The sequence below is a fragment of the Camelus bactrianus genome, chromosome 29 (assembly GCF_048773025.1).
Source record: "Camelus bactrianus isolate YW-2024 breed Bactrian camel chromosome 29, ASM4877302v1, whole genome shotgun sequence".
In the NCBI taxonomy this organism is placed as follows: Eukaryota; Metazoa; Chordata; class Mammalia; order Artiodactyla; family Camelidae; genus Camelus; species Camelus bactrianus.
In genome coordinates this window covers 3,175,106-3,246,363 of record NC_133567.1, presented here as the reverse complement: position 1 = coordinate 3,246,363, position 71,258 = coordinate 3,175,106, and the positions used below count along the sequence as shown (strand labels likewise).

The following is a 71,258-nucleotide window of genomic DNA, read 5'->3' as shown; positions in this document are numbered from 1 at the left end:
ACAAGTAATCTAGCAGAGGCTGGGGATGGAGGCCTACAAGGTGCAGACTTGGCTGCAAAATTTTGCAATAGGTTTTTCCGTCTTCGAGCCCCAGGCTTCGTCCCTGCACGACATTCTGGTGGGATGTGGAGTGAAGTGAGGGAAAGATGTGCCTTGTCATTCCTCAGGCTCTGTCTGCCCACTTGTCTTGGTTGGGCGTTTCCAGTCCTTGGTCGGGACATTTTTAAAACTGTAGTTACAAAGCACTAGTACGTCACAGTCCCTGATTTCCCGATTATGAGCAGACCTCTTTCCACTGAGCTGCTGTTTGTGACTGCCAAGACTTTGAAAGTGTTTGACTTCAGCTTTACTTCCCGCATGCTGGGTCCACATGTGTCTGTTTGACTGTTTCCTAGGCTTAGCGCAACGTCTTGCACAAAGTAGGTATTGGCTGGATGGTAGCTGAACAAATCAGTGGATGAATCATTCAGCTATTGAACCTAGCTGTCTCAAAGCCACCCAAAGTTTATAAGGGTTGGCTGCAAAGGACTCCATGGGTTTCTATGGTAGGCTGAGTAATGGGGGCCCCACAAGGTATCCGTCTTTGAACCCCTGGAACCTGTGGCTGTTACCTTACATGGCAAAAAAGGTGTGATTTCACTTTGCAGATGTGATTAGGTTAAGAATCTTGAGACGGGGGCAGTGTATAGCTCATTGGTAAAGCACTTGCTTAGCATGCACACAGTCCTGGGTTCAATCCCCAGTACCACCCTCAAAAAAAGCCCACCTAATTACCCACCCCTCCCCCCAAAATCTTGAAATCAGGAGAGATTATCCCGCATTATTTGGGGCCCCTAAATACAATCACAAATGTCAACAGAAAAGAGGCATAGGGAAATGACAGCACAGAAGAGTGGGAGGCAATGTGACCAAGGAGGCAGACATCAGAGTGATGTGACCGCGACCATGGAACACAAAGGAACTTGGATACGGCAAAGAAGCGTTTCCCCCAAGAGCCTCCAGGGGGGAGCGTGGTCCTCCTGACAACTTGATGTCAGACTTCTGGTCTCAGGAACTGTGAGAGAAGACAGTTTTGTTGTTTTAAGCCCCTAAATTTGTCATAATTTGTCGCAGCAAACTCAGGAAACCAGTATAGTCACTGAGGAAAACTTTCGGGTGTTCCTTTCTGGAGAACTCTAAAAAAAGCAAACAAACAAAAAAAGAAAACAAAAAAACCCAAAACACCACGGTCACACACTGGAGTGGCCAGGTGACAGGAACCAGATTTGATGGTCTCTAGAAGTTCCTTTCTAAGAACTTTTCTTTGATTCTAAGGGAAGCTTGGTTACTGGGCTTCAGTTTCTTTCCTCGGGTAAATGACATGGGTGCGCTTGCAGGAAAGGCAGGCAAGGGCGCAGACATACTTGGTCATATCTAGAGCTCCTGGAGGCTCAGGGTGTCCCGGCTGCCATCACTGTTGGTCCATTCTCATGACTGCCAACTATCACTCAGACAAAAGGGAGGAAAGGACATGCTGTCATTTCGCAGGGGTTGCATTTCTGTGTCTACTGAGCTAGCGTTGGAGACAATGGATCAGAGAGCTCGTTGACCTGGGGGGCGATGTTTGAAGGTAAAGGAGATACGAAGGGGATTTTTAATAAAACCTTAGTCAGTCTTGGTGATGAAATTAGCATTTTGTTTTGTGTGATGTTTTCCTGCTTTTTGGGATCAATTAGCATATTAATAGATCACTGATGATTGTTGCTGTTGTTTTGAAAATCAGTTCAAGTAAGATGAGCAGAAGTGTCTCAAATCTTGATAAAAAAAAAACTGAGCCTTAAATGTGAAATAAACTTAAGGAAAGTGCAGCTTTGGGTAATCATTTGGGTATGAATTGTTAGAATTCTTGGAGTCAGAGTCACAAATATGTCCAAATAATGTCCTGTATTTTCTTGTCTCCTAGGCAATTATTAGAGCACCTTTGAGTTCTTTTTTGAAAAAAATCGATGTCTTATGTAACAAGCTGGCAGTTAAGAAGACAGAACATATGACTCCTTCACCCCCATTTAAGAAAAACACAATTTGGTCACATAGATGGTGTAGAATGTAAAACTCCACAGAGAAGTACACCTAGCCTCAAGGGACACGGAGTCCATATACAGCGTGTTAGCGAAGTTTACTGACACAACTTTGATGCATTATATTTCTTTCTTTAATATAGAATTTTACGTAAACTTCTTTTACAGGACACCCCCCTCACCAGCAAGCTGAGTTGCTAGGTTATCACTTGGTCTCATTGTATCTTCAGCTTCTATTCCGTGTCTAGGTTTCATCCAATATCTGCAAAGATGCCGTATCTAGCAGAGTTTAACCATTCTCCATCTAAAGAAGCTCTTACAGAGGACAGCCAGCTGTGTCCCCCTTACAAGGGAGGTCAACTAGTGCCTCTCCTCTCTTAAGGCAGGTTTATTTCTGATTCTGACATCTGCAGGACACATTGTGCCCAGTCAGGTGGCGTCTGAAAGGTCTCCGGGGGAATCCAGCTTACTTTCCTCCCTCCAAGCCAGGTCTGGTGGGAACTTGGTGTTTCAACATGTGCTTTTCATGAGCTTTGTTTTACCTTTCTGGAATTCCCTCGGGAAGTTAGCCTGTGCCTTAAAAACGTAAGCAGGTGGCCAAGAATTTATATACTTTCTCAGCCAAGGGAATTGACTTGTTTAGTAACACTTCTGTATTATCATTGCCAGTGGGACGAGTGATGTGGGCAGAAAGTACCTCCTAGGTTTCTGGTGCGTGACTGTGGTGCTCGCTGAGGAAGACAGCACGAGGTGAGGAAGGCTCCCTGGAGAAGGTGCTGGCTAGGTTCGGATGTGTTTGGTTTGCACGTCGAGAAGAGCTGGAGCCCTGCAAGTGGATGCGAATGCCTAGGGGTGGACTGCAGGGTGAGACGTAAGGTTGTTTGCCACCGAATCCCGAGGCGCATCCACAGGCCAGGACGGAGGGGGCGTCCAGGCCAGAGTGAAAGTGACCAAAAAAGGGAAACACTGTGGAGAGCCTGCTGTGTGTCAGACAAGGTGCTGAGAGCTGGGCATTGAGAGAGGCCTCGCCGAAGAATAAAGCTGAGAGTGTTTAAATGATAGAAAATAGTCAGACAAATGCGTCTTGGGCACGGAGGCCACTGGTGACTTTAGGAAGAGCCGCTCAGTGGGGCGGTGGGAGCCGAAGCCAAATGATAGAGGCTTGAGGATGAAGTGGGGGATAAGCAAATGGGGCGACGAGCGTAAACAGCCTTTTGAGTGATTTGCCTATGACTGAGGAGGACAGAGTTTGGATGGTAGGTGGAGGGGCTCAGGAAACAAAGGGGGAGATGGTGTCAGCAAAATGGTGAAGGAAGGAACTCTGAATTCTACCCTCCGTAAAAACAGTGAGAAGCTGGCAAACGTAGCAGAATCAGTATTTTGGGAGCTCTGGAAGTGAACCAAATGCTTGCAGCAACGTGGGGAGTGCTTGCATAAGAGAAGTGCAGATTCTTGCTAATAACGGGTAGCTCTGTGGCATTTTAACTTCCTCATGTCTTTGGAGGTTCCCAAGTCAAGTGCCAGGGTACCAGGATAAGGATGGTCTCTGACGTGAACACTGAAATAGCCAGCAAGGATGGCAGGTGCTGAGATGGGGAGTGAGACAGGGTCTGATGTTAAAATGTACTCTTCCCATTTAGATTTGAGTTTTTACTTCATGGCAGGTGACGTGGAGCCACAGAAGTTTCCTAGGATTCCGAAAACCAGGCTGACTTGGATTTATCTAAGAAACCTTAGCTAAAAAGCAGGGGTCCCAGGGCTGGCAGCGGTTTTATTTTTTATTAAATTCATCGCACTTCATTACCAATCAAAAGCACACCTTTGCATACTTCCTTTGCCGTCGCCATTGTGTCAGGTACCGTGTGGGGTACCAGGGAGATCTAAAACGCGGTGCCTGGGGTCAAAGCTTAAATCTGAGTTTGAGAAACATAAAAGCAACACACGTGAGATATAAAACAAGGAATCACGCACACTAAATTTTGTGATCCAGACTCTGGGTCCTAAAAGCGTTTGAAGAAGGAAGAGACCAACAGTGGGTATTAAAGACGACGCAGAGAAACCGTGACAAGCTGAGGCTGGATAAATGGGTATGATTTGGAAAACGGCTAGGGAGGAAGAAACGTGTTACTGGTGGAACGAATCACCTAAAAGAAAGCCCAGCAGTGCAGGTGAACATGGTGTGTTTATGTACGGAAAGAACGTGACTGGACCAGAAGGAAGGGCACGTGTCGCCTTTAGAAGTTAGAGTGGGCAGTGGGAAACAAAACGAGAGCTCATGAAACAAAGAGTAACTTCGCATGACGAGCAACACAAATTTAGTTAAACTTTACTTTTCCCCTACATCAAAGTAATGCAAGCATGACTGTACTCTTAATTTTTCAGAGATTAAAGTTTATCTGTAAGCTTTATCTTTCTTTTCTTCACTTCATTATAATGAGTTTAAACAAAAATCTTCTGTAAACTTTAATCTTTCCCAATTTAAGCCACTCTTGGTTAAGCAAATGTCTCACATTTCTCCTCACTTACAGGACGGCTTCCTCCCCGACTCCACATAAGCTGAAACAGCAGCAGACACGCCGTTTTGGTTCCATGTCCCATCTGGTGATCGTCTCTGCCCTCCTTCGAGTGGACTGCCTTTTCCCTAAACTCTTCTTAAAAACGCTGTGGACTTATGTACCCCAAACTCCTCCAGAAACAAGGAATGCTTCTAAGAAGATGAAATGCATAATCTTTGCTGAGGGTTCACATTAAAGTTACGTGTTCAGAGTATTCCAACACCTGGCCAAATAGTAACTTGATTTTCCACACTCAGTCCCGAAATGAGGGAAAATTGACCATTTCCCACGTCACTTCACCTTCTGTTCTGCATTCATCGTTTTTTCTCTTGAACAACCTCTAAGCAAAGGTCCCAAGAGGATGCGTTTTAGCAAAAATACTCTTTAGAACTGGATTGTTTGAGACTTGCGTGCAGCGTAAGGGAACAGCTTGCCTTAGAGCGGCGCACTCTGCTCACTCTGGAAGTCTCCCTGCCGAATTAAGAACAAACAATAATGAGCAAATTGTAGCTGGAGCTTATTATGCACATATTTCTTTCTTAATTAGAAAGTGCCCAACTGGGACAAATCATGTGACTATCCACAGAATAGACTTTTTTGCACCAGTAATTTTACTTTAAATCGTTCGTCAAAGCTGTTATTCCAGTCAGTGTGACAAAACGGCATGGAAACCCCAGGGGCATAGACGGCTTGTCCGCCTGTTTCCCTGACGGAAAGGATGCTGTCTGGTAGCTCTGCACATCAGGAAAACGCACTTCCTGCAGAAGTTCAAAACTCTAGTCTGAGTACTGGCCGTTGTAATCTGACAAAAGGCTATAAAACCAGATGTTGAGGCTGCCCAGAATGGTTCTCACTGGTGTCTGGCTTTTAATCCTGTCTCCATGGGTTCTATTCTGTGGTTGCCCAGGGCACCCAGTAGTACTGACAACTGATGTAACAGAGCTAAAAGCTTGAAATTAAAAGCCTGAAATCCAATTCTATTATTAACATGCTATGTAATCTTAAGCAACTCCTCAATCTCTCAGAATCTCATCAAAAAATAAGGATAATTGTAGTTAATTTTTAGAACTATTAGGATTGTTAGAAACACTAAAAGAGGTATAATTATACTTAGGGCAGTGTTTGATACTTAATAGAAATATAGTTAATGCTTCATAATGAAACTGACTTCATTAAATCATTCAATAAATATTTATTATGGGTCTAGCTGGGGCCAGGGGCTTACCTAGTTACTTGGGATGTCAGCAAATAAAATAGCGAAGTCTTGTTCTGTTGAGGTTTGCGTCTGTGTGAAAGTGTATGTGTGAGTGTGCATGTTGTTTCCCTGCATAATTAGCAAGTAAACAAATAAGTTATTAGGTAGTGGTTTGTACTATTTTGGGAAAAAAACCTCAAAGGATCTACGTGGAGTAGAGGGTGACAAAAACAGGGTATATTTTTAAGATGTAAAAAATAAGAAGAGAATTTTTTTTTTTTTTTTTTTTTTTTGCCTGGGATAAAAAGAAAAAGAAAGGCACAGAAGGAAATGAAATCCGGGAGGACGTGGTGGGTGGAGTTGATACAGATTATAGAGTCTCACAGTTGTTTTAAAGGCTTTGATTCTTCTTTGAGCAGTAGTTTTAGGCAGTGGAGTGATGTGATATGATTTACATCTTAAAAGGGATGCTTTTGCTGCTACAGAGTGGACTGTACCAGAGCGGTTTTTGATTACTGATTTAATATCTTATTAAAAGTATGTTCAGATTTTCTATTTTTCTTGCATCAGTTTAGGTAATTTATGTATTTATAATAATTTGTCCTTTTTTCTAGGTTATTTAATTGATTGGCATATAATTGTCCATAGTATTCTCTCATAACTCTTTGTATTTCTGTAGGTTTGGTAGTAGTGTCCTCACTTTATTTGATGATTTCAATTGTTTGCATCTTGTCCCTAATTTTCTTAATCCAGGTAAAGGTTTGTCAGTTTTGTTGGTCTTTTCAAAGAAACAGAGTTCGTGTTCTCTATTCTTCTTTTCCCCCCTTTTCCCCCCATTTATCTCTGAGTAGACCATTAATTATGCATGGTGCTGAGTTAGCAAGGAATTATTGTTTAAAGGGATCTAGGCACAGAAAGTTGTCTTGGTAAGCTATTTCAAGCATTATGGGAGAAATAATTCCTTTTTTATAAAGCTGTTTCTTAATGTAGAAAAGATAAGAAATGATTTTTTCTCTTACAAAAATACACAATGTTGATACACAAATAAATACTAGAAATGCCTACATAAATTATTAGCAATTATGATTCCAAGGCATATTAAAATCCAAAGGCAAAGCCTCCTACAATATGGTGAACACAGACTATAACTGAAACTGAGCAGGACCCTGCAGGGCCTTCCTGGGACCAGATCTCCCCACCTCCTTGTCCCCTGACTCTTGCTTGTAGAAAAGCTTTAGCCTCCTAGGCCTTCCCCAAGTTCCAAAGAACATATTTAATCAGAGAAATGAAGAAATGAAGAAACAAAGGGAAGCAGTCAAGCAAGACAAAATCATAATTGTTTAGCCATAAACAAAGTCAAGGACCCTTAGTTCCTCCTCAAGGCTAGAGATTATATTCTGAGTCATATGTTTGAGTTGTTCTGCAGGTACTAAAACTCCCACCAGATGGAGGAAGTTGACTGAATGCTGACCTGAGTATGAAGACCTCAGACCAGCTGGAACAAGAAGGTTGATGAAGCTGACTCCTGAAACACCACCTGGTTACCTCAAAGCCAAGCAATCAGAAGAACGTCCATGAGTTTGATCACGCACCCTGTGGCCCTCTCCCTCACCTTGCCTTTAAAAGCCTCTTCCCCGAAAACCATTGGGGAGTTTGGATCTTTGAGCACGAGCTGCCCATTCTCCTTGCTTGACACCCTGCAGTAAATGCTGTGCTTTCCTTCACCACGACCTGGCATCAGTAGATTGGCTTTGCTGTACATTGGGCAAGCAGACCCAGGTGTGGTTTAGTAACATAATGATGACTCACTACAAATCAAACAAGCGTTTGTGTTCATAAACATGGAGACATTAACTTCTAAAACTCACCACCCACCCCGAGAAAGGTAACAGTCAGAACAGTAGTATAGCTTCGTAACATCAAGATTAAATGCAAAGCTGAGTCTGTAGAGACCATTAACATTAGCATCAAATTAAGAATCGATGTCATCACTGTTACATAAACATTAGCTTGGAAGTTCTGTCTTCTACAATAAGACATGGAACAGAAGTAAGTATATAAAATATTGGCAAGGAATAAAACTGATCACTTTGTAGTTGAAAAATTTTTTGACTAAAAACGTCAAAGCAATCAATTGAAAATGAAAAAATATGAGGTATGAACAAAGGAATGAGTTCACATTAAAAATCAAATGGATTACTGTATGTCAAGAATGACTAGTTAGAAAATATAACAAAAATTTAAAAGACACACTTCAATGTAGCTACAATACATAAAGTGCTTAGTAGACTCTTAGTCACTTCCTGGGTCCCTTGGATGTTGCTATTGGCAGGGTGTGCGTTCCCAGGGCCCTACAGGGAGCAGCGCTCCACAGAGATGCTGCAGAGTGACACAGCGACTTGGGGAGGCAGTCTCGCAATTTATATTAAGAGTCACTAAAATATTCATGCCCATTTATTATACTAATATTACATCTAGGAATTTGTCCTGAAGAAATAATCCAAAGTGTAGGAAATGTTACATGCAGAAAAGTTTCTAGTTCCCCAAAAGTAAAATAAAAAATTATCAAAATCCTCAGTAGTAGGGGAATAATTAAGCAAATACAGTTCCTTCTTATGATGGAATATGATCTGATTGTTAAACTCTGTGCTTAGAAACCCCATCTTCCAACTGGCTTGAAAAGGTTCCTATTAGATGGAATTATAATTGAGGTCCAAATAGTCCCCATCAAATTACGTATTTGCGACCGAGAAAAAAGAGGTTGCAGAAGGGCTCTTCCCCACTGCATCCGACGCTGATTAGTCTGACTGATTATAAGGTTGCAAATTTGCAAGGCATGGAAGAGTCTGTGCAAGTGACAACAGGACAGATAGCTTTCGTTGGTCACTCAGCGGGAGGGTTCACCTAGAATAAGCTTTGGGAGCAGGAGAGAACCAAGGTAACGTGTCAGATACACTCGGCAGGCACCAGCGCACGCAGCGTGAATCCCATTGTGGTGGAAAGGTCTATTTTTACATTTCCTCTCATTGTTCCTGTTACCTAGTCCCTGCATAATACTTCTCATCAAAATTTCAAGGTACTTTGCAAATTGCGGCTCTGCTTTGAACTTAATTGCTGTGTGGTGACAGTTAAATAAAGGCTTGGGAAGGAAAAGGACATTTGCTTCTCTCTGCGCGACAATGCTGTGATCATTCTCTGGAAGCAATCACCTCTTCTTGCTCACTTCAACTCCCCTCTTCCTTCACATCCTCTTTATCATCGCAGAAATAGTTCCTTGGGTAAAGACGTCTATTTTAGATACCGTTATGATCCCAGATGTGTTCCTGTACATGAGAAACTTGCTATTCAAGAATATATAAATACAGCAAGAATCAGGAAAAGTAGCAAGAAAACAAACAGGGACTTTTTGGCATGGCTCTCAGGGCTGCCACTGCTGCTCCTGGGACTGGGAGGGGAGCAATGGCCCGTCACCCAGTGAGGGCCCCGCCCAGCCCCGCTGAGCTCCCGCCCTGTGCAGGACATTGAAACGTGCTGCCGACACGATCTGATTTTAACTCTCAAACACTGCATGAACTAAGTATTATTAAGAGCCTCATCATCCTTACTATTCAGGTGAAAAAACTGAACCGCAAGGAAGGAAAACCAGCTGCCATAAACCACGCAGCTTGTAAGCAGAGTAACTTGGGGGTAAACCCAGGTCTCTCTGCCTCCAAAATCTGAACTGACAGCTCAGTGAACACATTTTTTTGTCTTTCTTCTAGAGCGTTAGTGTTTAAAATATTTTTTTTTAATTAAAAAAATTTAAAGCTGTTTCTGTGTGGCCTTCCTACCACTCGATCTTCAACCACCCAGGTATTTTTTCAACTTAACTTGAGTGCCTGGGAAAATATGGCAAAAACTGCCTGCCTGGTTTAATCAGTTTTAAACCTGGAGCTGGCTGACGGCTTGCGTTAACTCCGCTGTCCCCTCCATCCTCTGGCCTCCGTGGGCTTCCATGTTTTAGGAAGTTTGAGAGCTCCTCACTTCCTGCTGTAGCAGACATCTGTCGTCTCCCCAGCATTGACGGTTTCTCTGTTCTCCCGCCAGCCTCAATGCCCCAGTCCAGCTGCAATTCCAAGTCTTGGCTGCAGGGGACTTAAGCCCACTGGTTATTCAATCCCCCTGGGACAGGGACTGGCTCAGATGTGGGCACATGAGCCAGTCAGACTCACAGAGACGTGAGAGAGACCGGCCTTAGGGAAGGGGAGATGTCTCACCTCCTGGGGCAGCCGTTGGCAGAGTCTTCCTTGTTCTGGGTGGTGTGGGGTGAGGGTGCGGGGCTCAAAGCTGCTGCAGCCGTGCGCCACCAGCGGGAGAGTCCATGGAGCTGCCGAGGACACACCTGACGTGGGGAGTCACGGCAGAGAGAGGGAGAAGCCAGGGCCACTGGTGACATCATTCCAGCCGCTGCACAAAGTCTAATCTAAGCAGTGTGTTTGCTTCCAGACTTTTAAAGTATGTGAACCAATAAATTCTCTGTATTATGTGCATCATGCATGGGTTTCTGCCACTGGCACCTAACTGATAAAACTGCTTTCTAGATTTCTCTAGAAAGACAGTCTTCATGAAAGACACTTTTGTTACTACAGTTACTCACCTTAAAGGAGTTCAGAGCTGCTATTCGCAGGAAGGGTAATAATTAACTGGAATAGTATTTCTGTTTGAAATATTGGAATTTATGCCCATTTTAGGATTAGCCGAAACCAGTTTTTATTTCAGTAGTTGCTACTGAAACACGTTCTCTAAAGACGGCGGAGTCAGCATGGACCTACAATTACTGACAGGCTTCTGGTTAACTGAGGTTTATCATAAACAATAATTTCAGCTCTTTCATTGCTGAGAGCCCCGTGAGACCACAGAACGCCCCTTCTTCTGTCTAGAGGGTCTCCGCTCAGCCAGCCGCTGTGTTTACTGAGACTGAGGGTGAATTGTTTAACCTTTTGATACCATTTTCTGTAATTCTAGGGTGATATTTGCACATGTCCTTGGCCTTTTTTTTTTTTTTTTTATAAACTATACAAAGCTTATTCCAGAATGTTAGTAAATGTGGAAAAACAACGAGCTGAGGGCAGACTGGCATTTTTCACTAGTTAGGGGGCCATTTAAAATGCAGTGTATCCTGCAAACAGCCTTCAAACCATTTGGTTACAAACACTGTGACATAAAAAAGTGAGCTTAGCATTGCCTTAATATCTTATTTATTGCCATAGAAGGAATTTTTTTTTTAGAGATGAATTTTACTGGCTTTGAACTAGGCTAGAGACATTAAAGCCCTTTGGGGAAAACAGCTCCCATTAAAAGCAACAAGATGTGCACCGTGGAACACAGTGTGGTGTAGAAATAATTCAGAGATTTGCAGCCAATTAAGCTCATCATGAGTTACTTCAAAGAGTCAGTAGGGAGCCCAGAGAGGTACAGGGAGGTTTTAAACCTTCATAAGGAGAGCTGGGCAGCCTGCCGGGGAGTTTGGTATGTTTTCTAGTCTTTCGGGAAGTGGGAGAAAGAGTGTATCATTTACACGCTGATGGGCGTCCTGACAACGTCCTGACTCAAAATATCACCTGGACAATTTGCTTCATTTTCCACTGTGGACTCTTTTCTTCAGAAGGTAGCCGGAAATCGGGTAGGTTTTGCCCGAGAAAGGGAGCGAGCAGAGGCCTCCCCTGCGAAGCCCGCGCCGCCGTGGGGCAGCGGCAGCCGGAGCCCGGAGCCCCGCGGGCACCTGCTCCCCGAGGGCTTCCGCCGCGGGCGCCCCTTCTGCCGCCGGGCAGAGATGGGGCCGGCCGGCCGGCTTCCACCGGGAAGCGGAGGCAGATGGTTACTGCGAGAAAGGCAAGACTCTCCTGAAGTGGTCTTAACCGCTACCTGCGTTACCTAGTTTCACGAAGGCCGTGTTGGAAGAAGAAGATGCTGTTTAGAACGTGACGAACTTGGCAACGAGGAAGGGAAGACGTGACCGAGAGGCCCCGGCGGCGCAGCGCTGCGCCGCTTACTTATCCCGAGTCCCCCAGAGTTACGGCATTAATTCAGTACCTTGTAATAACCTGGAGAGAAAAAGAGTATGAAAAGGAATATATATATATATATATATAACTGAATCACTATGCTGTACGCCAGAAGCTAACACATTGTAAATAGACTATACTTGAATAAAATAAAAAAAAAAAGTTTAAAAAAAATGGCTCTCAAAAATAAAATAAAAGCCTGACAGTAGAGCTGGTCTGGTCCCTGGGTAAGAGGGGCAGGCAGAGAGGTAAGCATGTGAAGACTGCGGCGGGGAGGATGGCTCTCTGGCGGCCCTGCAGGGCCAGCGCACAGGGGACATCCAGGGCTCAGGGCTGGAGATAGGAACTGAGAAGCCAGTGGGGCCCTGCTGGTTAGGACATGATGAGCATTCAGAGAAGTAAGCATTTTAATCAGAAAGTCACCAGGGAATTTTAAGTGAAGTAACGACATGGACAAATGTTTTCAAATGAACTTTATGTTTTAGGGCAGCTTTGGATTTACAAAAAATCATGAAGATAGTTCAGGAGTTCCCATGGTCCCTGCTCTTGGTTTCTCCTGCTGCTATCTTACAGGACGATGGTACATCTGTGTTGTACTTATAAACAACACATTATTATTTTAACAGGTTGTATAGTTTTCCATGGGTGCATATATTATAACTTACTAACCTAGGCTTCTTTTTTTTAAATTTTATTTTATGGAGTTATAGTTAGTTTACAACGTTGTGACAATTTCCAGAGCAGAGCACAATTTTTCAGTTATACATGAACATACATATAGTCATTGTCACATTCTTTTTCACCGTGAGCTACCGCAAGATCTTGTATATCTTTCCCTGCGCTATACAGTATCATCTTGTTTATCTATTCTATATCTACCTGTCAGTATCTACAAATTTCAAACTCCCAGTCTGTCCCTTCCCACCTCCTTCACCCCGGCAACCACAAGTTTGTATTCTATGTCTATGAGTCTGTTTCTGTTTTATATTTAAGTTCATTTGTCTTCTCCTTTTTTTTTTTTTTTTTAGATTCCACATCTGCACAATCTCATATGGTATTTTTCTTTCTCTTTCTGGCTTACTTCACTTAGAATGACATTTTCCAGGGACATCCATGTTGCTGCAAATGGCATTAGGTTGTCATTTTTTATGGCTGAATAGTATTTCATTGTATAAATATACCACATCTTCTTTATCCAGTCATCTGTCGATGGACATTTAGGTTGTTTCCATGCCTTGGCTGTTGTAAATAGTGCTGCTATGAACACTGGGGGGCAGGTGTCTTTTTGAAGTAGGGTTCCTTCTGGATATTTACCCAGGAGCAGAATTCCTGGGTCATATGGTAAGTCTATTCCTAGTCTTTTGAGGAATCCCCATACTGTTTTCCACAGTGGCTGCATCAAACTGCATTCCCACCAGCAGTGTAGGAGGGTTCCCTTTTCTCCACAGCCTCTCCAGCATTTATCATTTGTTATCCTTGGCAGGAATTTTTATATCAGGAAATCTGTCGATCTATTCTTTTACCTAAAATTAAAAGTTTAAAGTGCTACGTTTACATTACTAGATGCTAAAAATTCATTAAGTAATATTAATAGCCATTCCTATAAAAACACAAAGTAAAAGATGATGGTAGGAAATAACTTATACACATTAGAGAATATTTTCCAAAAGAACTAACACTAAATATTATTCTAACTTTTGAAGCAAAAATCCATTTCACTTTAAGTCAGAAGCTGGAGAATGCTGCTGATCAACTCTCATTAAAATTCTACATTGCCCTCGAAGTTCCAGCAAAAAGAAAATGAAATACTTAGAAGAAACTCTGGAAAATTAGAGCCAAAATTATTTACATCTTTGCCGATCATCTATACGTATATGTAGAAACCTTGCGAGACTTCAGGGCAGAACTACTGAAACTAAGAGGAAAAGTCGGCGAGGTGAACAGATACACTTACAGAAAAGCTGCAGCTTTTACTTCAATCATGAGTAGATGAAAATGTAAAGTGAAATATTTTTATTCACAACAGTGAAAAGAAACCTCTACAAATAGAGACAAATTTAACAAGAAAGCCAGTGGACCTGGAAAGTTACTGAAGATGGTGAGAGATCAGAGTGAGCAGTTACTCAGCATGTCCTAGGATGGGAAGAGTCAGGGTAATTTAATGCCAGTTCTCCCAAAACTGATGTGTAAATTTAATTTACAATTAACCTTGTAAGGGGGTAACATTTTAATGGAGTTGGAAGATTCTATCTTACAATTCATAAGAAAGGACACATACTTAAGAATAACAAGAAAAGTAGGCAAGAAAAAAAAATGAGATAGGACTGATTTTACCAAATATCAGAACAGTATAAAGTCAAAATAGCTCACTGAACAGAATAGAGATTCACACACACAAAAAAAAAAAGTCCCAGAATATATAAGAAGATAAAACATAACATTTGATATTATGGCAAAAAGCTGATTATTTAAAAAATGGTGCTGGCAAGACACCCCGCCCATTTGCAAGACAATAAAAGTGGATTCCTATCCTACCCCACAAAGGAAAATAGACTGTAGATATATTAAATACTTAAGTGAAAAAAAAAAAAAGAAATGATATGAGTCTTGTAAGGAAACATAATGGACTACAGGTAGAATATAGAAGTGAGGAAAACACTTCTTAATGAAGACAGAAAATCCAGAAGTTAAAAGAAATACACATATATAGTCGATTTAAAATCTTTTATATGGCAAAATACCATATAATCAGTTGAAGAAAATGGCAATAAAGATGTGTAAAAGTGTTACTTTATCTAACACAAAGCCGTCTGAAAAACTGTCTACATAAAATTTAACAATTCAACAGAAAAGAGAGCAAAGACTATGAAAGAGCAATTTCACTGAGCGACGAGTTCAAAAGGTCAATAAGCACATGGAAGGCGCCAGCCTCCAGGAGGATTTGAATGATGGTATCGGTAAGCTGGTCTTCTGTGCACAGCACTTTGGTAAAAATAGCACATTGACGGCAGGATGCGAGGAGAAGTGTGCGCTCATCACTCCTGGGCAAAATGCGAATCCTTATCACCTTTGTTTGAAAGGTATCAATAGCCATTAATAGACATACACTCACCCCATCGATTTCACTCTCGTGAACACATCCCAGCAAAATAAAGACATCAGTATGCAAGGATTGGTCTCTAAGGTGTTTATTTCATTATTGTAGCAAAAAGCGGGACAGAAACCATTCCATCAGAAGGAGAAGGGGTGTGCAAGATAGAGTCTCTTCGACTCACGGAGTTTTTCATGGTCTTTAAAAATAGTAAATCAAAACTCTGTCATCTGACTTGGACACACGTGGCTGATGTGGTTAAGTGAGAAATGCAACTGCGGAAAAGCATGAATAGTGAGATCTCATTTTTATGAAAGACAGAACGTGACCTTTGTGTATCTAATATGTGTGTCTGAATAAAACCATATAAACAAAGGGAAAACTTTGGAAGGGTGCATTCTGGGTTAGTAATAGGAGTCACACTGGGACGTCGGTGAAGTGGAGACGGGAAGAAACGGGGACAAGAGAAAAAGGGAGACCACCATCGAGGCGATGGGATCCCATCTGTGCGTTCACGTGGATTATTCCCCCCCCCCAACTCCGCTCCAGCCAGCTGTGGGCCTCCTTGCCGGTTTCCCAACGCGCCAGATCAGCTCTCACGCATCTTCACCCACGCATCCACCCACGGATGCTCAGGTTGGTCCGTGTCGCGGCCATTGTGACTCCTGCTGCAGTGAATATGGGGGTGCAGTTGTCCGTTCAAGGCAGGGAATTAATTTCCTTCAGATAAATACTCAGGAGTGGAATTGTTAGATTCTGTGGTAGGTCTATTCTTAATTTTTCAAGGAACTGATGTCCGTTCTGTTTTCCACAGAGGCTGCACCAATTTACATTCCCACCAGCAGCGACCCAGGGTTCCCTCTTCTCCACATCCTCACCAGCGTTTGTAATCTCTTGTCTTTTTGATAAGAGCTGCTCAAACAGGTGTGAGGTGATGTCTTATCGTCAACACATCTTCAAAACACGAGGCACGTGACTGTGGTGGGGTTCACGGCTGAAGGGCAAAGTCTTCCGGGTTCTCCTGGAGACCCTCTTCACCCTCAGAGTAAGGAGGATCACACTTTGAGAGCAACTTCTAGGAATAAAGGACTGCATTTGATCATTTTAAGAAGACTTGAGCTGTCAAAATCTTAAATTTCAACTTTAAAGCATACATTTAAATTATTTTAAATTCAACAATCTCACATCTGTTTTATGGTCAAAGCTTCATACTGAAGAATGCCAGTGGTCGGTACACACACACGGACACCAATTCAACTTCAGGATCTTTGTTTCATCAATAATAATGTTAGTCCTGGGAAAGCGAAAAGGGTGTTTCATTACGTCTTTAGGAAGGAAGAGTAGTGACGGCCAGATCATCAGTGCTCATTACTATCTTAATTACTCCTGTTACCGGCGTTTAGTCTTCATGAGTCAACGTACTAATTACTTTGTCTGTGTGACCAAAGGTAATAATTAGTTAAATGTTTTAATCTGCAAGAGCCAGTTCCAAAATTTCCTAGAAATTCTGGAGTACATCACAAATGCTTTTTTCCCCCAGCCAGTAAGGTGATGGGTCATCTGTGGCTAGAATGCTCTCTGTCTCCATTCCCACTACAGATGGCTTCTGCCATTATTTTCAAGTGTAAAATTGCGCCCTGTGCCGACCATGAAATTGGAGTGCCCTCCTTCTGAAGGTCAAACATGATCATTGCAAGAAATGATTGTGAACATTAATGGGGCTCTTTTCTGAAGGGAAGATGATTAAACTTCTAAAAACGTGTACAGCCAAATTAAACGAAAGGTACAAAGTGAGATCGACCAAGGCCGCACACTGGCCAAGGGCCAGGCTGAGCAGCCTTGCTCACGGGACGTCTGGGGTTCACAGCTGGCGTCAAGGACCCTTGGGTCAGTTAGTTGCAAGTTTGTCAGGGTCACAAGTGGCAGCCTGGCCCAGGTCAGCTGTCTGGAAAATGCATGGCCCTTAATTGTAAAAAGGCATAGTAGGATGAATATATTAGCATAAATTCTTTTTTCGTCCCTGGAAGCACAACTCAGAGTACTACCACCCTTGGGGGAGCTGTGCTGTGTGTACACACAGAAGTCAGTGTTCACACACACACAAATATAGCCACACACAAATACAGCCACATACACACACACACAAATACAGTCATAGACACAAATATGGTCACACACACAAGAGGACAGCCATACACACACACAGTGTTACACACACGAGTCCAGTCATATACACACATACACACAGTCACACACACACTCACATTAATGCCCACGTGGAAGAACAATTAGCAGACCGCTGACACTCCTCTTTACTTTCCCACTGCTAATGTTTCTTAATTTTTTAATAAATATGAGAACACAGCAATATTCATCGTTATACAAAAGTGTGGGCCGACATGGTTTCTGACGTAAAACCCCTTGTGTCCTAAAGCAACCCTGTGGACAGTCACGCACATCCTTACTTACACACCATCACACGCTGTGGCGGTAAACAAGCAAGCTGCCTCTCTAAAAAGAAAAGGGCAGTTTCGTCTACAATTAGTTCTTACTTTTTTCCCGTGCTGTGGGCATTAACTCAGTCTGACTGTGAAGCAGTTGTGGGGGAGCAACCGTTTCCACACAGGGATAGCAAGAGAGTGAGGTTGTATCTATATTCTTGAAAAAGCGTCCTGCAGATGCTCTGCTGTCCATGTGGGTCCCCGTCGCTGTGCCCTTGGTTGGTCAGAAGCACGGTCATGCTGGGAACGGTCTCAGTTATAATCCAACCCTTTGGCAAGATTTTCATTAATTGCAGTTGGTACACTTTAGAAATGTAAGAGTACAAAAGTCTCATGATTCTTGTCGTAAATAATGAAACAATTGTTTTAACGACAGCAGTTGTTTTAACACGCGAGGTGAAAAACGATAAGCATCTTAGGGGAGGTACAGAGGGGCCTGTGGCCGCTCAGCGCAGGGCGCGATTCACGACCAGAGTGATGCAGGCGGAGCTGCTAACACACAAGGCTTCATGTTTTTGAAGTGCTTTACAAAGTGCGTTCAAACACACCATCAGCTGTTTCCTCAAACCAGCATGTTCATAGACAAAGAAAATGCCACCGTCATCGTGTCGTAGGCTGGCAGCGTGAGCGCAGGGCGGGGGTTCAGGCGACGAGCTGACCTCCCACGGCCAGTTAAGGGACAGAACTGAATCTGTGAGCGGCTTCAGGACAGTCCTATTTCTGATCCACCGATATTTTTAACATACCAAAGTCAGGAGAAGGCAGAGTGAAAAGAACAAAAACCTAACTCTTCTTCCTCCTTTTTCTAACTGAGTGTTTAAAATGACTTAGCTCCAGATAGAACATTTTAGAAAACAGAGCATGATGTATTGGAGAGAAAATCCTGGCGTGAGCGCCAGAATATCTAAGAGGTTTGCCACATCGGTTCACAGTGTGACACGAGGTCAGGCATTTAATTTGTCTTGTACCTCATTTTTTTAACCTGGAAAATGAGCATAATTATGTTCCCTTCCTTTCAGGGATAAAGGTGGCATGAGGCTAAGTGAGTAGCAGTGTTTCCTCTTTATAACTTTGATGCAGAAGGAGGGAGAACATAATTTGCATCCAGTCTGGGGTCTGATTAAGCCACAACTGGTCCTCACTGCGTGCAGTTCACAGCGGAGAGACCGGATCTGCCCCGGGCTGGTTAGTCCTGCCCTGATGAGGCTCCTCAGAAGGCAGGCAGTCAGGGCCTGAGTGGTAGATGTGCCTTCTGAGTCTTTTCTAAGGGGAAAAAAGAAAAAAAAAAAAAACTATGTCCTGGCCATGCTGTAAATTGAAGTCAGTTTTACTTTCTGCCTTATATTTGGACAGTCTTATAACTTGTAAAACACAGAATTTAAAATTCTTTTAAAATTTACCTGTAAAACTACGAGGTTCAAAAATAATGCCCTGGTGATTAAATAAATGGTCCTTATTATTATTTTTTTAATTGAAGTCCAATAATGTTTTCACAAATGAAGCCCTCAGCTCTTTTTTGAGGGACTTCCTATAAAGCCTACACTTTGGTTCTGTTTATGTCTTAGAAGTTCATTCACTGAGTGATGTCACCTAGTCCAATAGAACTTCCTTCTTTTTTTTTTAACCTAACAGATTTCTTATCCCACCCCCACAATTAATATTTTGAAAAAGTTTAAAGCTTGAAAAAAGTTAAAATGTCAGCAGGGAGCACCTGCATACCCTTCACTTAGATTTACAGGTTGTTAACACTTGCCATGTTTGTCTCTTTCAGTATGTCTGTACACGCACACTTCTTTTTTCTGGAACAATCTGAAATAAACTACAAACGTAATGATGCTTTACCCCATGCTTTAGCAGGTGTCTTGTAAAAAAAAAAAAAGAACATTCTCATGATACTAATTTCACACTAAAGCAATTCTCCATTGATTCTATCATTTAATATGCCAACCATGCTAAAATTTTCCAAGTTGTTCCAAGATGTCATTTAACTTTTTAAATTTTCTTTAATAGCAGGATCCAAGTAAAATAAGTGAGTTACATTCAGTTATCACATCTCCTTAGTCTCCTTAGTTGGCATTCTTCTGGGGTAGGGGGAAGAATTTCTCCTCCCTTTGTCCTATTCGTTATGAACCTATGAGTTCTCTCCCTTCCTCCCTTTCTTTTTAAATAACCATTTATTTTGCAGCAATTTTAGATTTACGGAAGAGTTGCAAACATAATACAGAAAATTCCCGTATACGTCACCCAGCTGCCTCATTGTTAACGTCTCCTGTTACCGTTGTACATTTGAAAAGAAACTGACATTGGTGTATCACTGTTAACTAAACTTATGGATTAAAAAAAAATCAAATAATCCTCTACTCTCATTTTTCTTTTTGATGCTCAGATTGTCCCAAATTTGGCCAATCAGGGTTCACATTGGTCAGCTCCTGTGTCATCGCTGCATGTCACCCTCGGTCTCTGAACACTTCTAGCTTTCTGTCACATTGGAATTTTCCAGCCTCACTGTGTCTTTTCCCCTCCCAGATCTGGAATCAGTCATTTCTTTACTAATTTATGTAGCCAAACTTACAAATGATCTGTTTTAAAAATTGTATCTGGATTTTGGGTCAAAGTTAGAAAGGTTTCCCCATACTCGTGTTATAAAGATATTCACCCATATTTTCCTCCAGTATTTATGTGGTGGCTTCATTTTGATTATGACCATTTGAAATGTACTCTGCTCTGCCTGCAGAGGAGGGATGATGTCAGTGACGAGGAATTCATCATTAATCGTGAAATATAACCCTGAGAAGCTGCAGCACATTTTCTGAAAAAGGTTAAAAATATTAGGAGCATGCTGAAAAAATACCAGAGACAGTGTTAGAAGCAGATAATATCAAGAAACTGACTGACACCCTTGAACGTAACTCAGGGCTAGCTGTTTTGCTTATATTACTTTTTGATATTTAACTAATAAATATAAAGCCTTTGAAAATTGCCTTTATTGCATATGGATGTTATTTTTAGAATTTCACTTTTGAGAGTAGGTTTTGAATAGACTCACAGTTCTACTAGTAAACTAAACCTATTTGCTGACCTCTGTACACATAATACATACGTAATATGCATACATACATACATACGTAATATGAATGATTTTAATAATTTTTGTGCCTCCTTAAAAGCTCAAAGTGTCCTGGTTCAGATGATAAATTATAGTGTCACTCTCTACATTTGTCTTTCATATAAAGATATGAAGAGAGAGCTTCTGTTCTTTGGATCAAATTCAGACTGTTTCTTGTTTTATTTATTGAAGTGTAGTCAGTCACAATATGTCAGTTTCTGGTGTGCAGTGTAATGTTTCAGTCAGACTGTTTCCTTAATTACTTTTAATTTATGCAAGTGGAGCTGGATCCCAGCTGGGATTGACTTGGTTTCTCGGGGTGGGTTACACCGAAGCCTGCAGCTCTCTCTCACATTCATTCCCCTTTCCTCCATCCCAGGAGAGGCCATCATTTCCTTCCATCTGCACCCCCCCGCCCCTCCCCAGGGGAATCCTGTCTCTTAGGCAGGGATTGATCGCCTCCAGAATGGGACCCGTGCGGGTCTGCAGCCTTTGTGGGAGCGCCTGAGCAAATGCCTTCCTTTTCCTTCAGAGGAAGTCATGACAAGCTGCTCTCTGTCTGCTGCTGGGTGTGAGTGTTGGAGGAGGAAGCACATAACTGCGGCTGCTACTGGCAGCGCCCTGACATCACTGGGGAGCCTGCCTTAGCAGAAGCTGATGCCTCGGATGGCGGAGCGAAGAGGCAGAGAGAATCCAGTCCTGGATGATACCTCTGAACTTCTGGCTTCTGGTCTTCTTGTTTTGTGAGCCAACTAGTAACCTTATTGTGTAAGTGTTTCTCCTGAATTGAGTGGTCCATCACTTGCAGATGAAGGCAGCCCAGATGAAACGTTTTCCCAGAAGAAGCTGTGTCCTCACCATCCTCCCGTAGTGCCCGTTTCCACACTTACACACAGACAGAGGCTGTCTACTCTCTCCACATGCATAGGAACAATGCTTTTAAAAAAAAATAATAAGTAACGATTCAAATAATGAACAAATGATTACATGCCTACAACGGCCTAGGTGTTGTCGATGGGATTTAGGAAACAGACATGGAAGGAGACAAGGTTTCTGCCTTCATGAAATTTCAGACGAGACTTTACCAACAGGGTGCCATGTGGTCACAAGGCGCCTTCACTTTGGTGGAACTGTGTCTGTTGTCATAGAAAAGGCAGGGCACGTATGACGGCAAAGAAGCTGTCAGAGCTTCTGTGCTTCAGACATAGGACAAAGCAAAGGCTTGAAAATGTTTCATGACCATAAGCCACCTTTGCAACTATTTCTTGTGTATTTGAAACAAGTATTTGTATCTGAATGATCTGATCAGACACCTAAACTGCCTGCCAGCTACATGCACGAACATTACCCCAATACCCAGACTTTCCCTCCCTCATCTGTTCCTCTTCCTATACACCTAGCATTTAAAGAATCTTATCGTCCAACCATACAAAATAGACGCCTTGACTTTTTCCTCTTGTTTAACCCCAGGACTTATTGAGTTTTCAAACCTGTGAACATCTTCTAAATTCTCTACCTCTTCTCCCACAAGCTTCTCATTCCATGTTCGCTGTGTGACTTCGGACAAGTTGTCTTACCGATCAAAACTCTGGTCCCATAAAAACAGCACTCCCCTTATAACATTATTGTGAGGATGGATTGAGCCGACGTTTGAGACGTGCAGTGTACCCCGCCAGGCACAGAGCGCTTAACACACCTTGGCCGCCACTGTGTGCCACACCTTAGGCTGATTCCCACCAGCTCTCTGTGGGGATTAGGTTGAAAGCCTTTCTGTGACTACGTACTTCTTGTTTTAATCCGCTCTTTCCTTTGTGGCCAAAATGACTATCCCCCAGACATAGATATGACTGTGCCTCTCCCTGTGGTTTACAGCAGCACCAAGGATGGTTCGGATGAGCGAGCGTTACGGGAAAGCTACCTGTGCGTTCACTGAGCTGGTCACCAAAAATACGAAGGCGATTGTGTCCAGCCCCTGCCTTTAAACACCATTTGGAGGGGGGGGGAGGGGAAGATGGATCCTTAAACATCTCCCTCCACATCCGGTGAAAATGGTGCGTGAAGGCACAGAGGTCGTGTGCAAGGGGTTTGACGGCAAAGCACGGACTAGACCCCATCTCGCAGGCAGCGGGAGGCTGCGGGCAGGTGTGAAGCAACGGCTTGCCACGCTCAGGTTACCGTTTTGGAGAACGCCCTTCGGCTTTGTGGAGGGTGGGTTTGAGGGGCCAGAGAGTCAGGCTCACGGGGAGAACGGACAGGAGGAAACCTGGGGAAATGGCAGACGGCTGGTCCTCTCGTCCCAGAGGGAGCAGAGACGGGGTGGGCTTGGCTGCTGACCAAGACGTCGGCGCAGCCTCACCCCAGACCTCACCCCTGCGTGCCTCGGCTTTACCTTCCGACCTTTCCCGAACAAACTCCCCCGTGTTGGCCTCCCCTTTTGTTTGAATGGGCTCCTCACCGCCTAAAACAAAACCCGAACCAACGACCTAGCCAGGAAGGAGGCGCAGTGCAGAAGACATACCCTGCGGCGCAGCCAACATCCAGACGGAGCTAACACCTGCTGGGCGGCGCAGCTCGAACAGCGCCTCGGCCCCGCGCGCAGAGGCGCTCCGCCGGCCTCGTTCTGCGAGGAGGCGCGGCTGCGGGGCAGGGGCTGCGCTGTCCGTCAGCGGCGGCGTTGGGCCCCGAGTCCCGCTCGGCCGCTGCGCACAGCCACCCCCTCCCGGGCTCTCACCGCCTGCCCCCCCCCCGCCCCTCACCCCGCAAAACCCCGCCTCCCAGCGGCTCTCGCCCCGCAACCTGCGGAGGCGGCACCCGGGTGTTTCTGCGGCGGCGCTCTCCCCTGGATTCCCTCTGGGCGACGCTCCTCGCCTCTTCAGACGCAGCCTAAATACCAAGGCCCCTGCAGGCCCTGCCGCTCCCCTGCTCCCAGCCCCCGGCCGGACGCAGGAGGATGCACGGCTCCCCTCGGGTCCTGGGGAGGCTCGTCCACGCCTGCATTCTGATGCACCGCCTTCATCCGCTACCGTGTCTATTTCCCCGCTGCATTCTGACCTTCTGCCAGGAGGCACCGTGGCATCCGGCGCGTAGTAGGTGAGTGCCTGGATGGACAATCTGGTGCACAAATAATGAATAAACTGAACCAACAATGCTGGCGAGTGCTGGAAGTATCTGCCTTGAGCCATGATTTTCAGAAGGACAGAGTGTTTTTCAGACACTCAGGGGACCCTCAAGTCTCAGGAAGGGGGGCACGTCAGAAATCCAAGCCGTGATGGACTGAAGACATTTCCTTTATTCCGTGTTCCCCGTTTTCCAGGACACGTCTCCCCTACTGCAGTGGGTGCACTATGATGGCCAAGTTACAGCTCCCCACAAGTCAGAGAGGCCTCCCTGCTCCTCCGATTTGCTTTCAAAGACATAGAGGAGGCAGAATTTGGCTGCCATTCCCTCTGACTGCCGGGCGGACTGTTTGCATCCTAACGCCTCTCTCCTCTCCTGGGTGGTCGTGTCCACGTCTGTCCCACAGCGAGAGCCGCCTGTCTGACACCCGCACCCGGAACCCGCACCTCCGTGTCGCCGCGGTGGCACCATGAACTGCCCAATGCACTCCTGTTACAGGGGGCAGCGTGGGGCCCTGGTCTTTCCTCCCCCTGGGTCCTCATTTAAAACCCAGGTTCTGTGAGGCCAAGAAGCTGTGCAGGGCGCAAAAGCGTAGACTGAATGTTTCTAACTAGGGTGCCGTGAGTAACTCAGTGTTCTCGCCTGCCCTGCGTGTGCACGCGCTGTGGGAGCTAGGGATCGACACACACATTTTATCCTTAAAGTGCTTTTCTTCTTTCCTGCTAATGAGTCTCAGACCTGATTACCAAGAGAGCAACGGGCATGCTTTCTGCGCTGTTGCTTTATGAAATAAGTAGTGTCATTAGAGCAAAACAAATTTGATTTTCGATTTGTTTCAAGTTGTCACTTTAGCATTCTGCCATCATTCTTGCCGGAGGCCTGTCAGGGTCCAACCCTTGTTTATCTCTTGCAGTGCAGTGAGAAATGGAGATCTACTCGGCAGGGGAGACGCGCCAGTGAGGCGAGGCCAGCCCAGAAACCCACGAGGGTTAACCGAGATTTCGGGAGCGGGTAGTGCCTGTGTGCCGTGGCGGCTGACAAATGTTTTAGAAACAAAACAAGCTTGAAAAACCAGAGAGCACAATTGACAGAATCTAGAGGGATCGAGACGGAGCTAGGATTTCTCTGTGATAGATGAGAGGATATACTGACTTCCTAATAAAACCTGAGGCTCACGTCCCTCCGGCCACGCCCCGTGGGGACAGCTCAGTGCCCTGGGACCACTGACTGGCAAGCCCCTGGGTGGGCAGCACAGAGTGGGGAGTGGGCAGGAAAGCAGGGGAGGTGCAGACAGACGCGTGGTCCCGCGTGTGCTTTGCACCTTTGTCCGTGTTAGATGTCTGACATGTATGTGGAAACATGTGCAGAATACCTTGTGCCTTAAAAATACTTCCTAGGACACCGTGAACTATGGATGTATATGTGTAGGTGTTGGAATTAACTGGCACGTGAACGCTACGGGGACACCTGTGTGTGTCACGTGAGAAACGGCAACCCCCGTTGCAGAGATGCTTTCCCCGTCTTAGAAAGCCACAGGGAGGGGCTTGGCTGTTTAACGTGTCTGTTTTGTTTAACTGGGAGATTCAGTAGAAATCACGAACAGGTTCATAAGACAAAGAAGAGAATGCCTCTTTCCTGGGAACCCGGCTATGGCAGTGAGGAAGAGCGTTTCCAGGGTGCCCTAAATAGTCAGACTTCACCGGCTCAAAGGAGGGGAGAAGTCTCAGTTGTCAGTTCTACCAGCTGGGGTCTGGTTGCTTTTAAGTGTCAAAGCTCTGCATCTGTTGTATTATAGGAGTTCTTAAGGCATTAAAACACACACTTCACAGAGACTTGGATAGAATACTTATTTCTCACACACGCTAAAATGGGCAAAGTTTTATTTAAAAGTTGTGTGCGTTCACCAGGGCGCACGTAGGTGAATGAGAACCTGTGAGTGCGTGGAGGGCGCGACCCACGCTGGGGGAGCTCAGAGCTGGGGCAGGTCTCCTGGGCAGGGGGACAAGGAACACAGAGACGATTTTTTTGCAGGTAGTGGTAGAGTAATTTAAACGAACAACCTCTTGCTGACACTTTCCAGAAAATGGCATAACGACTATTTTACTTGAGTGACGTAGGTAACTTGCCTTTTCTCCACTTTATTTGTTTTAATGAACTCAAATGAAGGACCCCGCTCAGCCACTGGATATATGCTAGAGAGAGAACGTGGACTTAAAAACAGTCTTTAAAAGTTGACAAGGCTGCTCAGCTACAAAGCACCATCATCGTTCTGTCTCCAAGACCAGCTCGGCCCCCGTGCAACACGGGACTGTGCCCGAATGCCGAGCTCATCGGCCTCCAGCGGGAGCGGCTCCAGAAGAGCCTGGCTCAGAGGGTCCCGGCCCCGCTGGGGTGCCTGTCGGTGTTCTCGGAGGCAAAGAGAACAGGATTACCACCCTACTGAGCAGTACTTGCCTTTCCCGGAACACACCCCGTGTGCACAGCCCTGTCTCTGAGCATGCTCTTTTGCGCTCCTTTTTTTTTCTTTTTCTGTCCTGCAAACGCCTTTCACGGCCCAGCTCAGACGCGGCTTACTTAGTCCAGGAAGCCTTCCTTGACCGCCTGGTAGATCTGACTGCTCTCTGTTGTATCCACAGCCTCTCGGGAAACTCGCACCTTGGACTCTCTCTCTGCTCTGGGCACTGACTCGAGAACAGAGATGACGGCTCGTTCCTAGCCGACCTCCTCAGCCTTCCGTCTGGGGCCTGGCAAGTGGGCCTGCTCAGCAGCTCGTCACCAGCTGGGCTCGCACACGCTTCTGGCTTCCGGTGGCTTTGACAACCAGGATGAGACCCTGCCGACTTTGCCCTGGACTGTCTGAGTCGATAAGGCGCCAACGACCATGAGAGAATGAAGGTCTGTCCTGAGAACACTGAGGGTTTTACAGCTCTGTTTATTACCCAGACTGCCCGCTTCTATTAATTTCACCCTAAAGGTGTAACATTCTTTATGATAAATCATGTTTTGGAAAAATTTTCTGGGCAGAACCTGCCAGTTGCATCCTTTTGGTACACCGCATTGTGTTTTTTCCAAAAATATTACAAGTCGCATTCTCTGATTGTTTGATGGTGCACTTGGATGTGAGTATGACCTGGAAACACACTGTCTGTACTTAGAGTCTGGAAACGAAGGAAAACCACCTGAAACAGCATTTGTTAGGCTTTTCCAACACACGAACTGTTTGTATGAGCTTCATGTTCGTAATTACCTGAAAGGTCAGGAGGAAAGAGGCTGCTGTTCATTCAGCTTGATCCCTATGTGGACTCGGGGGCGCCGTTTGGGGTTCCCAGTGGGGTTTTAGCCTGTACTTAAAATAGAGTGAAGTCAGTCTTTACAGTATCAAGCAGTCGGATCAGACAATCCAGGTCTAAAAATACCACGATGGGAACTGATTCAGTGAGAGCGATTACTTACTTAAATTAAAAATAGGACCTTTCTTCAAATATGGACATTGATTTATGGTGTCCTGTAAACTGAAGAGATGACAATCAAAGCAAATCACACAATGCTGACTTCCTGTCACGTTTATGATCCTTAATCCCTCTTTCCTCTCAATCCCATTGTAGCCAAAGCTATTTTTTTTAATCTCTTTGGACTTAATTTGGAACTTAAAGAATTAAACTCATAGCCCCTTAAGAAGACTCACCTTTCCCCACTCCTAGGCTTTTCGCTTTCCCCTCTGCACACGCGCACATACGTGCTGCCCTTGGGTGGAACGGTATGGAATCTGAGAAAAGATATTAAGGTTTATTTTAAGGTAGGTTGTTTTAAAACACATTAGAGAAGTTCACACGCTCAATCTTTTATGGTTATCGGTTTTTTTTTTAACTTTTTTTTATTGAGTTATAGTCATTTTACAGTGTTGCGTCAAATTCCAGTGTGGAGCACAATTTTTCAGTTACACATGAACATACATATATTCATTGTCACCTTTTTTTCACTGTGAGCTACCACGAGATCTTGTATATATTTCCCTGTGCTATACAGTATAATCTTGTTTATCTGTTCTACATATGCCTGTCAGTATCTACAAATTTTGAAATCCCAGTCTGTCCTTTCCCACCCTCTTGGCAACCACAAGTTTGTATTCTATGTCTATGAGTCTGTTTCTGTTTTGTATTTATGTTCTTTTTTTTTAGATTCCACATATGCGCTATCTCATATGGTATTTTTCTTTCTCTTTCTGGCTTACTTCATGTAGAATGACATTTTCCAGGGACATTCATTTTGCTGCAAATGGTGTTTGTGGTTATCTTTTATTCTGGTGCCACATCTTACAAAAATCAGGGTAAATTTGTAGCTCATTTTATATTCATCCATAAATGACCACAAACATGGACTTTTTAGTCGCGGCCAAAGATGTGAGAGTAGCCGGGGTAGGGGGCACGGGCAGGGCGGGCCCCATCCTAGGGACCCCCTTCCGACCCTTTCCTTCCAAGGTTGTCACTAGGCTTCTCTTTTCACATCTCTCCTTTCGAGGATATATTTACCTGCTGGTTTTACTTGGTCCTACTAGAAATTATTTAATTAAAAATGCACTTGCTACTTCTAATCCTGGTTTTGTGCCAGGTGGACATACATTTTGTTTATTAAAAGCAAATTTTACTTAGAGCTTCTGTTTATTTATCATTAATGTCACATGTCATTAGATTTTTCCCCTGACTCGCTTCTGTCAGTAAAGTCACTTCTGAAAGGTGGAGAGGCAAATCGCACAGCACTGCCTTTGCACTCCTGCGGCGCGGGGCTGCTCCACACGGGTCTGAGGAGTTCATCTTGTCTGTGGCTTCATATGTCTCAGCTCTGGAATATCAGCTGGTCTTCATAACCTTGAGACTGTCTTAAGTTTAACAGAATGTTCTTTTTAAGGACTATAAAAGTCAGTTTGACGAGCAGTTGAACCGTTGAGGTAAAAAATCAGAAATAATAGTTAAATGGCACTGAGTCCTGTAGAATGTGAACAGATGTGGGGAAAAAGTTTGCAGAATTGAAACTCTCTGAAAGTAGTAATGAAAAATGGAAGCTCCTTTTGGTTTTATAGCAACGTTACCTCTGTTGGTTACCACGTATGTAAATGATCAGAAAAGGACTTAAGAATTGTTTTCAATTTGGGCAAAAATAGGAGACAATAGAAATACAGCTGACAACGGGAACACACTGGAAACTAAGCTGGGAACTGTCACCAGGGAACTGTCAGCTAAAGTGTCAGGTTCCTGGGAGCAGACACTGAGATGGAGTTTGGGGTGCAGATGTCTGGGGGGCAGCCAAGCCTCTGAAAAGAAGACGGAGCAAGGAGCAGCAGGCAGAGCACGAGGCAGGGGCCCAGCCACCCTGACGGGAGCGTCTAAAGCAAGACCTGCCCGTGGGCACCGTCCAGATCTGGGCTGGTTGGCCGGGCCTTTGTCCTCCCTCCTCTCCATCACCGGACACTGCCAGTGTAGATCCTGACTGTATTTCTCCAACCGTTGCCCACACGACTTGCTTTGGGCAGTAGAATGAGGCAGAAGTGATGGTGTGGCTGTTCCAACCTAGACCTTAAGGGTCTTCAAAATTTCTGCTTGTTTTCGCTCATCCACCACCGCCTTGAGCAGGCACACTTGCACTGGTCCCCTGGTCCCAGGAGGAAGATGCAGTTGAACTGCAGAAGCCGAGAGTAGAATCCTCAGCCGACCTGCAGACATTTAACTGCAGATGGTTTCCACCAGCCTCTAGCTAACCCACAGATACACGATCCATTCAAATAGGCAGACACGTAGCTTTGCGGTGGTCTGTTACACAGGGATCAGTAGCTGTGTGTGGCCCGTAGAACTAATACAGCCACATTATATTTGTATATAACGCACCAGGGTTGGTCCTAGGAGAGGCAATGTCATTTAATCATTGTTTTCTATTGAATAGTTCGTTCATCTCTTCGTAATTTGTTAAAGCTCTGTGCATTGGCTTTGCATTTTGTCATGATAGGGTACAATCTCAAAAGACAAGAATCCATACATTTTAAAAAAACAGCCATTTTTCTTTTATTTTTAAGCTGAATAATTTATTATTCTAGTAAAATAGTTACACAGATTTTAGTTATTCTTTTTAGTTATTCATATTCATTTTGCACAACTTCCTGAAATAGTCCGAGATATTTCAGTAATTAGAAGGGAACTGGAGGACCTTCTAGGTCAGTGATGATTAATATTTTCTTGGTTCCTTTGACAACTTAATGAATGCTCTGCACGCTTTTCCCAGAAAGAAAACACATATGGAAAGTATTTTGTACGTGATTTAAGTTGGTGGTGAGGAGGTTCATGGAGTCCTCAAAACTCATGTGTGCACCCGGTTCGAACACCTTGGCGCACGACCAGCCACACAGAGCTCCTTTCTACAGAGGGAACCGGCATCAGGGCAAAGCGAGGAGACTACGTAGGCTGTCTGAAGAGGCAAAAATCCCACAGCAGGTGATGAATTTGAACCAAATATAGTATTGACTTTTGAGCACCTGGGCTGCGCTCTTATTTTAGTCTGAACTGAGACTAATGTCTTCCCAGCTGCGCTTTGGAGGTGCGGCTCCATCTGGAGCAGTTAGCCTTCTTCTGTCAGGTTCATTTTCATTCTCTTGGCAAAGGAGCAGCTCATAAAATCAAGTGCTTCTTCACTGTCCTCGGGACAATTTTTCTGGCCCCAATTTTTCTTTCTGGCAATTTCCTGGGCAGCAGTTTTATGAACACGCAGGGCACAGTGAACAGGAATGTGGGGGAGAATCTGTGCATGGAAGTCACCCATTTGTGAGCAGGGGATCAAGCCTGGGGGGACCTGGCGCCATCCAGGTACATTTGACCAGAATTTGTTTTCATAGTCCAACCTGACGTGATAAAGTATCAAAAGTCTGTCATCTGAATAAAGCATTTCCCTTTGTGATCTTCGATAATATTGCCTTGAATGACTCTCATGTCTTCTTTCATATTTTTAATATATTGTGGTACAAGCAAGAGCCTGCAAAAATAAAATTTTCTTCTAAGGGGAGAAAATAAAAGCTGTAGATCATCACTCCCCAGGGCGACCGCGGTGTCTCACAGGGTTAACACAGCTGTTCTCAACGTTAGACTCGCCTGGGGATGTTCGGCAACATGGTCACACTCAGCCCCGCGCAGACACGGTGCTGAGCTCCCAGGAACGAGAAACAAGACCTGGCTTCTCCTTCCAGAACATCGTGCCCTAGTTCAGAGGACGTACCGTTGCCAGCCTGTGGTCCCGTCTGGCCTGAAGTTGAACGTCATGTCTAGCTCAGACAGAGCTGGCCTCCTAACTTTTAAATGGTGGCAAGTGCATTTTACATTAAGCTAGTACTTGTTTTGTAGTCTTAAACCCCCAGCGGGGCAGCATCGCTACGCCCACGTTACGCGGCACAGGCGGCGGCTGGGCGGGGCTGCTCCTTAAGACGCTTCCGCCCGGCCTGGACGTTCAGGCCGTTGTGGGGCCTTGTCAGCACCTGAGCCTGAGACGTGCGGTCCCGGGGACCCAGTCAGTGATGACACTGTGTGAGAAAGGCTGCAGTAAACGCATTTGCGTGAAGCTGGGGGACGTGTGTGTGTGTGTGTGTGTGTGTTAGAGGGGTATTTCTGGGAACTTTATGAGCATCATATGTTAAGTGGCATTTGTAATTGAGACTGACTTGCTGGTCGTCTAACAACACCTCAAGAACAAGGCCTCCTGCGCAAGCTGTGAAGCTATCGAGTCTGGTTTAGGCACCTGCCCTTCATGTCGTCAGCCCGCAATTCCACTCACCGTCCGGGGTACGTACGTGTGCCGGGCACTCAGGTACATGTTAGGGGTGTGAGGCCACCCCGGGGACTGGCTTCAGCGCCATTCTCTTCCCTGCCCAAGTGTCTCTCCGGTTCTCACATCTATGGCCTTGCTCAGCCAGGGTCACTCAAAGTGCTGGTAATGATGTTAGTGGTTGTCACATCTCAGAGGTCTATGAATTTTAATAGGGGAGCCTTCAAGTCGGAAACACCTACATGACTAACAGGAACAGAGTCCTAGCAGTAAGATGCCCTTTATTACAGCAGGTCAGGATTTGAAACAGGAGCCCATCAAATTATGTCCTGTAGACTTGGATATCCACCCTAGCTTCGAGGTAAGTCTTGCTTGAGTGCTTGGAAAGCAAGACTGGTGAACTGAGGACGAGAGTAAGGAAAGGGTTAGAAGAATTAGACCACACAGAGCCCTGGGATGCCCTGGGCCCCCCGGGGCAGGGGGACAGCAAGTGGCATGTGTCTGTGCAGCTATGACCACGAGGAGGTAGGAACACACAGAAGAAGGAGTTCACAATTTGCACTGGGACTTCAGCTAGGCCTGACCTTGTTCTGCTGCATTCTCCTTTAACAAAGGGGACCCTCTCTGCTTGTGCGAGCGGTCCTGTGGCCAGTGAGGTGTGTTCTTGTCAACAAGCTCCATGCGTGCTGGTATCCCCCAAAAAACCCAAGTGGTTAACACTGAGTCTTCAGTCCAGCAGCATCATTTAAATGACATGATATTCATAACTATGAAATACAATGTTGGTGCTTGACATGAAATATAAAACATCTAAGGAAAATAAAAGTCAGAGCATTTTCTTATTTTCCTTTGATCACATTACTGAAAGCAAAATAAAATGACTGTTGAAAATAATAAATTCTACAGTTTAAATTTATTTCCATTAAAGAACAAAGCAGTGTCTCAGAAACCTGGGGGCTCTAGATTGATTGCCCGTATTGGTAAAAATCCTCACATTATTGCTTAATCCTTCATTTTTTCATGCCTGGTTGAGAAAAGCAGTGTAGTCTCAACCAGCTACATATTTAGTCCCATTTCCCTTTACTTGGTAATTTATTATTTCTCTGCAATTACTCAATTTATACCACCGTTAAAAGAAAACATTCATAGTCAGGGAAAGGACAGGTCTTAATTTCCTGCACAGGCAGGTGGTGTTATATGCCAGAGATGAATGGCCCTGCAGGGATCAGGTGCAGACTTGAATTTAACAACCCTATCAATTTATTGGTTGTCTTGGAAAAGTGATGTATTACCTGCCAATTTTAAAACTGCAATTACAAAGGACAGTCAATCGGCAATGAAACAAGAGTGTTGAGAGCAGCTGAAATGCAAAAGTGCCAAACATTTCTAGGTATGTCCAGAGGTAAAAAAAATTATGCAGCATAAAAAAGTGCAAATTAATGATAGCTCTCTGCTATTTAGAAAAATGGAAGAAAAAATATAAATTTACAACTTCATTGGTTATAATGTCCCCAAATAATGATAAATAAATATAATTTTTTAGTAAGATAGAGAAAGCCCGCATACTGAGATGCGTGTTTTTTCCAGTGCCCCCGTCTAACCGATAGTTAATTTGGATGCTTCCGTTACTAGTCCTGATTTCCATCTTAAGAAGTCATTACTCTCTCTTTTGTTAGGATTGATTCCTATGCCAGAGATACTGTAAGTCAAATCTTAGGAAAATATTACTGAAAGTATGTGATCATCTACCCTGTCCAACACACACACACACACACACACACACACACACACACACACACACACACACACAGTGGAGGGAGGAGGGAGAGGCAGAGAGATGGTGCAGAGAAAGAAAGACAGAGAGAGAATGAGAGTTCCAGGCAACTGGCTTGGCTTGAGTTACCTAAACGCAAAACAAGGGCTGGGATAAGAGCTATGTCTTCCGAAACGCGGAAGGAGAGCCTGTGTTGTAGATTTGAGTTGAGCAGGCTTGTCAGTACGTTGCTCTCTGTATCGACATACAAGGGAGGGGAGGATCTGGACAAACAGAGATGATGACCTGTGCTGCGTCTGCAGCAGAGGCCCCAGTGGTCCCCTCGGCGAGCTCTGGATCTGAGATGGCCTCGCAGAACTGTTCCACACTGGGGCGAGGGGGTCGAGCCTTTGTAGTCCAGTTCTGACCGGTCCTGGGTATTGACTGGCCCGGGGACAGTAGTAAGCTCTTGAGTCACGCGGTGTCTTCAGTCACGAGCAGTTCTCAGAGGGCCAGCAGCAAGCAAGACTTGTACACCTGGGACAAGCATGCCTTCGTCCCCACGGGAGGGCTGGCAGAGCGCCTGGCGGCCACTGATGCTTGCGTTAAGGGAGACTATTCTGGAAAGTGATCACAAGGACCAAGATGGGGTGGGGAGGACCGGACACGGAGAAGAGGAGGAACTCAGCTCAGGAGGCGTTAATTCAGGACGAGCTGGTCACTGCTGTGGGCAACTGGGGCTCTTGCTGAGAACCCTGTGAAGAACTTTGCAGAATGCACAGAAATATCCACCTGGCATGGAAAATGGGAGCGTATGATTGGTGTCATTCCCCTGGGGAAAAGGGTTACTCCAGGGCAGTAAAGTCCCAGGCACTTCTGGATTGGTGCTTGTGCCGGGTTAGCTGAGCAGCCCTGCAGGACGCCCACCCCGCAGGACGCCCACCCCGCAGGACCACCATAGCTAAGACGTCAGGGCAGAAAGCACTTGAAAGTACTTACGATCCAGCACTAAGAGATGAGGAAATGGAAGATATGTTGGAGAAGTTAAGAGACCTCCAGAAAGGTGGTCCAGCAGACACTCAGCACTCCAGAGGGGAAGAACAGAGAACGTGAAGATGGAATATTTAAGGAAAGAATGACTGAGAAGTTTAAAAATTGTTGAAATATAAACCCATAGTCAAGAGGAACACATATTCTCAACAGGATACTTCCCCCCCCCCAAAAAAAACCCCCAAAAGCCTCAGGTAATTGTAGTTAAACAGCCGGAAGAGTGAAGAGAAAGATCTTAAAAGCAGATGGAGAGCACAGGCAGACTGCTCCCGAGACATGACCTTGAAGCCGAGAGCCGACTTCAGCGCAAGACGGTGGAGCTCAGAGCCAGTGTCACACCGTCCACCAGGGGCGCGGGGGAGGTAACGGTCACTCTGAAGCTAGGTAGTCAGCCTTCCATTACAAAAGAAGCACAAAATAAAGACACGGCCAGACACACACCGAGGGCATTCACACCCACCTGGTGCGCAGTGAATGAACTTGTGAAGAACTTAAGAAAAAGACAGTGGCTCACAACAGAAGGTCTGGCTGCGAAAAGGTACCTTTAAAACCAACAACGAAGAAACTAAGAAGGAAAATAACAATGCTTGTTTTGGGGGATTAAATACAACCAAAGTGCTGACCTAAATGTTGCACCAACTTGAGAAATTTTATGCATTTAAAGAAGCTAAAATTATTCCATAACTACATGTATAATAGTGTCTCCACCAGGGAAAAAAAGCGAAGACCATAAGCAAACATGCCTAAAACAAGTGTCGGTCATTTGACTCTCGAAGCGTGAGCTGAATGTGCTTCGTGGAAGCACTGGTGCCCGCACCTCCGATGCGCCCCCAGGAAGGCCTGCACAGGAATCTTCTTAAGGGCCAGACAGGGAAAGTCTCACTGACACTCGCTAGAGAAACGTTAATTTACAGGCGAGACAATTCTTGAAACTGAATTCTGGAATGGGTAACGTAATATTTTTCTTCACAGAAGAAACCAGTCCTCTGATCAAAACTCGATGGAGTGTTGTTTGTAATTTCTGTAAAAATGGAACACACACAGTTGCTGACTTGGTTTATTACCTGCCCCCCCCCCCCCCCCCCGCTCTGTGGCTTAAACAAGCCGAAGTGCCATCTTCTGTTTCATTGCTAAGTGGTGCTGCGTTTGTGGAGGAAATCCCTGAACTTTGATTTGAAATCTTTCTCTCCAAATTTTTTCATACGGGAGAGCTTTAGGAAATACTGTTTTCTCATATGTATCAATGAGATGTAATGCTTACATGGGATAATAAGATGTATCTGTTTATTTCTATCAAGTCACAAGTGTAGCGAGTTGTGCGTGTGCGTCCAAATCTCCTTGCTGGTCGCCCTCTGACTCCTGGACCTCACGCTGGCTGGTCAGCCAGCACCACTGATACAGTGCTAGGAGAGACGAGAGAGGCAGGTGGGCTTCATCCTGGGGGTGAGCTGTGTTTTAAACACACTGAATGCGTGGTACTGTGCAGCTAAATGGTGTCTCTGAACAACGTAACCTGCTTCCGGCTTCGATGAGGGTGGGCGAGGATGCTGAGGAGATGGGGGAATTAAGTACGATTTCTCAGTAGACTTGAAGGATTGCCCCCTTTCCCCTTCCTTTGTTACAGTTGCCACACGACGAAGTATTTTCCTGAAGGGCCCTAGTCACTTAGATCACTTAATTGTGATTCTATAATGCAAAAAGCCCTGAAAATCAATTTTTCCCCAGAAACAAGCAGCAAATTCAGGGGTGAAATCTGGTCTGAAATGAAGTGAGGCTGCTTGTAGTCTTTATCCCATCCTGTCTCACTCCAGAGCTATTGACGTTTGATTACAAGAGCGCTGCCTCAGAGCTACTGAAGGACTTATGGAAACAAGGTGTACACACCAGGTAATTTTCACGTGAGAGCCCAAGGGCTTGATATGTGAGACTGTGAACCTATAATGATTAAATGTGGCCTTATGGTAAGAGACGTTTTTTTGTGTTAGAAAACTGAAGAGGGGAATGTGGACAGATAAACATTCTGGAACTCCTTTTTCTTTTATAAAATAAAAGCACAGAGGTAATGTACTTCGTAAGAGATAATTAATAGAATTATTTTTCAAGACCTGATCTGCAATTGGAGGAAATAATTGGACACATTTAGACTGACCTGGGAAAAACGGCTACATTTACATTACTTTTGATGCTTCTGTTCACCTGAATTTCTGTTATAATTACAAATTTGAGTATGATCCTTCAAGGACAGAGCCTTTAGTGCTTGCTGATCCCTAGACCTAAATATGTACCATTAGCAGGACCCAGGGTTTAAGATAGGAAATGTTCTGTTACTTAAGCCACGTAATTGTTTGTTAATTTATTTAAATGGAGGTACAGGGGATTGAACCCAGGACCTCGTGTGGACCTCGTGTGTGCTGAGCATGCGCTTTGCCACTGAGCTACACCCTTCCCCGATCATTTGTTAATAGCTGTTTTCAGGGCATATACCTGTTGCAGCTGGATTGAAATATCAAAGTGGAAAGAGGGTCTCAGAGAGTCACATGTGCCCTTAGGAAATGCTTCTTTTTTGCCACAGTCTTGTGGGTCTTGGGGAGCAAGGCTTTGAGAGGTAGGTGTTTGGGGGGCCTGTCCCCCAGGTGGGGTCATGATAGTCGAGGAGCTGGGTGTGTCTTCTAGACCCTTCGCTCCCCAAGGAGAAGCTGCAGTGAGGAGCTCCCTCCCAACTGCGAGGAACGGAGCGGGGACCACAGTGAGGCTGTGTCTTCGCCTTCCCTATCTGTTTCGATGTGGGCATTTTCTCACATGCCTGATGTGTACATAGGAGCCACTTTCAAAGGGGATTGCTCTGTGTGTAGCTGTGGAATTGGTGCGTCTGTGGGCGGAGGGACACTCACAAGCCTTCTTTGTCACCATTTCGGTCAATTCCTTCAGACAACATTTTGATCTCGACCTCAGAAGAACAAAAATGAATTTTAAAAATCAGAAAACAAAGTTTTTTATAGGAACATTTAAGAAAAATCAATCTCATTCAAATGACTCTTCTATCAAAGAGGAAATATGAATTGAAATTGAAGAATTTCCTGAAAAGCACAATAATGAAAATGTTGTGTTTGAGATCATTTGGAATTAAAAAAAAAATCAAAGCTCAGAGGAAAATTTATAACCTTAAATACTTTTATCTATTGAAAAAGGAAGAAATAAATTATCCACCAAATGGAAAAGTCAGAACAATAACAAATTAAATCACACAAAATGAGGAGGAATTAGTAGTTAAAAGCCAAAATTATGAAATTGAAAAAGAAAAAATCAATAGAATAATTCAGGTCTGTATTGCAGAATAATAACAAAAATTAAAACAGATAAAACATTAGCTAATCTATTTTTGAAGAGGGGAGAAATTTCAAATATAAAAAGTAAGAAATCATAAGGGGCAAAATAAGAAACTATAAGAAGGTATATTTTACCAAAATGACACTTGAAAGACACTAATTCTGCAAATTACATCCTGGTAAAAAAAACAAGGACAAATTCCTATCGAACTTATGCAAATAACTATACTGCCATGAAAGGCAAAGAGGCTCAATAAAAGAAGTGAATTCTTGGAAAGTGGGAATCAGATGTCAGTTGGAAGTGTTTAATTTGTTTATCAAAGTCTACAACATTGTTATAGATTATTATAAATAGCTTACAGTCATCGATGGTATGCAAGTAGATTTTAAGAACTGGCTCTCTGGAGCAAACAAAAGCAAACCCTGGTTTGTAGCAGTTGCCAGTTGCAAAGGTGTAGACACCCCTATTGGTACCGACTTCAGCTGCTAACAGGTTGCTACTGAACGTGGGGCTGGGGACAGACAGGCAGTAGCCCCTGTTCTGTGGTCCCCGCACCGACGCACCAGTCACAGCCTCCAAAGCATAAATTGTAGTAAAACGTAGGACAGTAAGTGGAAGGGATTCTTTTTAAAAGTATTTATGACCTTTATGTATAATATAATTTACTTAATTGTAAGTTTATGTAATTTAACGTTTAGTAGCGTCCAGACAGCTGGAAGAAGATTCCCAAATTTTAACCGCTGACTTCAGTTCCCTGCGGATTCGACGCTCTGACCACATCGTCCCCCTCTGGGACCTTATCCTGTGGATACACCTTACACACGCCCCGTGACACAGAAACACACTTGAGCACTGTTTGTGGTAGCATGAGATGAAAGCAACCCAAATTCCTGTTTGGGAAGAACTGGTTGCACAGACTCTGACATTTCCACAAAATGAAACGCCATGAAGAAGTCAGATTATTTTAAAAAGAATGATAAAACCACGCATCGACATAGCAATGTCTCCGGTATATACTGTTACACGGAGAACACATGGTGCAGAGCGATAAATATTTTTGTGTAAAAATGTAGAGAAAGCAATTTAATTGTATTTGCACAAAGAAAACACCAAAAATTACAAAGAAAACTTAAAAAAAAGTTTCCTTCTATGAGTTGGGGGCTGGATGTGGAAACGGAGCTAAGGCTCCTCACAGTGCCTTTGTAAACAGTCCTCATGTTTGGTCCACGCGACTGCATCACCAAAGAGAGCAGCATTCTTTTAAACCAACAAAATCTCTGTCTTTTTTGAACTATAAGCGATATTTTCTTAATGTTTACCAGCTAAATAATACATTGTACTGTGTTTATATAACTGTATTACTTTCATTTGCCTTTGGCTGTTAAATACAACTGGTATTTAAAACATTTATTGACATTCAGTTGATTGACAACGTTGTGTTGGTTTCTGGTGTACAGCACAGGGATTCAGTTCTACATACGTATATTCCTTTTTATTTCATTATAGGTTACTATGAGATCTTGAATATAGGACCCTGTGCTACACAGTCCGACCTTGTTGTTTATCTATTTTATATGTTGGTAGTTTGTATCTGCAAATCCCAAACTCCTAATTTATCTCTCCGCCTCCCATAACTGTATTACTTTCATTGTTCTATATAATCCTCTTCACATCAATTATTTTTCCTGGAATAAACGTATTTGCACATTCACTTATTCAATCTCTTTCTTTGAATTGAGCATGGAATTGATCAGTCTTTCCACCTTCTTGCTTTCGCTGTCTGAATACACCCCCTTTGTATGGAAGTTTAACGCACTAACATTGAGGCAACTTTTCAAGATAATTTCCATTGGGACCTCTTGTCTCTGTTTCATGAAACAGGTTAACCAGCTCTTGTGCAAGAGACAGTGAGGCCTCAGCTCATGCTTCAGTGTCAAAGTGAACACTTAACATTCTTCTCACATTTTAATTTTTACTCGTGTGACTCATCTCTGCTTTCATTCAAACTGAAATTTTTGTGCAACCTGGGAAGGTGAAGAGATCACGGGGTAGGATTCAAAGGAACAATTCTGTTCCCAGTTCCTTCACTTATTAGAGGATCATGATTATGCAGCTTAGCCCCTCAGAGCCTGTTTTGAATTATAAAATCGAGATAGGGCTATGCTGCATGAAGCACAAGGAAGTTTTCATAACCGAATGAGATGTTATCATAGGAAGCACTTGGACGAATTCAAAGCTCGTACACATTTACGATCTTGTCATTACCATCCACACAAAGCAATCTTTTAATATGCTGCATAGACTTTGAAATCAGAAAAAAACCGTATTTTTGAAATAAAGCTGGGTTCAAACTTTGCTGCGTGATTGAAAATATTGATATGTCAGTTCTAATTTTATTTACTTTTATCTCTTTACCAAAAACAGTATTTTATAGCACCTACTCCCTCTGCTGCTCAGCTGTCCTTGTTTCCCATTAAACTGGGGGTCAAAAGGGTGAAGGTTAGGAATAAAATCAAGCAGGACTCACCTCTGTGTCACCTGAAATATTCTTGGAATTATCTCTCTCTCTCCAAGGGTAGATTATTCAAACGTTCTGGACTTTTTATTGGTAGTTTGTAGCACTAGGTATTGATCTTCTTTTAAAACATCGCTGTTTGGGTGCGATCTGAAGCTCATTTTCATTTCAGTGGCACATGATTTTAAAAATGCTAGAAATTGGAGGAGATCTTCTAAGACAAAAGAGTCAGTCAGAGATGGTCTCATGCGATGTCAGGAGCTACTGTGGCTTCTCCACTCAGGGATTTTTGTTTCTAGACTGCGTGCTAACTGAATAATTGTGGGATTTATAGCAAAACAAGAAATATTTTTGGCAAACACTGCCTCCAATCACAAAGCTTGTTCTGAGTCTGAACTCTCTGGAGTCATGCAGTGCTGAGTTTTGTTAAGCTCAGTCAGTTTATTGATCGTAAATGTGCACAAGGCTACATAGGCTTCAAAGGAAGCCACCTGCTCATCTTCTCTAGATTTACTATCCCTTGAGTTCTGTCACTTTGCTCATAACTTTGCTTTAAGAAGTATGTAAGAAAAAGGGAAAGAAAGTGCTATTAAATGTGATGAATCAAACATGACCACTGTCTCGAGTTAATGCTACCTTCCAAACAAATGCTAACGTTCCACCAGCATCTTTCCTCGTCCCAAGCCTGACCATCCGCGTTTGCTCCTTTGCTGTGGAATGTGCCACGTGACCTGCCGTTATTCTTAGTTCACTCAGCCAATATATGTTTTTTTTGATGCCAAATACTGTATGGGGAATACCAGCAGCAATATCTCTATGAATATTTATTAAGTCAAAATGCTCTTCACTCTTTGCACACAGGACGGTGGGTTTGGTGAGGTCGAGAGAGTGAGTGAGGGGTTGGTAGGGGTCTGCGTCTGCTCCACTCTGGGGGTTCTGCACAGCCTCTCCAGGGCCATTCAAGGGGAAAGAAGAAAGACACTCAGGCACCAGGAGCCCCTCAGCCCCTAGGAAGCCAGTTATCCTCCAAAGCAGGGGTGGGTCAGCTCCTCCAGCGACAGCGCCGCTGTGAACCTGCCCTCAGTGTCCTTTCTTGCTGAGCTGGGCACCAGTGGTCATGGTCATTCCTGAAGATGAAAAGCTCCTGACCTTCTCGTGTCTCCCTTGAAACTCATGTTTTTATACATAAAGTGAAATCATAAGACTATCGTCTGAGCTGCGAGCAACACTGCAAACACACTTGTGTTTTTAAAATGGCTTTTCTGATTCAGCTCTCAGAGGCTGAAGATCTGAAGTGCCTTGAGCTTTACTCCAAACCAGTGTTCTCACGGAGAGTGGGGCAGTAGGGGCGGAAGTGGAGAGGCCCCCCAGACCCGTGTCGAGTGCGTTGTGGCAGAGACGGAGGGATAGGTTCAGAAAAGGTTGATGGAAAGCACCCCCAGGGCATGGCCTTCTTACTGTGCCTCTTCTGAGCCACGCCAGGAGCACACAGACGGGAGCGAAATCTCCCAGCAGAGTGGCCTTCACAACGATGAAAACGCGAGGTGCTGAGCGGGGCTGAGCTGGGGACAGGGGACCCCACTGGTTTGGCAGAAAGCAAACCAAACAGAAAGGGGAAACAAATAAAAGACTCCCTTGACTCCAGTGTGTTTCTGCGAGAGACTTAGACAAACACAGTCATGGCAGCTGCACGGAAACTTTCCCCTCTGCAGACCATGTGCAGCGTCGGGTGAGCCGAGACAAAGTGTGTGTGGCGTGTGTGACCCCCTGGCCTGGCGGGACCGGATCAGCCGCCGTCTCTCTCCACAGCCAGCATGGACACCCCTTGGACAATCTCTGGTCTAGCAGGGCATGACCTCCAGTGTGTGGAGTTGGCTGTTTTAGTCTCAGTGGAAACCTGCTGATGGTGGTGACTGAGAGGGAGAGGCACCTCTGCTTGGGGCACCTCGGTGTGGAAGGTGGCTGCTGTTCTGGCCACCGCGGCCTTGCTTCACCCATCCCAAGGCAACGCACAGGCCTGCTCTTCCCCTGCGCACCAAGCAACCGTTCAGGTCCCATGAGGGCATTCGAAAGACAAATGATCAAACACAGAAGCATAATCTTTCAAAGGCAGCTTAAAGGAAGTCACGCCCGATTTGCTTCTCTGTGGACGTGGGTGAACGTGACCCAGACGACGTGCGAGCAGCTCCCGCCCAGCCCCCCCACGGCTGGCTGAGCACAACTAGCAGAGATCCTGCGTGAATGGGCTATGTGGGTCCCGGGCGGAGACAGACCAACACCCTGAACTTAGTAACTGAGAGACTTTAATAAAAGGCGGCTTACAAGGTGTGGGAAGACCCAAGGGAGCCAGCAAAGGGTGCCTCTGCGGTTCTGAGAGGGCAGCCTACAGGGAGGGCTGCTAGGCGGGGCTGCACCCTGCAGTGGTGGGGGGACCACGGGCTGACCACGGAGCCCCGGCGGGAGGGAGGTGGGCAAAAGCAAGACTTCAGCCTCCATCTGTCCTCTGACCTCTCGCAGACGCCATCCAGAACTGGACCCAGCGAGAGCTGTCCAGACTCAGAGCAAGTGGAGAGTGATGTGCTGGGAAGGCCGAGAACACCCGGGGGAAACAGGAAAGCTGGTGTCCTCACGCCCTTGTGCTGAGTCCTTGACCCCCAAACATCACAGCAGCCCAAAGCCTGTGACCTTGTCTAACATAGATGAGGCCCCCCGCCCCCCAGAGTGCACGAGTCTCCCATCCAGCAGCCAGCCCAGACGGGTGGGCGTCTCTGTCCCCGCAGTGCCATAGAAAGTGGGGAAGAGCTGTGGGCAGGTGACCTCCACACCCACCACCTGACACAGGCGACCCCTCTCTCCCAGGTAAGCGTTCCTTCAGCAGGGAACTCAGTGTCCACTCTCATTATGGTGTATTATCTGTTCATTTCTGTTCTGGCATGCAAATGTAAGTCACAATTTTAATGCCATATAATGTGTGGGCCCCAGTGACGTTCTCCTTGTCAAATGCGGCATTTTCCATCCCCTGTCCTGTGGACATGGTTGATTACCTCTCCTTCCCAATTCTGTTTCTCCCCCTTCCTTCATGCCTGTCGCCAGCCCCTCGTCTGGCTCCCGGGTCAGCCGGGTGGGGTCTGCAGCATTTTCTCATCAGCTTGGGGCTCCCTCACCCTCACCTGGTGCTCTGTTCTCCTCCGTGGCTCCAACTGCCTCCGGCGTGGACGCTCCGAGCAGCAGATGGGGCGACTCCATGTGCACAGACCCAGGCCCCCGGTGCGTCAGACCCAGCCCCGCAGAGCCCGAGCTCCTCACGTTCCCCCAGACCTGCTGCACGTTCTCCTGCCTCCTACTTCAGCTAACGGCGCCGTCACTCCTGGAGCGGCCCAAGCGGACGCCTAAAGTTGTTCCTGACTCTTCCCCCTCTAGTTTCCATGTTCAGTCAAACTGCAAGTCTTGGCAATTTCATTTCCTAAATGGTTCTCAGCACTGCCATCTCCTCTCTGTTCTCTCAGCAGCTGCTTCGGGGTTCAGCCATCTCTCACCTAGAACATGCCGCCAGCTTCCCCACTGTCCTCTCCTGGAACACGCCCTCCGCAGACCCGTCAACCCCCATCGCCCCGCGCCGCGCCGTCTATGCAGAACCCAGCGCCGCCAGTCTGGCCGCGCGCCTGCTGACCTGCGGGCTCTGCTTCCATCTCCCTCCCCCCTCCACCGGCTGTCACCTTAGTGCCATCGGTGCTGGGAACACTGTGCACACAGCACCGCGGGTCAGGCTGTCACGTCTGAAGGAATGTTTCCGTGCCTCCTCTTCCTGGCAAATTTGCTCAAACTCCAGGCCCCACCGGGACACCACCCTTGCTCTAGTACCGGAGACAGTCCCGCCTCCTTTGGACTAACTCTGCTCAGGCGTCTTTCATGCCATTTACGGCTTTGTGTCACCCTGCTTTCTCTCAGTCCACAACCTGGTGCCTGACACGGGACCAGCACTGAATCTTCAAATCTGCGGATTCAATTTGATCAAGAGTTTCAGTGTAAGAAGTTTCAGGTTTAGGCCCCAGCCTTGTGACCACAGGAGGGTCCTCATTTGTATGCCATGCAGGATGGGGCATACTAAGATGCCTTTGGTTCAGTGTGGAGCTCCCCCCATCTGCTCCTGTCCCTCCAGTGCGTTCTCTCATCAAAGACAAGTGACGGATCAAAAGCCCCAGATCTGAGCACCCGCTCTCCTGCCTGACCTCCTACAGGGTCTGTTACTCAGGCTGAGATCCAGCCACACTGGTCAGAGCCCCGTGGGATTTTACCTTGTGCCACACTTCCCTTGGCTCCCAGGTTTGGATTCCCTGACCTCCCCTCAGCTCCACAAATGTGTCTTCTCCTGCCAAGCACAGCTGCTCCTGCCTGGAATGGTCTCTTCCTTCCTCTTCGCCTGGAGACCTCCCAAGCAGCCTTCAAACGTCAGCGCCAAGGCTGCTTGGTTCCAAGGTCCCCTGACATCTGGTCTTCAGGGTCCCTGCAAGCAGCTGCAGCCTGTGCACCTTGTGAGCGATAGCTCACCGGATTCCTTCTCGCCGGGGGCAGGAAGGGGACTTGAGCCTTTAACATGGCCGTTTGCTGATGGATGTTTATTAGCAGCGTCTTGAAGCAGGGAGCCGTTTTTCACTGCGCGAAGACGTGCTGCCTTGGCTGTCGGCTCCTCTGTTTTATTAAACACTTTCCCCACGTAACACTTACCAGAGGTAACCGTATTTGTTATCAATTAATTATTTATAAAATTTGAAAAAATTAGGCTCTGTCTCTCAGCAGATCGCACGCCCCCCTTGGGAAGGGACTCCCTGGCGTGCTTATTTTTGCACCCTCAGCATCCTGCCTCCCCGTCTCCCGCCTGGGGACAGTCAGCCGTGTCTGCTGAGTGACCGAGAGTGGCTGCATCCTACTCGTTTCCAGGCGGCACTGGCTGCACCCTGGGCGTTACGTAAAATAGGCTGCTCCCTTCAGCTCTACCCTGGTTGCCAGTTTATGCTTCTTGCTGGAGCCACAAGAAAGCGGGTTGATCACAGCTTGCTGGTGGGTTCTCTGGTCTCTGTGACAGAAAGACCAACGCACCCCCCACCCCCGGAGACGCAACGCTAACTGATAAAACTGGCTGAAAACACATTTCCAGCTTTAAAAGCGCTGTGCTTGCAGTTATACGCATGGTGTCTGCACGGAGCAGAAGGGCGAGTGGAGAGGGAGTGCACGGGAGTTTAACCGCGGGCTTTACCTCGGTGTGGAAGCGCGCGCAGCACGTCGGCTGCTCCTTTAAGTTCCTGGTTTGTAAGGCTTCTCCGATATCATGGTAACAATCTCGTGACAACCTGAGTCCCTGTGAGCAGCGTTCTTCACTGTGTTCAGAGACACGGGCCAGGCCTTCCAGACAACCGGAGCCACCTGAAGGCTTCTTAATGCTCTGCTTACTTTGACTTCACTTTATTCTGACCATTAGTTTGGTAAAAATAACAACGACAACAACAACAAATAGGAGTATTCAAGTGAAACACTTGAATGAAACCACTGTATCATAAATAGTAATTTTTTTTTTTAAAAAAAGACTTTAAAGACTAGTAGATGGTTCCTACCTATAATCAGAATTGAACCATCATCTTACAGTCGAAAAGTCCTGGGCTGAGTTCTGCATTCTGCTTTCAGGATGGAAGTACTTTTCCCTGCAATTCCGCTCCCCAAACATACTATACGTACATGTGAGAACGGAAGACCAACTTTTGAATTATTGAAATCGTGCCAACTTTTAGACACTTCTTTAAAGGTTTTCACTTCTTTACAACTCTCCTTACATCTTTTCAGGTAACAACTTTCCCTTTCTTCCTTTTTGTTCTTGCTGAGTGCCCTCCTCCTATATTGTTTTGTCTTTTGGGGAAGAGGGAGTCTGCTTTTGGGCCCTTGTATGAAATCATTCCTTTCAATTAGCAAGTGGCAGGAGCCAGAAGCACCTGTGTTTGAAACAGCTCTAGCATTACCAGCTGTGCTAGCCCCGAGGCGTGCAAAAAGCGAACGAAAAAACCCTATGTGGTAAAGAAGTGCAAAAGGAGGAGAGATACTGTCAACACCCTTTCGGAAGAGTGCGGTGCGGAGGCAGCGGGTTCTCAGTGCTGAACGCACAGATAAATAGGTACATCGTAACAATGATAGCTGGATCCATAAGCCCTTCTCATATTATTTCTACTTTCCTTCTGCCTTGCATACTGCTCAGTGTTTGTGAACTTGAACAGACATCTTGCGGGGCTGCTTCGGTGGTAGGCTGGCCTCCCTCCGGCAGGAGGTGAGCCCCCAGACACCTGGAGAAGACTCACCTGCCATCTTCCTAACAGAGAGGGACCCTCAGACGCTCAGAGGTCCCAGCATTCCGAGGTTTTGTGAAAGTAGACGTCGTTGTCTAATGAAAATCTGCGATCAGACTTTAAAGAAATATAAGATTGGGTGACACGTATTTTCAAAATCCCTAAGGTGCCCAGAGCAGAACTGTGGCTCTCCACGTCACACTGAGGAGAGCGGCACGCTTCCAGGCTGGGACTCAGGTGGCCAAGCCCCTCCCTGGGGTCACAGCGTCTTGGAAGGGGCAGGAGCTCTCTTCTGCTGCCAGCGATGGATGGAATGACTGTATCGGCCGTCACGGTGCCCAGGTGTGGGCACGGACGTGAGCAGTAGGAAGCAGTGGAGGACCCGTGTCCGTCTTGAAAATCGGACGTAGACAGGAATCCACTCGGGAAACTCAGGTACCTCGGTCTCCCCGCATCCTGCCTCCAATACCCAATTAGGCAACGGGAAGTTCCCCCATGTCCTTCAGGTCTTCGTCTCAGCGGCCGAGTCCCGGCTCCCCTGCTCCAGCTGACCTTTGCTTTCCTATCTTTTGGTCGTTGTCCCGAGGGCCTCCTCCACCCGCAGAACCTGATCCTTGAGCTGGCAGAGTCATGCTAAGGAATGGTGACTGAATTTCTCTGTGGGGCTCAGGTTGTCCGAGGTGTCAGAGAGAAGGAACCACAGTGAGGGAAGTCGTGGGCGCAGAGGTGGATGCAGGAGGCAGAGACCTTGTCAGCTCCCTGGACCAGCACGGAGGCCTGAGTTAGGCGTGTGCTTTGATTTTCCGCAGGTAACACCGCAAAATACGAGTGACGCCCTAAGGTGCAGTCTGTGTGCTGTCTCAGACGGAGGAGACTGAAAGGGACGGAATATTCTACGTATGTCAAGTAAATCATTGAAGTTGTGCGATCTGGGCCTTATTCTATTTGTACAATTTTGCTGCTCTATTTGGATGGGCCGTTCAAATAAACAAAGCTACGACTTCCCCTCCTCACTTGAAAGCGGACGTGTCCGGAGAACTAGGCCTGCAGGAGTTCCAGACGAATCCTGAGCAACCCACGCGCACTCGCGCGCGGCAGGCACGCCCTTCCCGACCACTCCATCTGAACCGCACGGCGGCTCGGCGGCTCGGGCGGCGGGGAAGGCCGGGGACCATCGGAGGGCGGCTGTGCGCGGCTCTGCGAAGTTCACGCGCAGGGTGAGCGGGCGCGGGGCCGGGGGCGCGGCGGGGCCGGGTGGGCGGGGCGGCCGGGGCGGGGCGGGGCGGGGCGAGGCGGCCGGCCCAGCTCTCCGCCCGCGGGTCCCGGCGCCCGCGCGCCCTCCCCGCGTCCAGCCCCGCTTGGCCGCCGCCGATCTGGGAGCCGCGCGCTGGGCGGCGAGGACGCGCTCGGGGGGAAAAGGCGTCCGCAGCCAGAGCGCAGGGCCGGGGGCTGAGAGCCCGCGGCGACCCCAGGGCTGAGCGGTACCCGGGAACGCGCGCTTCCGCGCCGGCCAGGGCCCCCTGCACCGCTCCGCTCGTCTCCGGGAGCCAGAGGTGAGCTTTGGGCTTTCGAGACGCAGTCTCGGGAGCGAGGGCTCTGTGCTCTAGGGGTCTTTTGTCGTTGGGGGCTCCGAGAGGCAGTCTGGGGACAGTTTCAGCAGGGAAACGTGCCTAGGAAAGGGTAGGGTGATTTCAGGAACGGGAGAAAAGGAGGGCGCGCTCTCTGCCTCTCCCGGCATCTGCGGAGCGTCTGCTGGCCGGGGAGGCAGCCAGAGGTCCGTCCTCCCTGTCCCGCCTCGGGGACGTGCGGCCGGGTGGGCATCAGCGGGCCCTGGGCCCCCAACACCGCCGGCCCCGAGCGCTGGCTCGGGAGTGGCCAAAGTTTGCCTCTCGGGTCCAGCCGGTTCTCTCGCCCCCGCAGCCCGCAGGTGCCGCCTGTCCTCGCCCCCCAGCAGCAGCCGCCCGCCATGGAGCCCCCGGTCCAGATCTTCCGCGGCGAGCCGGGCCCCACCTGCTCCCCGAGCACCTGCCTGCCCCGCAACGGCAGCGGCTGGTCCCCGGGCTGGGCCGAGCCGGACGGCAACACTAGCGCAGGCCCCGAGGGCGCGCCGCCCGAGCCCGCGCACATCTCCCCGGCCATCGCGGTCGTCATCACGGCGGTCTACTCGGTGGTGTTCGTCGTGGGCTTGGTGGGCAACTCGCTGGTCATGTTCGTGATCATCCGGTGAGCGCGGGGTCCGGGCGCCGCAGCGGTCGCAGCCGGGAGGGAGGGTCGGGCCTGCCACCCGCTGGGAGGTGGGGAGCCCACTGCGTCCGTACTGGACTCTGGGAACCCCATTCCGTCGGGGCTCCGCAGATTCTGAGGGTGGACTCAGAAGTGAAGGATTTCCTGGGAGAATATTTGGTGCGAGACCGCGAGGTTCGCATAGGGCGAATCCGAGGCCAGAGGTGTCTTGAGGATTTCAGAGCAACCCTCCCGTGCCCCCCAAGACCCTACTGCGAACCCTGCAGACAAGGAAGGTGCTGGGGTGTGGAACAAAGTCAGGGTCGCCTGGGCAGGAAACTAGTCCGTCTGCCAGGCCGTTTGCCTGCTGCCTGCCCCAGTTTGGAGCACCGTGTTTTGCCCTTTGCAAGTATTTCTTTAGATACAGTTCGTGCCCACCTAATGCACTGAAGACACCTCAGTATTTCTCGTGACTCATCAGATTGGTGTTAAGGTTTATGGAGCAAAGACACTGCACTGCTTAGGGCGGTTGGTGTCCATACACAAGCCTCTAAGAAGTGCTGACATGTCATCTTATTTGCTTAGACTTCCAGTGACCTAGGATCCAAGCCGCCTAATATTTGTCCTCTAAAGGATGCTGGAGGTTTTCAAAAATTGCTTTTTTTTATTGCCCACCTTAAGAATTGACTGTTTTATTTTATTGTTCTTTTGTGGAATTACACTGAAGTCAACTTCCAATGATTAAGTATCCAATATCGACATATACGCTCGCTTTCTGGTTAGTGAAACGATTCCTATTTTGGCCTCTTGCAACAAAGAAAACAAGAAAAGAAAAGAAAGGAAAGAAAAAAAAAAAGCCTCAACGTTGTCTGGGCACCCTTTGAGAAGTTTCACATTCTGGGAGACTTAATGCTTTGGAGATGCACCTTTGAGAGAGAATACAAAGCTGACACTCCTTTGGGAAGTTCCTGTGAAATAAAGGAAGGATGCAAGTTACTCTGTTTAGGGGCCTTGTAAGGATGAGGAGCTAATTTCTTACTATTTTTTATCCTGACTTTAGTTTTGAAACAGGCTCTTTATTTATTATGAACTTTAAGAACAGTATCTGTAGTAACATGAGTCTTTCAAATACCCCTTAATCTCTCTCTCTCTCTCTCTGGCTTCGGAATGTCAGGCCTTTTACCCTTGTCTGGGCTCTGGAACTGAAAACCATCATTTAAGCCTCCAGATACATGTTATAACGCTTTTTTTCACCCACAATCAGTGTCTGTAGCTTGCTGCCCCTGGCTTCCATAAGTGCTTATTGCGTTTTACAGGACTTCTATCAGTGCTGAGTACAGGGTACAGAAGGAGGACTATTTTAAAAGTGAATTGTTTTCCCAAGTCATTAGTAATTTCAGGGCTGCTCTCCATTGGAGAGAAGATTATAGTAACCAAAAGAAAAGAAAAGAAAAGACAGCTGTATTCTAAACCATAATTAAAATTTTAAGGAGATTTTTGTTACAGAGGCCATTGTTTTGTAATAAAACATTGCTACAGAAAAGAGGATGTGAACAAAACCCCCACTCTGTCCCTCCTTATGTCACGTTTAAGTGCTTCAGTGAAACAGATACGTCTTATTGTCATTTGAACAGGCACTTGAAGTTTTGAGTCTAGGAAGGGCTTCTGAGTTGCTCTACACCTTTCTGTATAGCCTTGCAGTCTAGGATGAAAAAGAATGAAGAAACAGACTCACAGACACAGAAACTAAACTTACTGTTACCAGGGGGGAGGGGGTGGGGCGGGATAAACTGGGAGTTCAAGATTTGCAGATTCTAACTACTATATATAAAATAGATGAACAACAAGTTTCTCCTGCACAGCACAGGGAACTATATTCAGTGCCTTGTAGTAACCTATAATGAAAAAGAATATGAAAAGGGAATGTATGTATGTACTTGTATGACTGAAACATAATGCTGCACACCAGAAACTGACAAAATATTATAAGCTGACTAGACTTCAATAAAAAAAATAAAAAGAAAAAATAAAAAGAATGAAGAATCCCAAAATATGTGCACAAGTAACTCTATGGGGAGCAATAGGCATGCCAGAGAGAAAAAAGAATCTGTAGACTGGCTGGGAGTTTTAATGGTAAATATAAAGAAATATAAATATAAACTAAATATATGTATCCCAAAGGTATCCAAGACTAAAATTTGTGAGAAGGGGATAAATTCAGCTGACGGTGCGAAAGAAGTTAGAGAGTTCACATGACAGCATTACCCATCCTCCCACCCCGTTCTCAGCTACCTGGAGATAGTTTGATGATAAATGAAGAGTGAAGGGGTCTGTCAGCATTCTGGAATGCCGACCCACGGAAATAAGAGCTGGCTTAGAGCCACAGCTAAGAGCACCGAGGAGCATTTAGAATTTGTTCAGATTGATAGGTGGTCAATGAGTTGAAAAATACAACCCCAGAAGAAACGCTGACGGACTTGGGTTTATTTCGCTCAGGAGAGGAAAGGACTGAAGATGCGAGCGAGGGTGGCCTCTGGCGGTGGTGCACCCATCAGAGCTCAGGGCAGAACCGGGGTGTGGGATTCACATTCAGCTTTCGTGACTGACGTCGAGGGCTGAGCAGCATTGCTTGGAAAGATGGAGGCTCAATTTTGAGGTCATTATTTTTAAATGTTAAGCATGCAAAAGGGCCGTGGTTGTGTCATCTGGGAAATCACTCTGCAGGTGGAATTTAGATGCTCGGATGGTGGGGCAGCTGCGGGTCTAGGATGGCCAGCATGGACCTGGGGAGAATGTGAGAGTTGTGGAAAAGCTTTGACTGTTTTTAGACCTGCCTTCCGAGTAGCTTTTCCCACCCTGGGCACCTGGTACTCTGTCCAGTACCTTTTGAAGATAATTGAACGTTTCAAGGATTTTCATCATTTAACGTGTAGCAACTGCTAACAGCTGAATATTAGGGTACTTTAACCTTCCACGGTGAAGCGCTCCAGCCTCCCTTCTCAGCAGGCTTTGGAGTTTGTGGTCCTGGCGTACAAAGTTCTTACCTCAGCCTTTGCTTCATGTCCTTGGCTCCTGCCAACACCTTGGGGGTGCCCATGGGGTGACACTCAGGGTCCTAACCCCAGGTTATCTTCACCTCTTCCTGTGCAGGTCACCTGCCATGATGGCCACCCACGCCCACACCACCAACCTTGCCAGCAGCCCCACCTCTGACACCTTAAACCTCTGTCTCCCATGCATACAGCTGTCTCCTCCCTTAGCGAAAATGATTAAAATTCAATGAACACTTCATATATGCGAGCTGGTAAATCTACTGGGCTGGTAAATCTACTGAGCTGGCAGATTTACTTCACATTAAATACTCCATGTGAAGTATTTAATCTTCATAATGACAGGTATGTTTCCACACCCATTTAACAGATGATGCAACTAAAGCAAAGAAAGATTGAATAAACCGACTAAGGTCACACCTTGCCAACTTGTGGGGCCAGAAGGATCCCAGCAGCCTGGCCCCCGGCCCTGTGCTTTCATCCACTCTGGTCTTCAGTCTGCACCCACTGCCTCTGCAGACGTCTGGGCACCTCCCCCAACGGCCCTGCATGTTCTCCCGGGCCCTGCCTGCTCTCCCGGCTGAGCCCGGACTCTGGGAGCCGTCCCTGCAGATGCTCGACTGCCTGGCCTCCTTGTCCTCCTGCCCTGCCTTTCACCGAGCCCGCGCCCGGGGTCAGGCCAGTAACTGGCCTTGTTCCCATCCCTAGATCGCTGAATGCTGCTGAATAAAATCAGTTTTCCTTTTGTCAAGGTAAAATCACTGCCTCCAAGTGTATCTGACCTCTGTTCTGCCTAGTTTTTCTGTCTCCTGTTTTCCAGAAAGAGCCCAGGAAAGGACTGGGCTTTTCCCATTTCCCATTAAAAACCCCCAAAACTCTAGTTGCCACTAATTCCCAAGCCCTCTTCTTGGCCACTTCCCCTCAGGGCAGGTGGCTGGTCTCAGTGGTCCACTGGGACCGTCCGGTCCAGCTCCTCCTGCAAATATGATAAAAACAGCGTTGGCAGCCCGCTGCCCTCATCCCGCTGCATCCCTGTGAAGGGTCCCCTCCTCCTGCTGGAGCCAAAGCCCTGCTCCTGTGTTTGAGTCTCACGGGGTCTCTGGTACCGGTCATCTCCTTTCTCCTGTCGGTCAGTTCTCCCTCATTGCTGCTTTTGACCCTTAGGCACCTGGATGCGCTCAGTGTCTGTCCTCCTGCAAGTGTCAGTCCACAGCCTTCCGTCTCTGAGTTCCCTGAGCTAACGTCCTCTATTCCTCCTGTCTGCCGGGGCCTCTTGGAGGAACCATGCCTCCTCTTCACTTCGGTGTCTTCCACCGGGTCCTCAGCCCGGTGCACTTGGCTCCCCACCCCGGCGCTGCTTCCCCAGAGCGGCGTGCTCAGGCTCGGATGCGCGCTCCCAGCTGGCTGTCCCCTGGCTTCCGTGGAGACTCCGCCCGCCTGACCAGCCTCACCTGCTCCTTGACCTCCTTCCACACCCACTGGGTTTCTCACTCCTCTCCACTGGTGTTTTTTCCCCCATACAATTAACTTTTTATTGTACTTGCTTTGTTACATAATTATGCATCTGTCCATCGCTCTTTTTTTTTTTTTTTTTTTTTTTTTTTGACTTTTTACATTGAGATATAGGCAGTTTACAGCGTGGCGTCAGTTTCTGGTGCACAGCATCATGCTGTGTCTAAATGATCCTCTTCCCAGAGCCTGCTCAGCAATCTCCGTCCTCACTTCGCTTCTCTCCATGTTAGTCAGGAGTCACCCAGAGAAGCTGAACCAGTAGGGGATGTACGTGTTGAGAGACTGACTACAAGGAACTGGCTTATGTGACTGTGGGCTGGCTGGGCGGCTCTGAGGCTCAGCAGGCAGGTGTCAGGGGAGGCAGGCGGCCCTACGCGGGGGGGATGTCTCCTTTCTCGGGGAGGCTGCAGCTCTGCTCTTAAGGTCTTTCAACTGATTGGACCTGGCCCACCCAGATCCTCAAGGGTAATCTCCTTTGTTTAAAGTCAATTGACTACGGAGTTTATCCACATCTACAAAAACCCTTCACAGCAGCACCTTGGTGAGTATGTGACTGAATGTTCGGAGACTGCAGCCTGGCCGACGTGACACCACCCTCCTCAGCGGTAGCATCCGTTCTCGTGGCTGTAACTGTCAGGGAAATGCTGACCAGCCCTAAATCTGCGCGTCTCTCCCCGCCTTGTCCACCCTGGCTGCAGACTCAGCCGGCCGCCTTCCTTCTGGACGGCCCTGGGTGGTCATCTTACAGGTCGCTCAGATTCCTAGAGGATCTGCCTTATGAGCGTGCTGGGGCTGCCGTAGTACCACAGACCGAGTGGCTTTCATGACGGAAATGTGTTGCCTCACAGTCAGAGGCTCGAAGTTCAGGATCAGGGTGTCTCCAGGCTTCGTTTCTTCTGAGGCCTCCCTCCCTGGCTCGCAGGCGGCCGCCTTCCCCCTGGGTCCTCACAGGGTCTTCCTGCTGTGTGCTCGTCCCCCGTCTCTGTGCCCTGATCTCCCTTCTTCTAGGGATACTAGTTACGTTGGATTAGGGTCTACCCTATGACCCCATTTTACCTTAATTTTACCTCATTTCACCCCCTTAAAGGCCCTACTTTCGAACAGTCATGTTCTGAGGTGCCGGGGTAGGACTTGAACGAGGAATCTGGGGGACACAATTCAGCCCTGAACACTTTTTATCCATTTTCTGTTCTCTGTAAGAAAACACTCTTCCAGCTTCAGTTTTTATGAAATTTGGTATATATGCTTTCTTTTGTTTAATTTAAAGAAAAGCTTTACTCTTGCAAAGGTATGTTTCTTTTAAAATTCAATGTAAGGCCAAAGAAGGAAAAATTTATCAGGAGAAACAAAACAGGAGTCAGAGAATTATCTGGTCCTTGGTCTTCCGTTTTGCCTGCTTCTTTCCTCATCGGTTTCGTTCGTTCTCCGCCACCACGGTGAAGGCCCCCTGGGCCCAGTCTGCTGCTGACCTTGCCCTGGGAGGGGAGGACCTTGGCTCCCCTATAGTTCAGCCTGGGCAGTGTTGAAATTTCCTAAAAGAGGCGACTTTATAAGAGGCTTAGGGAAAACCAGAACCACAAAAAGACTTTGGAAGTGATTCTATGTCCTGAACTCAAATTTCTTCTCCAAAGGCAGCTAATCCCCCAGGTTCGCTGGGATGGAGGTTGTTCCTCACGAGGTACCTGTTGTCTTGCTCATAAATACAAGAACAGGGTATTTCTTCCTCAGGCGACAGAAGTCCCACACTCCACTCTGCTGAGACCTTCTTAAGTTACTGACATAAGCTGACTCACTCAGGCCACCCCTACGTTAGCAGGGGCCCCACGGTTGAGCTTGTACCAGTCCCACCAAAGCCGTGTGGCTGTCACCGGATTGGGGGTGCACGGGAAGGGATGGGGTGACCCGGTCAGGGTGTCTCCTGCAGCGCACTCCTCTTTCCCATCCCAGGTGTCTCGGTCCTTCTCCCGAGAGTGTTGCTTGTAATCACTGCAGCTGTGTGTAGACACCTGCCTATTCCACGTCCTCTCAAATGTCACTGCAACCGACCTTGGATAGTATCACCAAACGACACCCGGGAAGGCGTTCAAGGGGGGCAGAGGTGTAGCTAGCCACGTGCCCGCGTGCCGCTGCCTGTCTGACGGCAGTCATACCTGAGGCTTTGGTTTAAAAAAAAAGGTTCTAATTAGTCTTGAACCCTCTTTTGGAATCCACACTCCACATTTCCTTTAAAGCAAGCAAAGCAAAAATAACTTCAGAAATTATTCTCAGAAGAGCCTGTCTTGAATTTCTCAAAGTAATTTTATTATTTGACAAGCTCTGAAAAGAGAGCATTGGCTCCATAATCCTGTTTATATGGATTCGCTAAATGGAATATTATTTTCTTCCCTGTGGCACATGTGATCACGGAAGGCCAAATCCTTGCGGAACTGCTTCAGAGATCAGAGATCAGACAGCTGCCAAAAAAAAAAAAAAAAAAAAAAGGAGAATAGAAAAGAAGACAAAAGAAAAAAGGAAAAAATGGGGGAAAAGAAGAAGAAAGAAAGAGGAAAGAACCCAAACGGGTGATCGGGTAGAGCGCTCCTAAGCTCTAACAGACGGGCAAACCTGCAGTGCTCACAGCGGCTTGTGCTGCCTTCGCAGTTCTTCCTGTTCTCGCTGGAGACGGCAGCTCCTCTCCGTGTATCCTTCAGCCCCGTCTCGGCAGCAGCAAGCAGCGTCTTCGCGGGAGCCCTGCGGCTGGCACCTCCCTCACCGCACACGAACCTGTGGACACGCTCCGTTGTCGCCGCCCCGGGGGACTCTGCGCTCTGCTGAAACCCTGCAGCTGTTTGGTCGCAGGGGTGTGCTTCACACAGGCCCAACAAAACGCAGCGTTAACAGGAGGTGGTTTCAGAATGAGGTTCGCGTATTCCTCAGTGGACACCAGTGGATAGTTTTGTTTGTTTCTTTGGAGAGGGTGCTGGCTTGTGTCTTCGACAAGGCAGACTTACATAAGGAGAGTAGATTTTAGGAGTGGGGACAGTACTGTGAAAGCCTTACGTCTTATTTTTTTAAAAGACTTACCCTCTCCACTGGCCAGGCAAGGCAGAATTTAAATGAAAAATGAGAAAAATGTAAAACATGTGATGAATTGAGATATCTCAAAGGAACTGGTCTGACAGTGGGCAGGAGCCTTCAGACTAGAAACGGCCCAGAGTCACGAGCCTGGAGAGACCAGCTGTAACAACAGGGGTGATTTTCTGAGCTCCTGTAACTTGGCAACAAAACTCTGAGTGCTCTCTGCCGTACCCTGCTGCTCTCGGCCTCGTGGAGGGGGCACTTCCTTCTGATGGGGGACGGAGCGGGAGGGTGACCGTGCGGCCTCTCTGCGGCACCCTGCGGCTCACCTTAGCTAGGCCAGGTTTCTGTATAAAGATGGAAAAGTAATTTAAGAATTCTGTATCCTTCTGGGTATCCAGATAGTTGTACACTAGGAAAGAACTTGTCACTCATTTGAAATTTGTCATTTTCTACTGTGTTTTTGGGCAGGATGCACACTCACCCTGCGTGCCCCACAGAAGGCACTAGAACATTCCTTCTGGGGGGCAGGGCCGTGACGGCAGGCTGGAGGAGCGTTCCTGGGGTCCTGGCTTTTGCAGTGAGATCATTACTTCTGCTTCCCCTTTGTCCCCGCACCGCCACGCAAGGACAGCCCATCCGGGCTCGGGGCAATGCCTGTGCGCCCTCCTGGCTGTATGTCACTGGGGGACAGGCCCCGCCCCTCCTCTGTTCTAGTTACAGCGTTTGCTCTTTGCCTGTGGGGGCGTTTCAGGGACCTGGTGACTCCTTCAGAGTGCTAGAGGTAGAGGCAATTTCAAAGTCACATCATTGGAGAAACAATGGCTGGATTTCCCTTCTTTTTTTAAAAAAAATTAATAAGCTACTGTCCGTTAGTAAAGCACCGTAATTTCAGCAGGAAACAATCCACGCAGGTTAATTTCACTGAATGAACTGGAAGTACGCGGAGAATGTGACGCAGCAGAGGCAGCATGCTTTCAGATATGTTCTCCTGAGAATTCACCCCCGTACAGCCATCATTTCTGATCATTTTTATCCTAAAATCTAGAATGCTTTGTATCTGGAAAACATGCCCAGGTTGATGAATCAATCGTGCAGAGAAAAGTGTGCCGAAACCCATCTCTCACTGTGCTCATCTCCCGCCACTGGTTAGGATGGGGCTGCATTATCCCAGGTGCTGCAGACCCTCCTGCTCCTGAGTCGGTGTTCGGTGCATCTCCGGGGTCGTGGGGTGGCTGCCAGCTTCCCGTGGGCAGGGGCGTTTGGTCACATGCGTTTTTTTCCCCAGACCAGCTGCTTGTCCAGGTGCTTTCTCCCAGCTGCTGGGTATCTGCTGTATGAAAGGAGTCTATTCAGAAGAATGGCCATGAGGCTGTTTGCTTTTTCGTGACGTTGCAGCTGCAGTTTGGTGACTATTCATAAGGCTTGTATTTCATGTCCCACTGTCGCCCAAGTTTGAAGCCGCCCGCAGTCCCCTGGAAGAGGGCGGTGCGAGGAAGGACTTGGGTCCACGTGCGATGGGAGCCCTGTGAGCTCACAGGCACACCCTCTAGCACGTTGCCGGGACGACCTCACGGCTGGTGCCCTGAGCTCCCTCCTGAGCCCTCTTCCTGGATGGCTGCCCGCACCCCGTGTCATTTCCAGGTTGGTGACACTGACACATTTAGCGGGGACAGCTGGCAGACTTTGCTCTTTTAATGCCACACGCTCCGGTGGTGTGCATGTCGAGAAGTGCACCCACCCGCCGAGACTACCCATCAGATGGCGCCGATCTGCTTGGCATACTTGCGAGTGTTTGTGGATAAAATGGAAAATAATTTCATATCTGAGTGCAGCGAGAAAGCTGACTTGTCTGCACCAGGAGGCGCGCAACGACTGAGAGGTCTGACTGCCGGTCTGTTTTAGCTAAACACGGACGGTCCCCTGAGGGCTCAGCCAGGCTGCCTCCGAGGGCAGGGGTCTCATCCTCCTGGCTAAACAGGTTCCAGTCCAGAGGGGCCCATAAAAACTGTCGGTAAATATTTGTTGAACTCAGTCCGTGCGATACTTTTAACTGTGTCTGTTCAGTTCTCCCTTTCAGTGTTGTGGGCTTGTAAGCACCCGCCTTCCAGAGCCCTAGGGTGGGGGGTGGGCCCTGCTGAGCCCCCACATCCTCCCACTGAGCGCCTGTCTTTGCAGACACTGGAAAAATCACTTCGCTCACCTGAGTCCACTTTCTTCAGCTGGGTTAGGGGAACGACGTAAAGCTCCTGGGCAGCTCAAGGGCAGTTGCAGTGAGGATCAAGTAAGATGCATGGAAGTCAAAACGCTGGGCACGGTACATTGTAAAGTTCTGGGGGGACGGACGAATGCAGGGCCTGCAGGCAAACCCCTGGGTTTGACTTCGTGCAGCGCCTTTCACAACCATGTTACTTTGAGAAATTTACGGAGCTCCTGCGGTTCTCGGGGGCTCGCCTCTAGAGCCGGGGTGCTGGTACCGACCGCGTGGAGACACGGTGAGGACGAGCCAGGTAAAGTGTGTGGGCCGTGCAGCAGAGTCTGACACAGGGAGTGTTCTGAATGAAACGGTTATTATGATTCTTGTCATTAGCGTGATCCATCTCGATGCCGGGACACTGGGATGTTGGCGGATGCAGGGGTCACCACAGCAGGGGGTACAGGCACGTCTTGTGTGTCTGGCAGATGCCTCCAGCCCTGGGGGCGGTAACGGTGGTAGCTGGGCAGGCAGGGTCTGAGCAGCACTGGTCTCTCTGGGAGCAAGGACTTTTGTAATTAGTATAATTACCGTCTGTGTAATTTGTAGACGTCTCTGTTTTAGGTGGTCATCTGTCTTATTCTGAGATCTGATGACAGCATGTGAACTCTTTATAAGGTCAAGCCTTAAGCAGTTTCACACATCCAGTTGTTAAAAGTATTTTTGAAATGCTAAGAGCAAGTTCTCATTCAGCATTTTGTGGCTACTTAAATGATGCAAATTCTATTTTATTGTAAATAGAATACATTTATGGATTCATGGAATCATGTATCCTTCCATTCTAGCAGTTAAGGTTAGCAGCCAGGCTTAATTTTACAATTATCTCTCATATTCAAGCTGAAATCAGTAAATACGACCAGGGGTGTTAGCTAGGAACTGTGTTCCCTTCTGCTTCCTGTGGGAGCTGGTGGCTTCCACCCACATAAGAAGGGGGAGACGAGCTGGGAACATGGGATAAATCAGGCCTGGCGTCCGGATCAGGGGCCTCCCCTAACGATCTCAGGAGCTCTGTGAGATGAGTGTTACAGTCCCCATTCTGTAGCTGGGAGACCGATGCTCGGGGCTTTCAGTGACCTCCCCGAAGTCCATCAGCTGCAAGGAAGACCAAGGACTAGAAGCCAGGGCTGCCTGGATGTATCGGGCGGAGAACCGCAGTCTAACTTGTAGAGAAAGAGGAGACTCTCCGGTCACAAAACCCGAGAGCAGGAGTCAGAGGCACTGGCTGCTCGAGTCTTTGCTGGTATCAGGGATCTGGGGGAGGAAGCTGAACGAGTAGGAGGCCAGCTTTTAAGATGCATTTTTCAGACATAAAACCGTAGTTTTAGGAAGACAGTACTTGAACAGATAGCATTTTAGTCTTGTTCACTAGAAGCATTTGGCTCCTTCTCAGGAAGTGCCCCTGCTTACTTATCCGTGCCTTTAAGCGCCTATGCCCGGAGCCCTGGGCACACGCAGTCATTCACTTCCTAAAACTTACGGGCCACATGATAATATCTGAGTGAAAACTGTAAAGGCAAGACATATTTTAAAATAAACTCCTCACTCTTCAGATTAAAGCACTGTTTAGTTAGCAGAGCATCAAAACAGAAACCCAGAGATAAGGACTCCTGTGCCCGCGTTTACAGCCCCTTCATCCCAGCGCCGGCAGGAGGGGGAGCGAGGCCGGGAGCCGGGCTGGGGGTGCGACCCTGGGAGTTGGGTGAGGCGGGACGTCTGCTTGTGTCCCGCCAGTTCCGTTTTGTTAGCCTCATTTCACAGGAGCTGAAACTCAGAACTAAGTCACCTACTGAATTCAGACTCGGGACTGCCGGACTCGACCTCAACCCGCAGTGCCCCCCGGGGGAGCCGAGGCTGCTCGGTCTCCGCGCGGTAGCAGAAGGTTCTCCTGCGGAAACGACAGCCCCACAGTGATCAGCAGGCTCTGGTGGTGTTGACGCGGCAGCCAAAGCAGGGGTGGTTTTCCATAGTCCGCTCCTCATAAATAACCTTTAGTAAACGTCAGGCCCTAACGTGGAAAAACTCTGGCACCGTGAGGGTACATGGGGCATGGCTGAATTAATTCTGATTAGGTTCACAAACTGAGGCGTGTAGACAGTAATTAACATGTGGATTTTCCCAGCATACCTTAGCATTTGGCCTCCGAAAACCTGCAGTGCAGTTGGGAACATTTCACGCCCCAGGATCCATGAGGACACATCCCCTAAGTGAAGCAATCTTCTTAGTTCAGTTTCAGTTGAGAATGGAATTGTTCTAAACTTCATGTGAAAATGGAAAGAAATGATTTGGGCTTAAAGGCAATCTTTCTGACCTATTTCGAAAATTTCTGTTCCCTCAGTTGGAAGATGAAACAACCTGTGTGCTTTGCTAATCTCCTGGGATGAGAGAAGGAGAACCAAGTTGTCTCTCACCTGTGGGACCCGGCGGTGTTTAGTGCCGGGCCGTGTGTGAGAGGACCCAGCCTGCTCTGTTTCCATAATGCATCTGAAGTGAGAGGCTAGTGGGACCCTGGTAAATAAAAATCAGCACATAGTTGTTTTAGTCATTGAAATGAAATGAGTTTAAAAAAGAAAAGAAAAGAAAAGAAAAGAAAACCATTTTGCATACCATGATTGATTGTCTCAAAGTAACCTTGAGGAAAAGGGGTAGGTTTTATCTTTGTTTTATGCAATGAAAAAAAAAGTGTTAAAAGGTGATCAAAGCCAAGCAGCCTGGGTAGGATTAAAATGAACTGTCAGTCACAAATAAAGAGCCGTACTGCATGCAAGTCTTGTTGAAAAGATCTGTACGCATACTTATCTGTTTATCTATAGTAATTTCTTTACTTTTTAAAATTAAACATATTTTGGAACAAAGTACCAGAATAAAAGCTAAGTAAAGTCAGGAAATTTTGGCCATTTTTCTACTACCCCCAATGTCTAGAACAGCCCTTTAATCTTAGATGATAAATACGTGAAGAATAAGTGAATGAAGAACAAGCTCAGTGATTGGAAGGCACATTTACCCCATGGGTGTGACATGACAACGGAGGGAAGTGGTCTAGTTTCTTGTCTTTCAGGTACACGAAGATGAAGACAGCAACCAACATCTACATATTTAACCTGGCTTTGGCGGACGCCTTGGTCACCACGACCATGCCCTTCCAGAGCACGGTCTACCTGATGAACTCCTGGCCGTTTGGGGACGTGCTGTGCAAGATCGTCATCTCCATCGACTACTACAACATGTTCACCAGCATCTTCACCTTGACCATGATGAGTGTGGACCGGTACGTCGCCGTGTGCCACCCCGTCAAGGCTCTCGACTTCCGCACGCCCATGAAGGCAAAGATCATCAATGTCTGCATTTGGATCCTGTCTTCCTCCGTTGGCATATCTGCCATTGTCCTTGGAGGGACCAAAGTCAGGGAAGGTAAGGGCAGCTGTTCTCATTTCTTTCTCTCCTTTTAAAGTTATTGATTTTGTGATTGTTCATAAAAGGAAAAATATTTTGTATTGATTTACAACATTGTGTCAGTTTCAGGTGTACAGCAGAGTGATTCAGTTATATCATTTCATTTTTAAAAACGTAACTTCTCATTACACAAACTCTTAATTTGGGAGTGAGGAGGACACATACCTAGAAAGAAAGCAGAAGCCAAAGGAAATGTAATGCCCACCTTCACGGAAGATGAGAAATGACACAATTTTGTGTTCCTTTCCACATCTAAACGCAGGATGGGATAATGGTGTGGCCAGAACGCAGGCACCCAGCCCATTTTCTGTTCAGAAAGCACAGATGAGGATCTGGAGAGGTGGGATGAAGTAACGAGCCGCAGGCGTGTGGGTTCTTTTTTTTTTTTTGAAGTCTAGTCGGTTTACAATGTTGTGTTAATTTCTGGTGCACAGCGGAGTGATTCAGGTATACACACATATACTTGTTTTCATATTCTTTTTCATCATAGGCTATTACAAGATACTGAATATGGTTCCCTGGCGTACAGCATGGTGATTCAGTTATACATATGCACATATTTGTTTTCATATTCTTTTTCATTATGAGCTGTTATAAGATATTGAATGTAGCTCCTTGTATAAACAGTAGGACCTTGTTGTTTATCTGTCTTATATATAGACATTTGTATCTGCTAATCCCGAACTCCCAATTTATCTGCCCACTGTCTCCCCTGGTAACCATAAGTTTGTTTTCTACGTCTGTGAGTCTGTTTCTGTTTTGTAATGTGGATTTTTAAAATACGTTTCTGCTGCATCCTGGCAGTTCTGATCCACCTCCTCGCGCCTCTTCTTTCTGCCTAAAAAGGGCCCGGAATCAGAGCCACACGCTTGCTCTCCGCTCCTCCTCCTTAAGCGTTAATCTCCTCACCACGGTCACGAAGCTTCATTGGCTGTCGGCCGTTCACAGGCAGGTTCACGGATGGAGGTAGTACAGATGAGCAAACCCATCAGACTTCGGACTCATTACTTTTTACCCCATGCATACTGTATACTTGATGTGTTCCCTGTGTTTCTTGCACCATGGTTCTCACCCCAGGCTGCGTGTTGGAATCACCTGGGTACGTTAGAAAATACTGCTGCCCAGGTCCCACCCCAGAGGGTCTGGTTTCATTGACCTGAGGCACAGTCTGGTTGTCCAGATGCTTGAGGTCTCCCCAGGTGCCTCTGACCCGCAACCAACGTGAGAACCACCGTTCTAGGAGTTTTGTTTTCCTAGTAAAAGAGAAAGCTGTGACAAACTCTTTGAGCTTAATAGAAATTCACAGAGGGGAGGGGAGCAGAATGATCTCTTTGGACTTCATCAGTGCTGGTTATTGCTCTAAGAGTTGGCTAAATGCTCCAGTTTGTTAGGGAGTTTCATGATACCTGCGAGCACAGATAAGTCGGGAGGAACCTTCCAGGTCATGGTGAAAGGGCACTGCTGAAACCCCAGCTTATCTTGCAGGATACACATTTTTAAAGGAAGCATAATCCTTTTCCTCTTAAACTATAAAATTAATTTCCAACATAAGCACTGCAGGTGTTAAGCTATAACGCTTGGTAAATTTTAAGAAATGCCAAACTTTATTAGAGAAGCATTTAAAAAATATGAAATAATTTTGCTTATTTGAACCTTCTGTCTTTTTTCTTAGTCTAGCTAAGGTTTTGTTATTTTTGTTTATCTTTTCAAAAAAAACCAACTCTTTTTTCTTTTTTTAGTCTTTATTTCATTATTTCTGATCTATTTTTTCTTATTTCCTTCCTTACTAACTTTTGGGCTTAGTTTGTTCTTTTTTTTAAGTTCCTTGATATGTGCAGTTAGTTTATTTATTTGAGAACCTTCTTTTTTTCTCACTATAAGCTTCCCTCTTAGACCTGCTTTTGCTCCATCCTGCCAGTTTTGGTATATTGTATTTCTTTCTCATTCATCTCAACCTTTTGATTTCTTCTTTGACCCCTGGGTTGTTCAAGAGTGTGTTGCTTAATTTCCACATATTGGTGAATTTTCCAGTTTCTTCCTGTTACAGGTATCTGTTTTCTTTTGGTCAGAAAAGATACTTGATATGATTTTAATCTTTTTAAAGTTGTTAAGACTTGCTCTGTGGCCTGACATGTGATCTACACACTGTGGACTGTTTCATACACACTTAGGGAGGATGTGTATTCTGTTGCTCTTGAATGACGTGTTTTGTGTATGTCTGTTAAGTTAATTTTATTTATAATGCTGTTCAAGTCCCCCATTTCCTTGTTGATTGTCTATCTGGCTAATCTACCCATAGTTGAAAGCTGGGATTGAAATCCGTCCTGTTACCGTGTTGCTGCAGTGTCTCCCTCCAGCTCTGTTCATATATACTTTATATATTTAGGTGCTCCAGTGTTGGGTGCACGTATGTTTACAATTGTTGTGTCCTCTTGGTGAATTGATCCTTTCATCATTATATACAATTGCCTCTTATGACAGTTTTTAACTCAAAGTCTATTTGGTCTGATGTAAGTACAGCTAGGTTCTCCTGCTTTCTTTTGGTTTCCATTTGCATTGGGTATCTTTTTGTATCCCTTCACTTTCAGCCTACTGTGTCTTTAAAGATAAAGATGCACTCTAAACAGAACATTTAATGAAATGGTGTGTTTGGACTTGGATTTCCTTGATGGCTGCCTCAGTATTCTCCTTTCTCCTTATTGTTATAAATTCAGCTTCACTGACATTTCCTGAGGATATTTTCACCTCTGTCACTGGGTGTTTTCCAAAGTCTTGTAAAAGCAACTGTAGTTGATTATTTCACCCATTCATTAAATATTTAATGAGCTCCCACTACATACAAGATAATTGTTCAAGAGGAAGCTGATCCTCAGAGTTAAAAGATGTATCCAAATTCAACACTAGCCCTTATGTTGCCTTGCTTATCTTAGCAGATTACTCTCCCATAATAACTACTATATTGAGTCCATATTTTCAGGGGTTTCCATGTGGTATTCATTTGTTTATTTATTTAACAATTTATTCTCCTCAAACACCATATTTTTCTGCCTCCCTATGTGGCAGAGATTGAATAGTATTTAAGGAGGACTGGATTGAGTGCCTACCCTAAGGTAGTTTACATTCTGGATGGAGAGAAAAACATTAGGAAAGGCAACACGTTATTGCAGAAGAGCTTCTGTCTGGCTCCTGTTTAGCTTCTGTCATTATGTAATGACAAAAAATAGATAAAGTATAATAAGTAGACAGAATATAAGTTGCAGGGAGGAGGACTATTCAGACAGACCAGCCTCTGTATAAATGTCTCTAAAGTGACATTTAAGCTGAGTCAACCACAAGAAGAGGCACTGTTGGAATATACAAAATCAGGAAAGAAAAAACCTTCAAGGAAGCTAGCTAGATTACAATGTGCCACCCTAAAAAAGTTAATAAATGCATTTATTCTATAAAATAGTAATGATTTTAAAAAATGGTTTTAACTGTTCTTTTCCCCATAAACACTAAAGCAAAAATTAAGAGAGGTGCTTGTCTGTTTCTTATAGTTTTCATAGTAATAGTACTTTGGACAATGACTTTTTCAGAGAATCAAAAATCACAGGTTATTCTGGGAGCTTTGATTTAGTATTTAGTTGATAAAAGATAAGTTTACGATAATCATCTTTATTAATTGGCCAAAATGATTATATTCTTTGTATTTTAAATTATGTCTAATTGAAATGGAAAGAAGATGTATTTTGTTTTACTAAGGCATATATGATTAAGAGAACATTAAGATGTTTTAGAAAACATTGTTAATAGAGCTGTTTTCATTATTCAAAAATATTGTACTATTTTTAACACAGATATTTTTCAATGTCAGAAGAAAATATTTTCATTATAAAAATTACAACTTAGTATTGCTTGATTCCTTTATCTGTAAGGAAGGATCAGGACAAAGAGAGTGTAGCCTGCTCCGTGCTCAGTGACTGCTCAGAGGCAAGAGGAAAAGGTGTTGGCTGGTTGTTGCCTGGGGACAGGGGAGCCTGGACAGGTGAGAGGGCCGCCAGTGAAAGTATGATATAAAGTGCTTATCCTGGCTCTCTGCTCTTTCTAATCTTACGGCCACTCCAAAGAGAATACTATCCAGTAAAGAGAAGCAGAGCAAATAAAGCAGGTTTCTAAGTAATCATATCAATGTAATTGTTTTACCTGTTACCTAGTCGATGTTTGCAAAAGTGAAAAATGTGTCTGACTTGTGAATTTCCTTGATGGTGATGATGATTCTCTTCCTCATTTTCCTCCCCTTCTATTTTCTTTCTCCTCCTCCTCCTTCTTCAAAAGTTTGCTCGTGTTTTAGCAATGCTCTGTCACAATGACCACCATTGGTTCCACTAAATCACAACAGCTGGGTCATACTTAAAATTTTGCTTGTATTTTCATTGACCTACATAATAATTTCTTGTAAACCATTTAATATTTTTCAGATAAGTTGGCTTTTGTTAAATGGAAAGGATAGATTGGAAATATTTGATCATTTATCGCAAAGAGATACTAGCTTTTATTGCCAGAGCCTTAGGTCTGGGAGAACTGGTAATATACGGAAATGCAGGTAAGTACTCACGCTATAAATGAACAGATTAGCTCTTCTGAAAGCCATCCATGTCAAACCAGTTCCACAGCTAGATAACTCATATTCCTGGCTAATCTCATTTATTCTGAAGCCTTGTATGTGTTACCAATAAACGGTGACCTTCTGGCTTCATTGTTCTATGCGCAAAAATCGGATGGTTAATGTATATGGCATTCATTCTTAATTTGGTGATCTGCTTTGGGGAATATCGCCTCAGCGTGATTGGACCTTGGCGACCAAAGGTATCAAAATTCACATTCACACTTGGCAGCCACGGTAATCACAACCGATTTTCCTTTTGTGGTCTCGTTTTGTCACCCGCTGCAGACGTGGATGTCATCGAGTGCTCCCTGCAGTTCCCGGACGACGATTACTCCTGGTGGGACCTGTTTATGAAGATCTGCGTCTTCGTCTTTGCCTTCGTGATCCCGGTGCTCATCATCATCGTCTGCTACACGCTGATGATCCTGCGCTTGAAGAGCGTCCGGCTCCTCTCCGGCTCCCGAGAGAAAGACCGCAACCTTCGCCGGATCACCAGGCTGGTCCTGGTGGTGGTGGCGGTCTTCATCGTCTGCTGGACCCCCATTCACATCTTCATCCTCGTGGAGGCTCTGGGCAGCACCTCCCACAGCACGGCTGCCCTCTCCAGCTACTACTTCTGTATCGCCCTGGGGTACACCAACAGCAGCCTGAACCCCATCCTCTATGCCTTTCTCGATGAAAACTTCAAGCGGTGTTTCAGGGACTTCTGCTTTCCCATTAAGATGAGGATGGAGCGACAGAGCACGAGCAGAGTGAGAAATACCGTTCAGAATCCCACCTACATGAGGGATGTGGACGGGATCAATAAACCAGTATGACTAGTCGTGGAGATGTCCTCTTGTAGTTCTCCAGGTGGAGGGGAGCTCAACGATCTAGGTCTAACTCAGGTTACTACTGCAGTCTGAGAAGGAGAGGTAGGACTTTAAACAAACTTTAGAAACCTCGTCGTCCGAGGTCATAGGATGCAGGTTGCCTTAGCGACCCAGGTCGGTGGAAGCATCCGGTCTGCAGGGGTGGCACACGGAAGGTCCCGGCAAGCAGACGCAGCCTCCTTCCAGGGCGGGGAAGCAAGGCTGAGCCCAGGTTCCTCTGATGAACAAAGAAACAAGCCTCTTCCTTCCGGTTACCTAGATTTAGTTCAGGACACATCTGCTGTGACTCTTCTATGCAATGTGGTGTCAAAAGCTCTATTTAGGAAACAGGGAAAGAAAGTGGTTTCAGAGCTTCGTGGGCATCCAGTCCAGAAGCTTAACATTGATAGCACAACCTCAGCAAGGTGAACGTTCCCAGGGCCCGTGCCCAGCTCACTCTCCACTCTGTGGACATGCATTTCCTGTGACCACGGGGTGAGGAGTCCAGCCGAAGACACCCACACCGGAGGTGTCCGCTGCTCACGTGTAGCAGAAAATTACACGATGTTTACGGAGCTATTTCGCCGTGCAAAAGGCGGTTTCCAACATACTTTCACTTCTTAAACAGTACGGTTTGTTTGTTTTTAGCATGCTCTTCAGATGAATAATCTCATGATAAAGCATGCCCTGATGTTGAGACATAAAGTGGTTCAAATACCACCAAATATATATATTTATAGTTTCACCTGTAAATAATAGTATACGTGCAAATAAGGAATAGGTTGGCCTTCCCACTGGGCAGTTTCCGGAGGGCACGCTCCCGAGGTCCCCGAGCCATCGATGCTGAGAAGTTTTGCTGCCGCGTCGGCTTCTGTCCGGGAATCAGTCACGGCGCCATCTCTGTCCGACTCGCCGAGCACCCGCTAGTCCTTCAATAGGGCTCAGAACGCGTGCTAATGAGTCAAGAAATAGTTAACTGGCTCCCAGGTTGTGGCCTTGGCAGAGTCAAGTTTACAAGCTGCATCTCTTTATGAAGGTGTGGCTACTGCCAGAGTCTCCCTCTTCATGGAAGGAGGGCGTCTTGCTTGTGCAGACCTTGAGACACTGCTTTGTGGCTTTCAGCAGGAAGTAGGGCTGATCCTCATCGTGGGCACAGTGGGGACATTATGTCACCCATGGTGCTTGGACACATCTGGCGCTGTGTTCCGTGAGGAGCACACCTGCTGGGGATAACACCCATGGGCAGTGCACTGAGGGTAATTTTGCTAAAACTTCCAGAAGACATATAAATTCTTCCTTCTTGCCCCTGAAACTTATGATCTCAGAGGAAATGGCTTTTTCTGCAATTTGCCTGGGCAGAGGAAAGGGCTGATTGATAAATGACACCCATCTCTTCTTTAAGCTTGTATGTTATTAGGGTAGCCCCCACTGGAATTTATTGGAAAATAAAACGTGTAGGCCATAGACGTCACTACATCTGTGAGTCCTGTTCACCGTGCACCTTCTCTTGTGTGTGTGGATGCTCTCCTTTTGGAAGCACCTTCCATGGAAGATTCTGTTTGTGGGGCCCCAGAATCACGCTGTGATGGTGTCTGGCTGCGCTCCAGACTTTCATGACTCCTCACACAGGTGACTGGGGGCAGCGAGGCGAGGTTTTCCCTAATGAAAATGAAGTGTTCTTCCGAGCGCTTCTTATATTTCATTGACTTTCCTAGGCGTTCCTACATTCTTGTGATTAAATGTACCCAGGAATGGCTTAAATATTGGTTGAGATTCACCCCATGGTTAAAAGTCTTGGCCATCATCTACTATATAGAGAGTAGCTCCAGGAACAACTCCTACTGATGTGGGAAATACAGAAACCTCCTTAAATCCATATTCCACTCACGCTCACAGGATCCACTGCCATTGTTGGAGTCTAGACATTGGCCCGTGCATCCTGCATCTCTCTGTGTCTAAGTTTGCAGCCCCAGGAGAGAGGAGCAGCTCTCAGTGCCCGTGAGGTCATGACGTCCAAGCGTCTCCATTGCTGTAAGCACCAGTTTCCCCAAACTGGAAGAGGGGAGGACGGCTATTCATCTTAGGCCAGTACTTTAAAGAATGATAAAGTGAATCATGTATGTTAGGGAAATACCACTTACACAAATGCATTTCTGTGTCAAAAGTGTGTGTGCGTGTGTGTGAGTTGAGTGTGCATGTGTGTGCATGTGTATGATCCTGTGTGTGTGCATGGGTGTGACAGTGTGTGCACGTCTATGCCCCATCTCTTGGTGTTCCTGGTCTCCCATCACAGAAAGGAGGGCACCATCCGCTGTGTCTCCCTGGGACTAGAGCTGCATGTGTCTAACTCTGAATTCAACTTTCTCTGTGAACTCCATCTTCTCTCCCTGCTAAAAGCTTAGGACCTAGTGAGGGGTCAGAAAAAATGCAGAGAAATGAAACATTGTGCAGGAGGCAGCAATGAGGATGAAAAACTGTAATTCTTACTCGGGGGAGAGCGGAACCACCGTTAGTGTCTCTGATTACTCTTACGAATCTGGACACATCCCCTATGCAAAGAGGTTAAGTCAAAACTCCAGTCTTAATACTAAAAAGGAAGCATAGTTTGGAAAGATAAGTTTGAAAAAAAATAAAGGAAAATTCACATACGTTTTAAGACAATTGTTTCATTCTACGAAGTATCACTGAGACGTAAAGTTCTTAAACCTGCGTGACCATCATCAGGGGATTCATCCAGCATCGGGCCGTCAGATGAGTAACTGGGATGCAAGGAGCACATCGGTTGGCTTTAACCTGGAGCTTTTAAAGGAGAACCTGTGACGAGGTGGTGTGTCCACTCAGTCAGACTTATTTTCTACGCAAGAGCTGTTTGGAAACTTCAGCATCAAAATGAAAAGTCTCATCCCCAAAGGGCATGGACTTGCTTGCCCTAGGGCAGCTTTCTTCTCTGAGACAGAAGTCTGCTCACACGCTCTTTATGCTACTGCACATGATTTATAGCTTGTGCTTAGAAGCTGATGATTATGCATCGTGTGTATGGTTGTGTGCCTTGAAATAAAATAAAAGCCACTGCTAAGTCACAGCAGCCCATTACTGCGCTCACTCATCTACGCTCTCACGGCTTCGATGGTGCCGCACGTCAGCAGGGAGGAGGCTCACTGCTAGGCAGAAATATAAACTGCCGCCTTAACTTCCCATCCATGGCGATGGTGTGGAGGGTTAGTGGGAAGGAACGGAACATGTAGGAATCTAAACTGTGTATGATCTAAATTCCCAAACACATCAGTCGCTGAGGACAAAGCACCTGTTTCCACGGTAATGCTGCCAAGATCCCAGAATCTGGGTTACCCACTGCCTTCCCTTTGAAAAGGCACTTTTTCACTCTGAAAAACATGCAAAATTCAAAATCAAACTGTCCCACCCATAAAAACACAAAACAACTCTTCTGGAAGCACAGGCAGCCTCTGCCCTGCTCCCAGTAAAACACAACCACATCGCTGCCGTGGATTGTTTCTAAACCTCATGGTGTTTGAACACACAAGCAGAGCAATTTAAAATTCATCATCTTGACAAAAGAAAGATTTTTTTTTTTTTGGTAAATAAAAACAAAAACTTAGGGAAGGGAGGTGAGCAGGGCCCCCCTTTTGCTACTTGGGGAGGACACACTAGCAAGTCTCAGTCTCATTTAAAACAGCAAATGTCTCATTACCGTTCACCTCGATTGCCAACTCAACTTTTCACTAGTGACTGGAGTTCAAGCACATTATAAGATCCCA

At 46.3% G+C, this 71,258-nt stretch overlaps 1 protein-coding gene and 1 long non-coding RNA gene across 3 annotated transcripts in view; both read left to right on the top strand.

The window, feature by feature from the left end:
* Positions 1-5,886, top strand: part of LOC123613032 (uncharacterized) — a 9,884-nt gene extending 3,998 nt beyond the window's left edge. The window contains exon 6 of the long non-coding RNA XR_006720364.2: positions 4,586-5,886. This is a non-coding gene — a long non-coding RNA (uncharacterized LOC123613032). The remainder of the gene's footprint in view (positions 1-4,585) is intronic.
* A 41,834-nt stretch (positions 5,887-47,720) lies between these two features.
* Positions 47,721-70,562, top strand: OPRK1 (opioid receptor kappa 1). Of its 2 annotated transcripts, XM_074354905.1 has the most exons (4): positions 47,721-47,990; positions 48,358-48,660; positions 61,589-61,941; positions 66,917-70,562. In XM_074354905.1, the coding sequence occupies exons 2-4, from the start codon at positions 48,404-48,406 to the stop codon at positions 67,447-67,449; spliced, it is 1,143 nt and encodes a 380-aa protein (XP_074211006.1). In that variant the 5' UTR covers positions 47,721-47,990; positions 48,358-48,403; the 3' UTR covers positions 67,450-70,562. The 2 variants fall into 2 exon arrangements, with proteins under 2 accessions (XP_074211006.1, XP_074211007.1); XM_074354906.1 differs by lacking the exon at positions 47,721-47,990 and having other exon boundaries at positions 48,523-48,660; positions 55,632-61,941.
* The last annotated feature ends 696 nt before the right edge of the window (positions 70,563-71,258 follow it).

Excerpts from the sequence above, each read along its gene's own strand:
- OPRK1 (XM_074354905.1), top strand. The coding sequence starts at position 48,404 with ATGGAGCCCCCGGTCCAGATCTTCCGCGGCGAGCCGGGCCCCACCTGC. Across the intron at positions 48,661-61,588 it reads GTCATGTTCGTGATCATCCG|GTACACGAAGATGAAGACAG; the intron begins GTGAGCGCGGGG and ends CTTGTCTTTCAG. Across the intron at positions 61,942-66,916 it reads AGGGACCAAAGTCAGGGAAG|ACGTGGATGTCATCGAGTGC; the intron begins GTAAGGGCAGCT and ends CACCCGCTGCAG.